The 72089-nt window shown below is 38.0% G+C and overlaps 1 protein-coding gene across 2 annotated transcripts; it reads right to left on the bottom strand.

Annotated features, from left to right (window-relative positions):
- Window positions 1-27252: 27252 nt before the first annotated feature.
- VSTM2A (V-set and transmembrane domain containing 2A) lies at window positions 27253-51690 on the bottom strand. Of its 2 annotated transcripts, none has more exons than XM_088525171.1 (5): window positions 51321-51690; window positions 48912-49078; window positions 48189-48239; window positions 44080-44416; window positions 27253-27520 (listed from the first exon to the last, which is right to left on the bottom strand). In XM_088525171.1, exons 1-5 carry the CDS (start codon window positions 51397-51399, stop codon window positions 27444-27446), a joined length of 711 nt encoding a protein of 236 aa, XP_088381297.1. In that variant the 5' UTR covers window positions 51400-51690; the 3' UTR covers window positions 27253-27443. The 2 variants fall into 2 exon arrangements, with proteins under 2 accessions (XP_088381297.1, XP_088381295.1); XM_088525169.1 differs by having other exon boundaries at window positions 27253-27398.
- Window positions 51691-72089: the final 20399 nt, after the last annotated feature.

The following is a 72089-nucleotide window of genomic DNA, read 5'->3' as shown; positions in this document are numbered from 1 at the left end:
GTGATACGAAACTGGGAGGAGTAGCTGATGCCCCAGAGGGCTGCGCTGCCATCCAGAGGGACCTGGACAGACTGGACAACTGGGTGATGAAAAACCTCATGAAATTCAACAAGGCCAAGTGCAAGGTCCTGCACCTGGGGAGAAATAACCCTAGACACCAGCACAGGCTGGGGACTGACCTTCTGGAGAGCAGCTCTGCAGGGAGGGACCTGGGTGTCATGGTGGACAACAAGTTGTCCATGAGGCAGCAGTGTGCCCTTGTGGCCAAGAAGGCCAATCGAATTCTGGGGTGTGTTAAGAAGGGCGCCTCCAGCAGGTCAAGGGAGGTGATCCTGCCCCTGTACTCAGCCTTGGTGAGGCCATATCGGGAGTATTGTGTCCAGTTCTGGGCTCCACAGTTCAAGAGGGATGTGGAGCTGCTGGAGAGAGTCCAGCGCAGGGCTACAAGGATGATCAGGGGCCTGGAACTTCTGCCCTATGAGGAGAGGCTGCGGGAGCTGGGCCTGTTCAGCCTGGAGAAAAGAAGGCTGAGAGGGGATCTAATCAGTGTCTATAAGTACCTCAAGGGAGGCAGTACTGCAAGGGAGGAGGATGGTGCTGGGCTCTTTGCACTAGTGGCCACCGACAGAACTAGAGGAAACGGCCAGAAACTGAAGCTTCAAAAGTTCCACAGGAACTTAAGGAAAAATTCCTTAAGAGTGAGAGTGATAGAGCACTGCAACAGGCTTCCCGGAGAGGTTGTGGATTCTCCTTCTCTGGAGATCTTCAAAATCCTCTTAGACGCAGTCCTGTGCCACGTGCTCTAGGTGACCCTGTGTGTGCAGGGGGGTTGGACTAGGTGATCTTTAGCGGTCTCTTACAACCTTAAGCATACTATGATTCTATTATGATTCTGTGATGGGAAATGAAGAAAGCATTATTAATTAGGATAGATTTTAGGGCAAGTTGGCTGTAATAAATATTGATTCACTTAGTTGAAGGGATGATTTAGTTTATGAATGGTATTTCAGAGAGGGATTTTTTGCAGGTGCACTTCCTATGACAGAACCTAGTTCCTATAAGAACCTAGTTGAAAGAGCTCCATGATGATACACCTGTGTGTAGGAAGTCTCCTAAATATATGAAGTGCTCCAACAGAACATTACTGGGAACTTTTTAAATAGTGAAAAAAAAAAAAAGAAAAAGATGGAAGGAAGTTAAGCAACATATCGATTGCAGCATATATTTTGAAATTATGTCTTAGGCCTATCTTTAGCTATAGCAAGAATCCCTAATGAATGACGTTTAGATATATATGTATAAGATAGAAAGTACAACTGAGGGACAGATAGGACTATTCACAGAAAGACTGTATTTAGGCTCTACCCATTCTTTTTCAGCAGCTTCCCCAGCCTCCCTTTCACTCGTACATTTTTTTTTTTTTAAACCTATGTTTTTATTTGTCTCTCTGAGGCACATCTTCTGAAATGTCTCAGTTTTGTCCATCTCAAAGTTCACATAATCCTTTGTTTTTGCAGTTATCAAAGAGAGATCCTTGCCAGTCATTGGTGAAAGTAATCAGTAAAGGCAATTTCTGTCACAGAGGAAATTCTGAGACTTTCATGTGCTGTTTTGGCCCCACATGCTCAGATGTGAAAATACGGAGCCTCTCTTTGTGAGGGGAAATCATTCCAAAAATAACATTAGTATGCATCAGAATATTAAGCTTTGAGTAGAATTAACATTAATTTGTATTTTTGCCAGAGCTACTTTTGGTGCCTGAAGGCTTTGAAGGCTTTACTTCTTTGTCTTTTTTGTTCTATTTTCCTTTCTAGTTCCTGTTCTCTTTTGGCCCAGATAGATGGAGAAATTAATCCTGACAGTATGCCAAGTGTGCATTTCAACCTGATTCTCTAGTGGAAGTTTTTCTGCAGAAATCTACCTCCACCAACCTCTTTCAAATGATGAGTTTGGATAAAACCACATTTTCTTTGAAGGGAATATTGCATGAGTGCAGTGTGGATCCTGTGTTCAGAAAGGCCTATGAGGGTTTGGCCCCTTGGCTCCACTCATATTCTGTAAGTGACTTTATCCAACCATAAATAATCAAAGGAACATTTTTCTACAGGCACATCTCTGCCACTGATGAACCCTTAGCTTTACTCCTCAGGCTTTTGTGGTGTGGGAGATGTGTTGAGAGTGATGCACCTGACCTTCTGGAGCACTGGATGAATCCTGTCCTCCTCTTGGCCACGTTAAGGACCAGTGCTGTTAGTGTGAGAGTAGCCATGGAACAAGAAATGAGCTGAAGGACATCTGTTCTCTAAGGCCCATCATCACTTGTACTGAATGTAAAGAAGTGTGGAGTTTGATTATATCTTAATTCTGACTTTTTAAATATTTGGGACTTTTGACCCAGTCTGAAAAAATATATGTAATTTAATACTTTATTTTTGGGAGACAAGGAAATATTTTACTTGTATATCAGTAAGGAAATCTTCTGCTTTATTTTTAATTCAGAGTACTTGAGCGCAACCAGCCACATTTATTAGCAAAGACTGCTGCTTAATGGGGAGAATCAGTTCTTTTAAGTTCTTTTAATGTAGCTGTCTTCAGATGAAGTTGGCAATTAGAGGTCTTTTGTTGGCCTCATATGAGATTGATTCTGCCTGTCTACTTCCCTAAGAACTTTCTGTGTTTCTGTAGCTGGGATGCAGAGCGGCATGTGCTGAACCACTGTGCCAAGTGACTCACAGCTGCCTTGCCCATTACAGTTTATTGTCTCTCCCAGTACTGAAGGGGGCCCTTTGAAGACAAATAAATGCATCCATCCATCTTGACTTTAAAACTCCCTCAATTTTTCTTTCTTCCTTTTTTTTTTTTTTTTTTTTTTTGTAATGTTCGCTGTTAACCAAGAAATCAACTTAATAACTTAATAAACCTTCAGGCTAACTAAAGGATTCTGATGTTACATTTTATAGAGATACAGCAATCTTCATTCTTGAGGCTTCCAGAAGCTTGCAAGCTGTCCATTTTGCAATGGTATTCCCATTGTTAAAAAACATCTGTATCTGAAGTAAATATGGTGAATTCATGTGAGATCAGAAACAGAACATTTCGGTCACCCCTCTCTGCTAAAAGTGAGCCTCTGGGAACAAAAGAGCAAACAATTTTTCTTTTAAAAGCAAGATTCTGTTATATCACCTTGTGCATTGGTCTGTCCATTAACTATTGAAAGAGTGTGACCTCCCAGGCTTCCAAGACTTCTTTAAGCTGAACTGGGTTTTTTTTTTTTTTTTTTTTTTTTTAGTCCAGGTTGTCGTTGCAGTATGTCAGCGAATCAGGTTGGCTATGATCTCTGCTACAGATTCAGTGATAGTGTAGAAATATTACATATTCTTCTCCAGGGGGAAGAGTCTGAAGTTCATAATGTTTGCTTTGAGAATAAATGATCTAAAAGAGTATTAAAACTCTGCAGCTATAGGATGCTTGATTGATTACATGGGGGTAGAGGGCTAAACACCCTCATAGCATTTTGCAAATGCATTTATGTTTGAAGAAGGAAAAATATTAAAGATAGATGAGTCAAGAATCCACCTGAGAAATACTTAAACTATTCCTTGTGCCCAAAGACTACAATATTAAGAGAGAGAGGGAAGTGAACTTTAGCTAATACTGAAAGCATGAGGAGAAAAGCAGTTCTGAATTCCTTACCAGAAAAATAGTTTTGAATTCCTTGCGGTCTAATAACTAAGACATCTTAAAACTAGGGTGTGATTTTACATCTATTGAAAACAATGACAAAACTTGTAGAAAAGGTTGAATAACATCACCATAAAGCATATTTCTTAAGCTTTGTTTTTTCTTCTAGTATTTCTCTATAAAATCTGACTACAGCTGGATTCTTTGCTAATGCCTGTTCCATTAGCAACTGCACAGATATCTCTCAGAAACCTGGCAGATGCTTAATTTCACACTGCAGTTATGGTTTTAATATTTATTGTATATGTAACTGCAAATTATTTCACATTAGCTGGAAACACCTTGTGTTCAGAGGAGATGACAAAGCTCAAGCTCTCACAGTGACGACATAGACTGCCCATTGTGGGACTTTCTCAGTGGCCTTCCCTTTCTCGGCATGCTGTGGCAGTGTATAATCTGTATAAAGTGAGCAATGGCATATGTGTTCAGATGAAAGAAACTGCTTAAAAATGCAAGGGAATATCAACAATAGACAATTGCATTTCCTGACCTATGCAAGACCTATGCATGAGCAAGATAACTCTGCTCATGTTTTTTGAATAAGATTGTTTTTTAATAATTCCAATTCAACATGTCATATCTTAATATGAATTTCACAAAATTCTGTAACCTTCATTAGAAAGCAAAAACTCTTAAAACCTCTCTGTAAATTGTTAGATCCCTGTATTTGTATTATATGCTGTTTTGTTCCACAGGTGTTTTCGTTGATACGGTGAACTGTGTTGAAAACTGTGCTCTTTTGCAGTATCCGTGAAGAGTATGGCTGCTACAGGCTAAACCTGCATGTGGACTGATGTTTGTGAGTTGACACTCATAATTTTGTATATTGACTCATTTGTGTTACTTGCTATGCACACATACATGCACCACTATGCACTACTATGTATAGATGAGCCTCCCTGTGGTACTACAATTATGAGCATTTGTCCTCCTGTGGAGAGATAACATAGGTTTTCAGTGCCATACAATAAAAAACTTCTTTTTTTTTTTTTTTTGTGGGAGGAATGAAGAAAACAGAACACTTTCATAATACTAAAAGCTGAATGTTTTTACCATATTATCACACAGTGGTGTTGAAGTCCGGCAGCCTCTTTTTATTGCCAAATAATGTATGTTAGTTAGACCTGGAATGATTAGGCAAGCTAACTTACCTAATGAGGCAAACTTTGTGAATCAAGGCTGCTTTAGAAACCATTTTAGGAATTTCTACGTTGTGGGAATATATTAAACCCTTAAAACAATTTGGATTGACATAATAAATGAAGCAGCTCCCACTTTACCAAGTGAAGTAAGTTGCTACTAACACCCATTCAAGCATCAGCTTCTGGAATTGGAGCACTGACATAAACCTGTGGGATTTATCACCCAGCACAGACATAATGACTGGTGATGATTACGAAACTTCTGAAAGGGAAAGCAAACCATCATGAAGGGCCATCATTCACACTGACATTGCAGTTTTCCAATCAATGTGTGGACATGGGATTTGTTGCATTACAGGCCCTTTTTCACTGGATTTGTGCATTTGATTCATACTTTATAACTATCACTGTAATAGGCGGTTGTTGCTGTTAATCTGTGCAGCAGTTCTTAAAGAAAACCATGAGAGTAACAAATCCTAAAAAGGAATTCCAGGCTTTTAGAAAATATGGTTTTCAGTTTGTATTTCAGCTGTTAGTGGAAGATCAATCCAGAATTATTTTTCCTTGGAAAGGAGGCAAAATTTTGAACCACAAAAGCAACTGTTCCTTCTGTTTTGCAGAATTAAGTGGACCGATGGTGTGTACTGGTGAACAAAGAAAGTACCAGACCTAAGAAATAAATAATCACATGGATTTAGCAGTACTGAATGCTGACAGTGACAGAAAATGGGCTTTGCACATTGGAGATGCTGCCTCTAAAACGTGTAGGATGTTATTGTGGCTAGCAGCATGCAAATTGGGGAGCTCCTCTACAAATATTACAAATTCCTGCAAAGATGAAAATTACTAGAGCAAGAAACAAAAGTTTGGTTTTTAGGATTCTTGCTTCAGTACAAAAGATTAATTGCAACTTTAAAAACAGGAAAAAAAAAAAACACGTAAAAGATGTCCTGCTACTAGATAGGTTGTCAGGAGGGCAGGAGAATCTTTTCGCCTGTAGAATTAAGTACATTGACAGATAAAATAGAACCACCAGAGCTATAATTCCTGGTAATATCTTTTGCAGCAAAGAAAGAGGGATTGTTGTGCAGGGTTGTAACTGATTGACAAATTGCATTTTAAAGCAAATGTTTATACAACCTACAAATCATGTAATTTAGAAAAAAAATATATATATATAGTTTAGAAAAAAAGTTATGAAAACCCTTTCTGCTTCCCATCAAAACTTTTTTTTCTTTATTTGTTTACTTGTTTTGAAATGCTTCAAATCAGGAAAAATGAGGAAAAGATTGCTGTGGAAAGTTGTTCTGAAGCTGCTGTTTTGCAAAAAGCTGAATATACAGTGAATATCCACTGGGACTGTACAGTAGACACAAATCAGATATTATTCTTGAATGATAGCAGTATGACATACTGGTCAACAAACTGAGTTTTATTGGTTATACACTGGAACATATTTCTCTGATATCTATGGGGCTATCTTGCTTTTCAAGTTACATCTAGTGTCTGAACATATTTCTCTGATATCTATGGGGCTATCTTGCTTTTCAAGTTACATCTAGTGTCTGCCCTTTTTTTTCTATGTGATGTCTCTAGTTGGACTAAAGAGTTAAGACAGTTGAGATAGTAAGGAGTTAAGATGGAGTTGTACTGGGAAGACCAGCTAGTCATGGCCTTGTCATGCTCTTACGTATCTGGTGTATATATCTGGACACATTGCAAAACTTTCATTTAGTGGTCTTAACCTGGTGAGTCTACTAGGTTAGATGATTTTTTATTTCATCTTGCGGCTACCAGCTTGCTATATGTCCAACTACAGTGGTCACCAGGAGCTGTAGCCAAAAACAATACTGTGACCATGCATTTCTTGCAAGTCTTAAATGTCCCCTTAGTCTATGAGTCTGTCATGGCAATTAATAGATTGAGACTCACTTCAAATAGATTGTTTGACTCCCTTCACTTGAGTTTTCTTCATCCTAGGTAACAATCTGGGATAAGTTGAGGACCATGGACATACCAATACAGAGAGAGCTGTCCATAACTATAGGTTGCAGACGCCCTATGTGTATCTGTAAAGTAGATGATACTACAGTCTAGTCTTCCTTCAGCAGTCTTTTCATCTGTGTTTACTAAGGAATAGAATGTTTTTCATATAGATCTTACAGCTAATTCACATCTATCCCTCTGAGATCTGTGGAGAATGCTTTAAGTGAATCTTCATATAAACCTGTTCATACATGAGCTTTTATAGAATGAAGCTATCAGTTTCTCAGTGATGCTATTCAAGTATATGACAAATGTGATCTATTTGCTTTTGAGTATTTTTGAAAATTCAAAATATTAAAATATATCGAATAGATAATTTTGCTAATCTAATTGAGAGCTATTTCACTGTAAGTTTTATTAATATGTAACTTGACTCTTTGAGACTTCCTGATTTTCTCCCTAGCCAAATCCTCAAAAAGTTATAGTCATTGGATATCTTGTAATCATAATAAAACTACTTTTTTTTTTTTCTTAAAATCAAAAATGCACTTAAAGTAACTTTTTAAAAAAATAAAAATAAATCATCACAGAAATCCCGTTTGGTCTTCTTTAGAAAATAGTTCATGTGTCCTCTTCAGCTGACTTCTAATACTCAAATTCGCTAGACCTCAGCTAAGTCCAACAGGACTCAGTTTCCACCCTCTATGTTTTTCACTGTTCTACTAGAACATAAAGAGTGAGCTTGTTAAAAACATAAACTAGTTCTGAAAATTTTGCAGGTCGAGAGTAGCATAATTTTCTATTCTAATGATATAGTCCTTGGAAGCATACTGATGATTTTTTCCACTCACAAAGCCAGAATATTTTCTAGAACTTGATTTCCGTGTTTAAATTCTTAGCTAACATCAAAAAAAAAAAACAAATTATCCTCTTCGAGAAATGAGGTTCTTCAGTTTTCATTATCCACTACCTGTAAGAAGTGAAAATTCTCTCCAGAGAATTATGTGACAAAGCCAATATATGCAACTAGATTAAATGCCTTTAGTGAGTCTTTACTCTCATTTTCTTTGTAGTTGTCTGTCTCCAAATGTTAACCCACTTGCCTCTTCCAAACTCTCTTCTAAAATAATAGTGACACGTGCCATAAGTGTTTTTTAAATTGACCATAGATTTCTCTTCTAGCATGACTAAATGTACATATTTATGGATAAAAATTGGGTTGTGGCCAAACCTTTCTGTGTAAGATGCTCACCATAGTTTGCTATGAGTGCATATGGCACTCAGTTTCTGCAATAAATACATACTCATTTAAATTAAATATATCTGTAGCTCCTGAACTGATTTGCATTAGTTATAATGATAAATTTTAGACCTCAGCCTGCAGCTTACCAAATCTCCTGCTGTTTTCATTATACTTTTTTTCAGGAAATACTTCACTGTTTTTTATGGCGAACTTGGATTCTGTTTCCAGCCAAAGGTAGATGGAATAAAGGAAGAAATGGTAGCATCCTTGGAAGCATACTGATGTATGCTTCCTATTATATCAGTAGACAGTTGCTTCAAATATATAATGACTACGTTGTTCGTGATACTGTGTTTTGCAAAACAGCACAGAAAAGCACTTTAGCATTTTGGAAGAAGAGAGGCAGAAAGACCCTTGTGAATACACAGTGGATTTTTTTTTTTCTTAAGAGCCTGTTTGTTGGATAAAAATCCTGGAACACTAGCTAATTATCAAAAGCTGGAAAGCGAAGCCTATCACCTAATTGCTGCAGTAAGACTTGTTGAACTTCAAGAACACCAGGGAAAAAATGAGTTTCATTCTTGCTGTGCTTGATTGTAATCACTCAGATTTAGCAGGAAAAAAAAAAAAAACAAATTAACTAATCAAGTTAAAATATGCAAATTCAAGAGACTAAAACAAATTCATCATTTCACATTATGCAAATAAGAAAAAAAATAATGTAGGAGGGAAAGATCTAAGAAGATGCCTTTTAGTCTGGTGATGGAACATGCAAGATGTGAAACACCCTTAAGTTTTGGAATCCTTTGCAAGTTAGCATAAGATGAATAACAATATAATTTCAATAATGTGAAAAAGCAAATAGTAATATTTGTGCCATGACAGCAGTGCTGCAATTTTGTCCCTAAAAAGAAGCAGCTCACAGGAGATGTGTAAGATTATAAATATCTGCAGTGTAGCAGGATATCTATGTAGTCTCTGCTTCTTAACACCCAGTCATAGCTAGGCTTATATACTGACTGGATTTATTCCAGCCTTTGAAGTCAATAGCATCAAAATCTAGTGTGTTAGCAAAATCAAAACTATAAAATCAAATCACTAGAACCTGTTATGAACAAAGTGTGTAGGTGTTGGCATTTTGCATGTACACAGAACAGCATGGCTAATAAAGGTAAATCAGGGCCTGAAATAAATGTGGGTCTTGAAGGTGAATCTGTCATTCTAATCTCTAAATGATTAAGAGAGGACCAGATCCTTGCTTTTGTAATTTGCTATTGTTTAACCAAATTTAATCAAGTTACTCTAGCTTATAGCTGAGGACTAGACTTGGGAATCACAGACCATAAAATCAGTTTGGCAAGCTGCTCTGAATTAAGCCATAGTAAAATAATCACATAAAATACTTCAGTCATATTCTAAAGTAAGGTGTAATATATTTTAAGGGTAAAAATAATTCCATCCATCACTGTCACAACTAGCAGGTTGCTAAAGCGTTCTGATAAATTGACCTTGCTTTGACTGAGTACTGTTTAACTAGCTGCTACTGAAAATTAAGAACTAGCAGAGCAAACTATGCCTATCTCTGCTGTTCTTTAATTATATATTTGATATATAACTTTCATAAACACGAGAACAAACCTATATGCCTAAGAATGTTAGCCAAGATGAAGCTGCCTTGTCTTGTCACTGATATTTGATACACAACACTGTGGATGGAGTTACGGAGATCATAACAAGTAAATCACCACATGGAAGCAGCAAGAGGAGAATGATGATCCATCTTCCTTTTCTCATCAGTACACTGTCTATGAAAGGTTAAATAGAGAGGCAGCAGAAATTTAATTTGGGACTGTATTTTATGGGATTGCAAAATTGGTGGGAATATATGTAAGACAGTGAAGAACATTTTGAAGAGAAAATACAATTTGCCTGTGAATTCAAAAGTGTTTCTCTTGGGAATACTCTTCTGAATATGATTAGGCTTCTTGAACAGAATTCTCTCCATATTTATTTTTACCCATTTCATTTTCTGCAATGCAACATCTAGCAGGATAAATAAGAAAAAGTAGGCCTGGAAAATAAAATCAAGCTTCTGACAGCATTTGAAATGCTACTGGTATCACTGATAGTCTGTAAAGGCAGATGAATGATTAGGAGAGTAAAAAGTGATGACACAGTTTGAGGTGATTTTATTAAAGGGGATCTAAAACATCTGGAAGATTTTGCTGAAATATGCTGTCAGTGATTAAGTTTATTGTATTAAACTACAGTCCTGGTAAATGGAAGCCAAATTCTGAAGTCTGTAGAGCCAGAAACCTATTTGCCTACTTCTCCTCTCTCATCAACCTCTTTAGTTGTTCCACTCTTCTCTAAGGATTTTAATGCCCTAATGAATATTAAGTATCTATGAAATGTTGAAATGTATGACCCACAGCATTCAAGGATGAGGTACCACAGATCAGTTCACCCTGCAGTGTTGCTGGCTTGAGAGTACAAGTACATTTCATTAGAGGAAAGGCAGCAGGGAGAAGCATAACTTTGCTACACACAGCTGTGTAATGTAGTCTCTGTTCAGATGCTGAGGGGCAGAGCAAATGCAGAGTTTTAGAGTTAGATTATCAGATTTTGATAGCATTTCCAAAGCCAACCCTGCTGTTTGACTTTTGGAGATGAAAGAGAATTGCCTGGAGTTTTGAATGTCATTATGTTTATTAGCTGAATAAGGTCGACTAAGATCAAGTAAGAGAAAGAAGTACAGATTTAGAAAATATTGGATCATTGTACACCTCTGTTTTTAGCGGGTTGAATACCAAGGGTATTAATCTAGCAGCTCAGCAGAAGGTGATGTAGTTGGCTCAATGGATCTTGCACTTCAGGATTCAGAAATAAGACAGAAAATGGGAGGCACGCGGGAAAGACTGAGAGGTAAATGACTGATTGGGTGAAGCTATATCTATGGTACAGGTAAAAGTGGGCGTATCACTCTTGATAGTGATAGTGATTATGGTTTTGTTGCCTTCCGTGTATGAAAGAAGATTCTATCTGGGAGACATACATCAAAGTGATGAGGGAATGACTTTCTCTAAAAGAACCAAGAAGGTCAGGACTTCATTTTTTTTCTTTGATATATTAATGTCATATAGGATTCACAGAAACTTATACATGCTTTCGAAAGAGTTTTAAATACTCTGTTTAGTAACCTTTTTTGAACCAGTGAAAGGTGATTGGCAATAAAATAAGTTATTTTAGAGAGTCACCTCCTTTCAGACTATCAAGAGCTTATTTTTCTCAAAGTGCATTTATGTTGCCACTGGTGATGGCAAACAACAGGTCACTGGCATTAAAATAGCCATTGCACAGGAACCTAGCAAACTAGCTAGCTCTAGAAATTCTCTTCCGTCCTGTCATTGTTATGAAGTGGTCTCTCAGCCCTCTTCAAAATCTCTGAAAAATGTAATTTTCAGTAATGTCTGAGCCACCTGCATGTACATCTGTGTAGAAAATGTTCATAATGGACATCATTACCAAGTGTTCTTCTGCTTTGCATTTCCAAAGACTTAATTTTGAACTGTCTTCTCTTTCTGTTTACATTGCATGCAAATATTTTTCTTGGTACTATCAAAGGGAACAGTGAGTACAGCTGTCATATGATTAGGACTGTTGCAGTCAATGGCTGGAATCTACTCAGTTTAAGACCTTAACTGATTATTTGAATGTTTCTTGTCAGGCAACCTAATTGGAGTTCCGGAATAATGTTGGCAATGTCCTTCAAAGTGAGAGCTGAGGGCCCAGTAGTCCTGTATTTTGTCTACGGGTATGTTACACGGGAGACTGCCAGACTCTGAATTTTTAGATCATATGGGATTGCATTTTGAGTTACAGTATTTCAGTATTGTCTTCCACCCCTAGAAATGCACCACAATTAAGATTCAGCTTACTAGAGTCTTTGGAGACTGAAGGGTCTGTGTTTGCTGTTTAGGTTCTTAGGAACACAGCTAAGTGAAGCAATACGTTCTTCCCCTTTAATAAAAATTAAAAAGTGATGAAATGACTCTGAAAAAAAAACAAATTAAAAACCTACTTTCATCCTGAAGACACGTGAATACAAATTAAAACAAGTCTTTTGATGCTTCTACAAGCTTTCTAGTGTTGCAGCTCTAGGTTCGGAGTCTCTTGTATGGTGTTCTAATTCTACGTTAACCATCTGCTTGAGGAACTTACATTTGTGAGGAAAAATTTCCATTGTTACCCCAAGATGTGTACCTCTTGCACTGAATTCAGACTTTTCTGCATTTCATCTCACTGTTCTATGTGTTCGGGTCAATAGAGGAAGAAAGAAACAAAATCAGGTAATGTGCTGAACTTTTAACATCCTTATTAGAATAATAGAATGCGTTGCGCACTACATCTGAAAAATGTGATCACAGAAAACCAGAGAGGTTAATGTGTTGCTACCTGCAGAAAATTGAGAGGCAAAGGAAAAATATCTGAGGCGGTAAAAGAAAGAAAGGGAGATAGATTAAGAAGCTGGTAGAGTCAGCAGAGAAAGAAGCCAAGAAAAACAGATGCCAGATCTAAATAACAATTCTGTAAGGACTGAATTACTTATTCAGCAACCATACATTGACTGTCTATAATAATTGACATGGGGACAAAGCTGTTGTCTCCTTGGGGAAGAGTTTTTGCATAGTCAGACTGAAATTTGATTCAGAGTGGTCAAAAATGGCTGTGAAATCAACTGTCTATTTTTTATTCATACAGATACCATAACGATCCAGATGTCTGCCCTTCAACAAATCACTGAGCAGCTCTCTGGACTATAAACATAGCTTTCAAAACAAGGTTGACAATTTAGATTATACATTACTGCCTGATACTCTGTAATGTATAGATGTGTTTAAATATATTTTTAAAATGTATTTGCCATATCTGTTATCTCTGTGGCAACTTATGCTAGAATGACAACAGGTATTAAAGCATGCAAAAGTATGAATTAGAATAATCACTGTTGTTCCCCTAATCCTATATTATTTGAAATTGATTGAAAAAGCTATCATTGATATGACCAGAGTTGTCAAAGTCATCTTTATTGTTCAACTTCAGCATTGACTGGACTTTTCCAAATGCCTCACAGATAAGATGAGGGGACTTTGAGAGTCACTGAGTTCATTTCCCTGCTCCAGACCAAAATGTACTGTATTATAACCTTTTAGATATATATTTTTTGCCTAATCTGCTCCTAAAAGCCTCAAATGAGAGATGCTGTCTAGCCACATTCACTAATTCACTGCTAAATGAAAAAGAACAGTCTATAGGAACAGGGTTTGGAGCTAGCACAGTCGTGCATGTAAATAATGACTTAGAAAAGCCTTGGCTAGATAGAGCACAAGCTGTGCATTGAACCATTTTTAGTCTGGTTGTACAGATAGAAATAAAAAATAAATATAGAGTAATTAATGGGTAGCTGCTGTTATGCCATAGCATTGCGCCACATAGAATGTAGAAATAAATGTTGATAATGACTTGTCTGGGGGTTGTTTTAAAAGACTTCTTTCCATAATTTTGTGTTTGAAATTAAGGGTTTTTTAGAAATACTCAAATATTTTATCATTATTTAGGTAAAACTTTGTGCTGCTTTTAAGACAAAGAAGCAAATTGTCATCACTCATTTTCAGGTGGTGGTCTTGATTGGTTTCTGTTAGTAATATGATGGTATTACAGCTGATTTGGATTCTTCACCAGTTAGAAATAAGCAAGTAAACAACTGGATGTTGCATAATATGTACAATTGGTGAAGATAGTGTGAGTTTGTGCCGTTGCACAGGACTAGCTATTAATTTGGTGTTGCAGAAATATCCAAGCATTCTGCTCTCAGAACATGGCGGGGCTTTGCTGGAAGCAGCTGTGCCTGCTTTGCAATTCTGAGTGTTAAAGGTGTGTTTGTTTTGGAAATGCTGCAGTACCATTATTGCCAGAATGAGAGAGCAATGGTAGTATCTTAATACCGTAATAATATTCTAACCTTACCGAAGGAAATAAGTACATCACCTTACGAATTTCTGGCAAATGTTCACTCCTTAATGATGATGTGTTTAATAAATGGTAAACCATAAAAGTAAAGTGTCAAATAAAATTCAAGGCACTGCAGTTTTCCCAATTCTGCATGCTTCTGTTTATTTGCTGACCCACAATGGATTTTCCTTTCATGAAGATGTTCAGTCTCCCAATCTACGTTACCTTTTAGAACATCAGTTCTAAGGTAAAACATCAGTTTTGACAAGGCAGTTTTTGCACCTACTATTTTCTTGAAACTGATTCCCATAGGTTTAATTAGATGCCTCTCATTTCCTAAACTGGAAGAGAGAAATAATTTCATTCCACCCTCTCTTACACTGATTGTAGTTTTATGTTTCTTTATCTTACCTCCTCTCTGTAGTCTCTTTTTCACAGTGGAAAGCCATAGCTGACGTGCATCCTCCTGAAATCATACTTATATACATTTGTCAATGAGATAACGATAAATTGAGAAAGTGCTAGAAAGTTGTTTGCTTAAAGCATGATTAACTGTATAGTGTGAGTACCAACTTAGCTTGCACCAAAATAATTTGAGAAATTTGTGCCATGCTCTTGGAGATTTAGCCAGATACAGCATCCAAAAATACACAATTATCTTGTTGATATGCATACCTGAATAAATTTTACTATCAGTTTGTAGAATTTTAAATAACTCTGGTCTTTTCACAATGAAGAATTTGGCAGGTGCTTTCTGTGAATCTCTATTCTCATCTGTTTTTATAGGCATATAGACTTCTTAAGTCTTTTCTCATGATAACTAATGAGGGAGATATTTTATACTGACAAGATACCCTCCTTGATAAAAACAGCTCCAGCCTATAGTAGCTGCTTCCAAATCTGAATCCTTGAGTTGTTTACAGGCAGCTATAATACCTGTACTTTCATTTTTAAAAGGCTGTGTTCTAAGAAAAAATGGTCTTAATTTCCTCTCTTGCTTGACACAGTCCTCCTTCTCACCTCAGCCTCCCAGGCTAAACAGCCTAACACAGTTCTACCTGGGGACAAATAGTGTTAGTCAAGAGACACATCAAAGTTTCTTCTTCCCTTTGCTTTTCTTACCACAAGAGACATAAAACAACCATAATGAAAACAAAATGCATGAATAAAAAAAAAAAAAAAAACAGAGGAACTGGCAACAAATCACTCTGTAGGAAAGCCACACAGAGAAGGAAATGGAAAAGAACCATCATCCAAATTTCCGCATCTGGAGTACTGTGTCCAGTTCTGGGCCCCACAGTACAAGAGGAATGCGGAGCTGCTGGAGAGAGTCCAGCGCAGGGCTACAAGGATGATCAGGGGCCTGGAACATCTGCCCTATGAGGAGAGACTGAGAGAGCTGGGCCTGTTCAGCCTGGAGAAGAGAAGGCTGAGAGGGGACCTGATCAGTGTCTATAAGTACCTCAAGGGAGGGAGTGAAGAGGATGGCGCTGGCCTCTTTTCACTGGTGGCCACCGACAGAACTAGAGGTAATGGCCACAAACTGAAGCATCAAAAGTTCCACAGGAACTTAAAGAAAAAATTCTTAACAGTGAGGATGACAGAGCACTGGAACAGGCTGCCCAGAGAGGTTGTGGAGTCTCCTTCTCTGGAGATCTTCAAAACCCGCTTGGATGCAACCCTGTGCCACGTGCTCTAGGTGACCCTGCGTGTTCAGGGGGGTTGGACTAGATGACCTCTAGAGGTCCAACCTTAAGCATTCTATGATTCTGTGATAATCCTTATCAGCAGTCAATGACAGACAGTGATCAGAGGAGCATCACGACCTTACATGAGGGAGTACATGGCAAGGATTTCTGGATAAACATCGTTAATCTGCCTCTGTGATTATTGCTGATAAAGGCTGTGTTTGATACATGACCAGTTTGTTGACCAGTCTCTATTATTTGTCTTCTGCTATTTTACCTTTTATCTTTTAGCAGGGGCAGCTCTCTTGAGAGATTTTAAGGGAACATTGAGCAGGATACCCTACTCTTCCAGAACATCAATGAGAACAAGGGGATTAATGTTTGCTGATGTGATAGGAAGATGCCCTCTTCTCTATAGAGAAGAAATTGAGGATAAGAGGGAGAGGACAGAAACAACAACAACAACAACAGAAAAAAAACTGGAACCCCTACTTTGACTTTACTATCAGCAATTTTCTTTCCTACCTGTTGTTCCCATCCCCTCTCAGAATTGACCCATTTTGAAAGGTAAATGTAGCTTGTTTGGTGTTAGTTTTAGTGGACGCTATGTTGATGATGTTTTAAAGGGTCTGATCTTTTACAATGCAAAGGTGTGTTCTATCAAATTCTGATCAGACCTTCAAGCTGTACACATGAAATTAGACTCTGATTTTTAAAGTTTACTTTTCTTCTTTTTGTCAGTCCTCTAACCTGGGTAAACAAATCCAATTCCTGCATTGCACAGTTTCATCAGGCAGCATATTCTAAGTATTACCACAGCAGAAAGTAACTAAGTTTGGTTACAGTTAGCTTCACTTATTTGATTTTCTGGGGAACCATCCTATGAGTTAGTTGCTTAGAATCCCAGTTTTCTATTTCAGTGATAAAAGTGAACAGGATACAGGAGTCTATATTTAGGCAAAACTCCTGCAATAGGATTAATTTCTAATTCTCCGCTATATTTTTGTGTCTCAAGCTGCCTGCCAAGCTTAAATGGTAGATGATTAATAATTTAGCACATCATATTTATGCATTCCTTTGCAGTAGATGCATGAGAGGAAAACAGAAAATGAAGGGGGAAAAAATAAGGGATTAGCAGTTTCAAATAGTCAAAGGCTATGTGCTTCCATGGTAATTCCCAAAAAAAAGAAGTGATAACTCAGCTGTTGATATACCTTTCCTCAATCTTTACTTGTTAATTTATGTCCTTCCCTATTTTCATACACAATCCTTTCTCTACTCCAAGAAAATCAATGACAAGATTGTTGTGACTGCGCAAGGCTTAGGGCTAGACTGCTTGTATTGGTTCAAATATGTAGCAGCTGGTGAGGAGGGAAAAGAATATAAAGCCACTATAAAGTATGTTTTTCCCTGATTGGGCATTGAATGGTTAGCAGTATGGTCCAATGTCTTCAGCTGTGCTGAGAAAAATACTGCTTCCATCTTTTTTGACAACTGTTTTACAGTTCAAATGATATCAAGATAGAGCTATCGGCTTCATTTTTTTCATCTTATTAATTTAAAAATTATTAGTGAACTGCCTCAGGGTGCTAACGATCTTCTATTTGTGCTGACAAGTTCAAGTAACTGCTGTATCTACCTCTTATCCCACTGTGTGCTGCTCACAGGAAATTGTTTATAATTATTTAAAGTTCGTAAGTCACCAAATACTTTATTTAAAGCTTAGAATGTACTGGAGACTGGCCTAGGCAATTTTTTTTAATGTATTCTTTGAAAAGATATATCCTGGTGTGTAGGAGCCTGTGAAAAACCTGAAAATCTTGAAACCGGACTTTATTTTCAGGAAATCTGGGAAGAGATTTGCAGCCTTAGCCTTGTCTAGGTTTCTGGTCAAACAGTCTCTGAAATCTCTTTGCTGTTCATTTCTGCAATAAATAATGGGGACCATCTAGTTCAGGAGCCAGTGTACAGTGTAGTTATAGCTACATGCTTCTCAGAGACAGGCAAAAATAAGCCCATGTTCAGTGTTCCTCAAATAATGTGGCATAAAACTTATTGTTAACCTGTCAGCTGTTGGTTAGCTTCTGTCCTGAAACATCAAAATTTATAGTCACTCTACTGGATTGATGGATTTTATTATTATCCTTTGAAGCGTTCAGGCTTACTTTGAATTCTACTATCTCTCTTAAATATCTATATAGTTGCTACTTGGGATATAACGACTTCACCCATCATGGCCTTTTGAGGTAGCAGTCCCAACTCACTGCTTCATTCTGGTATTAGTGCAGATTCATAATGAGTCAAAATACGCAGGTAGTATTCCTGAGCAGGATATATCAGAAACTTATCAGGAGCCATTTCATTATTTTCAGAATTTATTATATATTTTTGTTTCATATATGGCATAATATACTTGCTATTTTTCCTTAACCACTGCAATGGTGATTTTTGTTCATCTTGCCACACTTTGCCCCAGTCTCTCCCTAGAATGATTATGATTAATACAGAAACAAACCTGCCTACTAGCAGGTCATACTTGGAAAAACCTTGCCTAAATTATGTATTTTCCAAACCTATGCCCATGGTAATGTAAGTATTGTTAGAAGAGCCCTCTTTGGCAGGGGGAAATAGTTGCCAGCAAATACACCCTGCCACTCGAAGGTCATATTCTTCCATTGACTTCATCTTAGATGTTTTATGTGCTGATTCATCAGCAGATCTGTATAACCTACCTGAACAACATTCCCTTGAAGTCACCTTAAATCACCGTTTTGGATGATCAGAGATAGTTGTAGCTGTTTTAAAGTACACCACATGTTTCTTAACACCCTTTAGCTAGGAGGTTACGGTCCTCAAAGCTAAACTGGTAAACCATATGGTGAAAATACTTCTTGTTTTCTTTAGCAGTTTGTATGGTTTAGAAGCTTAAATTGCTGAAATAAAATGGAAATTACGATACAGAAGGCCATGATGAAATGGGGACAAAAGGATATTTCAGAAACTTTGCAGTAAGAATTTTTCAAGAATATATATTGGGAGATTAGTAATGGTAATTCTCTGAAAAGTACCTCAAATGAGATTTGTTCCAGCAAAATATTTCTGTGAGGGACACCTTTGATTTAATGGTACCTAATACTACCCCATGTTTTTTTTAATAGACTTGTTTTACCAAATAAGATCCTCAATATCTCTCTTTGCAAATGGTTAGCCTGTTTTTATTTGTGTAATATGGAAATGCTTATATGCTGCCCAGATATTTCTAGATGACTGCATGTGTTTGTGTATGTGCCTACATTTTTTTTTCTGTGGACTACCAAAAGCCTAGTCGATGAAGAAAGACAAGTGGCTAATTAAAAAAAAATAAAAATCATTCTGTGTATATTTTTTGAGGATACACATTGATATTACTACTGGCAACTACTTAGCAGTAAGAAAAGTGTGAATAAAACATATATCATCCATCTGCTTCAACCATCTGTTGAGAAAAAAAGATGTTAAAATTAACAGGTCTGTATCTATAATTCTGTGTACTTTGTACGTCTTCATGATAAATGTCTTATACATATATATATATTTAGCTACATAGTTAATCACGCTAAGTATCATATAATGTGCTAGATGACAAGCAGCACTAAAGTTGTTATTTTTTAAAACAAATTAATAATTTCCCAGATGTCTCCTTAAAGTTTATGGTGATAACTCAGTGACTTCTTTAATCTGTCTGATAAAAGTTAGCTTTGCTATTAGATATACATGCTAATTTATGTCTCTTACTACTTTGAGTGTAGATTTTGGTGGCGTGTGCTACTTCTGTTTATCTCCTTTTGTCTATCTTCCATTTGAATGCTGACATATCTTTGAAAAATGAAATAATGGCAGGTTGTAAACCTCAGGTGAATCGACATTCTCCAAAATCCATCTGTGCAAGTTTCACCCTTTTCCTGAGGAGAGTGGTCGTGTACCAGGAGTATCAATCAGACACATGTAAAGTGATGGAAATCATTAAGGAGGACTCTTGAGGATTTATTTTCAAGATGCCCTTGGAGTATTTGTATTCTGTGTTAGGAGCCTTAGAAAGAGAACAACTTTTGTAGTCAAACAAATCCCACTTAGTTACTAGAGAAACCTCTGCCTGGCAGTTCCTTCTGATGTGTGGTGCAGCATTCTCAGAATCCAGACAGTGTTGGATCTCCAGCTTATGGGCACAGTGCCCATATGCATATTCAGTAGGTCCTACAATTTCCAGGATTGATGGCTTTTTTGTGTGCATTATTTCTGCTCTTACGCATGTATAGCAGGTCTGTTCAGAATTTACTCCCTTGCTAGGTCCAAGACATGTACTTGAAAGGTGAGAGGCAAGATCAGATGACAGTCACCAGAACTGGAGCTTTCCAGTAGCTTTCTCACAGCTGCTTTCATTCCCCAGCATATCTCATAACTGAATGAGTTCCAGGCAGGGAGGTGTTTGTTTCTTTTTAATGCAAGTAGCTCTTGACACAAATGCAACTTTAGAATGTAGTTGGGTTGTCTCCTCAGCCTTTTCTGTTATCTTGAGTGTTAAGAACTTACTATTTTTTTAAGCAAAAAGAAAAAAAAAAAAAAAACAAAGGCACTTCAAAAAAATCACAAGATGTGGGACTTAGATTGCCTGATATAAGAAGAGGCCTGGTAAAACCATAAATGATGTAATCATTTCCTTACGTTTTAAGGAAAATAGCAGAATGATATCATTAGGTCTTTCTGCTATAAAACTGAAAATAATAATCCAGTGTTGGACAGTGATTTTAGATGGGAAGCAGCTGGCACTTTTCTCTTGAGTTTCCATTGTGCGGTTGCAAAAGCTTGGCAAAAACCTTCCCTGGTCAATGCCTGAATTACTGGGCCATCTTTGTCTAGGTGACACTATGAAGTTGGTCTGTGTTTAGGACCTGCCCAAGTAATCAACAGATAAAAGAATAGGGAAAAATACCTTTGTGTTTTTCTAGAGAAATTGCAATTAATTTCATAAGCTGTTTCACTTTATTTACAGCACTGACTGGCCAGTGTCATTTTTAACAGCAGCGACTTGGTTTGGCAGCTCCTGTAAGATGGTTCCTTTTTGATTGTGGTGGGGAAGTGGAAGATATCCGGCCTTTTGTTTCCCATCACTTACTCAGGAATCCCATGAGTAGGTGAATCTACCAGGGTCCACATTTCTATCTCTTTTTCAGCTTTGGTTAGTCCTAGAGAGGCAGATGTCAAGTCTGGACAAAAGTAATGTCTGATTCACATAAGAAAAAGACATCAAGGTGATTGGTATCGTAAGTTAACATCATTTACTTTTAAGGAAATAAGGGGGGATTCCTCATTTACTATAATGGCGCATGAGCAGTGTCTTTGAAACTTAGACCAGAGTTGGTTAACCTCCAAAAACTGTACTGTAAATGCTAATAAAATTTGTCATTTTGTTTTTAAGAAGTATAGCAGCTGATGTTTTGAAGGAGCAGCAATCAGCAGCAATTTACATACTCTTCTGTCTGAAGCAACAAAAGACGTCATCATCCCTCTCCTTCTTAGTACTATGTATAAGGATGTCATAGCCAATGCATAAAAGTTTATTTCAGAATGTGAAAGCCATGTAATTTAAAAGGTCATTGTTCTACAAGTCTTTTGAATAAAGAATGTTTGAGACTTTACTTCTTCAAAAATTTATAGGCAATAGCTTATTTTAAGCAGCTAATTGTCAAACCCAATCTTCTCTCTTGTTTTTCAAGTTCATGCTATATAAGAAAAGAGGAAAGGAATTAATAGTCTATTATGTACATTCTCATTTGAGCTGTCACTCTAAATAGTCTCATACAGACACACATAAGACCTCTTCTTATGCCATAAAGGAACATCTCAATAAATAAAAATCTCATTTGCTCCCATTTGAATTTAAGGCCCTTTATACTGTCAGTATAATATAGATGGGATTCAAACTCACCCTATTTATAGCAGGATGCATGAGTGGCAAAAAGAAAAAAACAATCACATAAAAAAGCTCCTTTTTAGACTGAAAAGCATTTCTGATGCTTTGAAATTTTTGAGTGCCTTCTAGCTTATAATGTTCCCTCAGACTTGCTTATGTCTTTATTTGGTACAATTTTCTGTGAATTCTGTAAATGTAAAAATAAAAATTGTAAGTTAGAAATATTTATCAGTTAGGAATATTTATCAGTTCAAAACGCAAATCTGTTGTTGGTGGTGTTTGTGAAACTTAAAGGAGACTATGCTTTGAGCTCCTGTCCTTAGGTGAAGAATGACAATTAACTGGCAGCATTCACAGAGCTGAGAAGTCACACTGAAATGAAAACACTTACTCTGCTCCTCCTTCTCCCTAAACCTAACAGCAGGGAGATTTTGAAGTAACACGACACTATAAACATTTAAATTATTGTTAAATGAAAAGATTCTAATTTGTTTCAACTTATTTCATAGCAAGGAAGAGATCATTTTGTCTACTGTGTAAGAAATGAGTAGTAAGAAATGGTGCTGCTGTGTTGTCATGTTTTTTAGACTGAAGTGTCAATAAGAAAATAATGTTAAAGAAAGGAGAAAATGAATTTAAAAATTGAGTTATTCTTGACTCTTGAGGAAGCACAGTTTTTTTTTTTTTTTTTTTTGCTAATAATCCTATTGATCCCATATTACAGGCAAACTTAGCTTTCTTTATTTTTCCTCTAGATGAAGAACACTAGGAAAAATATAATCTTTCAAATATTATGAATAAAATTATGTGAATGAATGTGCAGACTTCATGACTGTAAAATCAGTAAATCACTGTTTAAGAACTACAGAACAAAAGACTGAGCTGGTTATGATGACTTAAGCAATTTACTTTGTGCTCAGCATTGTTTAGCTAAGTTAATCATGGAAGATTAACCTTTAAAAATTCATATTGCAAATTACGCTGATCCCATTTTTCGTTCCTAATGCTTTTAGATCTGCAAACAGCATTTGACATTTGCCAATAGTAATGTCAGGCACAAACATTCCCTCATTCTGCAAATAACAACAGTTTGAATTCTCTTCTTTTTATTTTTTCTTTTTTTGAGGGAGGAATTGAGGAAATAGAAGAAATGCAGTCTTTAAAAAATGAATTAAATGCTGGTAACACTGTAAAGATTATTACTTGTTTACAAGTTTAACACTGGATAACATTAGACAGCATTCAGCACTCAGATTTTTTTTTTTTTGCAGTGTCCACTGTTTTCTCCATTTATTTGAAAGAAACAAAAATTATACAAAGAGGGAATAAGAGAAACTGGTTCTACCATGTGTTCTGATCCTCAGATACACAGCCATTGAATCACATGCATAGCTGTAAACCTCCAAACAGTCCTATTGCTGTTGCTTTGACTCCTCATATGCTTATACCTGCTTCTGATCTTTGCCTTTAGATAGTGCTGTAATATAAATATTAAGACATTTAGAATGATAAAAATAGCAGTAATCTGTGACAAATACAGTGTTTACCCACTGACAGCTCTTTTTCAGGGTCACCTTCATTAACAACAATTCTGAGGAAAAATCCTCAGTTAGTCTGTAATGCTCTTTTTAATATATGGCCTGAGCATCCTTCATGCTACAGGGTTTTCTTTGAGACATCTACAAAAGGCAATTAAGAAAGGGAATTTCAAACATGTTATACAAGAACTTACATACATGAAGTTCCAGAGATAAAAATTGTTGGTAATCAATAAACAAGAGAAGGATTTATGGGACAGTATCTGTAGGAGAACTAATCTTTGTAGTAGTACAAAAATACTGAAGATTTTTTTACATAATACAAAAGTAGTATTGGACAGTTCAACATTCATATTATTTAATAAATAGGTTTCTAGGAATAGGTTTCTACTAGCTTCATAGCATATCATACTTCAAAACATGTGTGCTTTATTTGCGTGCCATATACGTTGAAAAATAGAAGTTAATCATACTTGCTTTTACTAACTCTTCCATTAAAAAGAAAACTGCAGAACAATGTGAAGAAAGTCATATTTAAATCACATTTGGGCTTTGTAAAAAATTGAATTTTTTTATTGCCATAATTTGTAGCTTTACCTAATGTGATGAGGTTTTGGTGGCAGTACATTAAAAGCATGAGTGATGTAAATAACCACCTCAAAAGTAGACTTTTTCTGTAGAAAAAATGAAGACATTGGCTTATCAGAGATTTTGTCACCAGTAGCTGCACGCTTCTTCTTTTGAAGGACCTAACTGAATGGAGCTTTTAAGTATAAAATTAAGTCAATTTGTTTATTAATGGATTTAAGTCCAAACTGAAAGTTAAGTGAATACCTAAGGGATCTGTGCCAGTGGGACCAGGGCAGGAAAAGGCAGTTGTTCCATTTACATGCTAATCATTCATAACTAGGTTCACAGGCAAAGGAGGGGCTACTGGGGCTTAGCTTGCTCTTAGAGAGTTTTTTGAGGATAGAGGCCTATTCATAACTTGAAGAGTAGTGCTTAAAATACAGCATAATGTTTAGAGATGCAGCACTTGCTCCTGTTAAGAGCTATGGCTGGAGCTCCAAAGTTGTCATCCAGATCTGCAACCAGAAGGAACCAGTCTCATGTGAGCTTTGGGGTTTATTAGTTTGGTGGTGGGGATGAGAAGGGCAAGGAGGGAGGAAAAATTCTCTATCCCTTTAGGCAACATTTAATAGCATTTCAAAACTCCTATAGATTGCAGTTCCACCCCCCCCCCCCCTTTTTTTTTTTTTTTTTGCGGAAGCAGCTGAAGAACAATAGCAGATCACCACATTGTGCTTTCCTTGGCAGACTGTCTTTTGAGTTGTTATAATGCACTAGTCCAGATGGTCTGGAATTCTGCTTTTATCTTCAACTGATTCCTTTACTTTAACCTCCTAGTGCGTGGGGCTTTGTAACTCAGTAGTAGCATAATATAAAACACAAAACACAATAGGTTAAGAGGCTAACTTTAACAATGTGAGGCTAAACTGCTCCCAAAAAACACCACATATAATGCCGTGTTTGTCACTGCAAGTTGTCACTGTGACTATGTGCATACACAGAATATTCGTACAGATGTATACAGTTAAAACAGATTTGAGTGAAGTATGTGTGATTTTAAGCATCATCTAGAGGATCAATGCCTTTGATTCCCATTGAGATTGATGGAAAGTGAGATTTCCAAACTCCATGTGGGAAATTCTCACAGTACCCAATCATAAATTACTGTAGCATGGGAAAAATGTCATCTTTCCTTCAGAGTTCTGGGAGTTTAGTTCCATAGGGGCATTCAGAAAATTAAACTCCAAAACTCTCTTTCCTGGTATACTTCCCTTTCACTCCAAATTATTGCTTTTGATTCAAAATACTTTCAGGATGGGAGGACTGTTTGCCAGTAGGCCAATTAGTTATTATTACTATGAAGCAAAACCTTTCAAGCGGTCAGTAGTACCACTGAGTCATCCATTTTTCATTAAAAAAATATTTTTTTCTCTTTTTTTTGCTGAAAGTTTCCTGAATTGTCCATGTTAGGTCATGCTTTCACTGTATTTATTAGTATAAGAGTTTTCAAGACCGCAGAAAGACTGATTATTCCTAAGGTGGTTGTACTGAATACATGGATAGGACAGATAATATATGCACAATGGTATTGCCAAACCATTAGCGTGTTACCCTTTCTTTCTGTACTATATCATTTGTTCTTTTTTTCCCTTTGAAAACTTCAGGATGTTCCAGAATGAGCCTGTATGGCCATTTTGAAATAAAACTATATGCCTATAAGCCACAGCCTGGTGAGGTACTAGACATCCCTCTTTTATCTCCCTTTCTATATATCTTTAGAATGAGGAAAAATTACACAGCTGACCACACTGCAGCTGCTTAATGCTGTTGTAAATAGATCCCAATAAGCACATAGTTGTCTGTGCAAATGAAAGGGTTTGGATTGTTCAGAAACCGTAGGAAGCAGGAAGACCAGTGGGAAAAAAAACTTCCTGATTGCAACAGCAAATGTTAGCAATTTTTCCTTCCTGCGTTAATGAATGTAATTCATGTAATGCATATTATCTCAGTCAACAGCAAAAATTGCATGTTCAGTTCACAGACAAAGTATTTTAATTAAGAATATGAATGAGCAATGACAATCCAGTTGCAGAAAAAGCAAAGAAGGGCGCATTTTGGCCCATATGGGAGGAGTCAGTTAATGAATATAGTTTATCAATATAGTTTAGTGAATATAGTTTATCAATATAATAAGCTCACTTTCCTAAAACTCTTTGCCAAAAGAATGTCCTTTAAGTCATACTGGTTTATCTGTTTTTCCCTCTAGCCTTCCTTTGCATGCAGTATTTGACTGCAAACCTTTATTTTACAGTCTCTAGTGATCAAATCACTTCATCCTCTATAAACATAACAAATTAAAAGAGCTTTCAGCTACTGAACTCCCACACAACATACACAAAACTAAAATAATTCATTGTCTAGAGACCATAACAAATTTTAATGTGCATTTACAGAGTAAACAGAGGGCCAGCATAGGGTTCAAACCAGTGGAACTGCATGTATGCATTACAAAATCCACACAATACTGGATTACAAACTAAAAAGTGATGTTTTGTCAAGAAAGGAAGTAAAGATGTATATTGGTGGCACGACGTACAGTTAAGATTAAAAACTGGCTTGCATGAGGACCAAAGTGTGTCTACTCTGAAGTTATATCACACAGACTGTAAGCAATTTACAGAATTTAAGTTAGTTTTGCATATACAGGATTTGCAAAATTAGAGAAAACACATTGAAATATAGAACACACACACACAAAGAAAGGATGTATATATATCAACCTCCACGCTGTTGTCAGGAGTTGGCCTAAGTCAGCAAATGCCACTGTTGAACAAGAAACAAAGGAAAAGAGGAGAAAAACCCACAGGGAGTGGGGTTTCTCTTCCCCCACAGATGGGGAAGAGAAAAAAAAGAAAAATACTCTCATTTGTTTGCCATAAACTGTGCCCTTAGTCTGTTTAGCTGCTTTCTAGTGTTTCTTTTTCCTCTGTATTCCTCATGCAAAAAAAAAAAAAAAAAAAAAGAGAAGAAAAAAAGACTTTTCAACAAAGTTTGTGAGGTGCTTTATCAGGGTGGACATTGATTCAATCTGTTTTGTTTCGTTATTTGGCCTCTGTTTGCTTCACAGCTGGAACGATTCTTTCAGCGTAGGAAACTAAATGTCATCCATGGTTAATTTTATAATACCGATGACTCGCAGGTCAACCCCTGAGAAGTCAAGGATATGAGGCTTCTACTTGCCAAGAGAAAAGGAAATTAGGTCTTGCTCTTACAAAACATTCTGTTACATCACACCAGTTCTCTTCAAATGAAAGATTAATGATAGGCCAAAGAAAATAAGATCTATCAAGAAAACATGTGGTATCCTCTTCATTTTATAATATTTATTTATTTAGTATTTTTTTGTACTTCCTGAAGAAGGTGCTCCTTGTGTAGAGATTTAGAGTACATTGGGTGCAGAGTGATGGTTGGAGGTTAGGGTCAACTTTGCTGTCCGCTCCGTGGATTTTACAGGCGATTTGCTCTTTGCTTTAAGAAGAGAAAGTGATATTGGAAAAAGTCAGCACTTTTAGATTAAAGCAAAGCACCCTTCACAAAGCCACAAACAAGAAGCAGGACAGAAAGTCCATGGCTTGTAGCTATCCTCGCACCTGCGGAAGAAGTTATAAGATATTCGCTCATCTTGCAGATTTCCAATGCTCCTTATAAGGCTGTTTTAAACACATACATTTATATATTAATTAGCTCGCCAGGTTGGCTCTGGTGCTCATGAATGTCTTGGCATGCACTGAAAATGACAACACAAAATATTTCAGTCCCGGGGAGGCTTGATTGTATTGCTTTGCTTTTGTTTCTTGTCTGTTTTGAACAATGTAACCCAGTAACCATATATTGAGAGGAACAAACACATCTTCCCCCTCAGGGCATTCTTGGCACAAGCATTGCTAGATGTGGGCAGGGACAGCGAGGACTGCTACCAAACAGGCCATCCCGTGGCTACCTAGTATTGCTGTGAAAACTAGAAGAGATGCTGGAAGGCAGCTCTGCTAGTTACAAGGGGAAACAGAATGCCAAAAGGTTGGAGTGGTGTTTATTTTTGAGAAATGGTATTTTCCCAGATATTTTTTGTCTCTCTAGCAACCATGAAAGCAATGATATATATCATTATTCCTCAAAACATACTTTGTATTCCAAGTTATCAGGATAAAAACATGCAGAAATGAATTTGAAATATTGACACACCAAAGACATGAGGATTTAGAGATCTTAGACAACAAGTCTTAGTACTTGATAACTTCCTATAGCATAAATAATTACATTCAGAACTTGAAACATATTATTTGAGGTGAAAACCATGAACTGGATTTCGTTAGGCCATATTAAAACCTCTAATTATAACAGGTTAAAGCATGATTAATAGATTTTATGCCTGTGTGCTATATTTGAGTGGAATTGAGTTTTACTGGTGGCTATCGACTTCAAATCTGTAATAGAACAATGTTGTTATATGCTGTCAATAATAGTGCCAGACTTTTAATAACTTATTTTTTTAAAATCTATTAATCGCATTTAAGTTACTTTTATAAATAACTCAATATTAAATTGAATACTGTGTTCTATTGCAGCCCTCAAAAGCTTGTGTATCTTCTCATCGTAGTGAAAGCAAAAAGAGCTCAAGGCAAACTCTCATTTGTTTTCAGTTTTCAAACATGTATTAGTAAAGCATTCTTCCATAACTGCTATAAGTTATATAGCTTTTGCTGGATCTGCCTATATTGCTGCTGTTCAGAAGTATTTCAATTACTGTCTTTCGTAAATTTTCCCCTTCAGAAAGGGCATTAAACTAAATCCTAGATCTCTAAATACTACTTCCTTTTGTAAATACACGATGTGAGATATTATACATATATAGTAGTTGCTATAAAAGACTTTTAGTTCTCTGTAATATACACAAGAGCTTCAGAGGCAGCTGTTATATCTATCATCTCAGTTATCCATGTGTGAACTGAATTTGTGAGTGAATATAAACTTCCGAATACAGCCAAGTCTTAGAAACACGACCAAGCTTTTCAAAGGAGTCTGAGGGAGTTGTATGCTCAGTTGCTGGTGAAAGTAGATGGGAGAAACAAACCCAGTTTTCATGCACCCATCTGATAGTGCTAGCCTACCTGTACTACACTGCAGTAATTTTCCATGCTTCACAAAGCACATGCTCTGTACTGGGAAACTGAGCCTTCAAAAACATACTCATGCAAATTTGCTGCAACTTCTTCCTGTGGATTGCTCTCACGTGGGTAGTATTTCTGTGCTTGAGCCCACAGGTCAAATTTAATTTTCTGTTTTCAATATTATCATAGCAAGGCTTTATTCTCCGTTTTATATAAGACATAAAATCTGTCATTTGACAGATCTTTATAAATGTTTTTTCTTTCCCTGGCAGAACTTAGGACCTTTTTGTATTGTTAGTTTACTTAATGTTATATTGAATTACTTTCATTCTTCTTGTTTTTAAATATCTTTTCAATCAAATAAAATAGTCTTTAGCTTAAGAGGTCTTTAGATTCTTCTATGTGAAATATACAGAACACAAAGAGTCTCATGGATATTTGTTAAGATAGCATTTTTTTAAAAAATGACATTACAATTTGAGAATTTGAAAGCTATAATGTGTAGAAAAGAAACAGTGCTACAAAATAAATTCGACATAAACTGTTTCATGATGGAAAAAAACAGAACCATAATATTTTAATATTCGCTGGCAAATTGTTCTTTTGTTTGTTTTGAGATTTTTTTAGGCTTTCTTCAATAGTCTGTACATCCCAAATTGGGGGTCACATGTCACATACACATGATTTTTATATATATATATATATATATATCATTGAATCATTGTATAAATTCCCATCTCCTTACAGTATTGTCACATGTTGTACATGCATTTTTTTTGTTTGTCTTGAGAGGAATTTAGGTCTGCCTATATACAGTAAGTGCAAGTTGAAGCAATAGAAAACACATAAGAAAAGTTAGAGAAATTACTGCTGAAACAATTTTAGCCTCCAAGTGAAGAAAGAGGCTGTTAGGATTGCTGGAAGTCACTTTAGATATTACAGGGAGCATTGTGCTTTGCATGGTTTCAGGAACTGTTTAGTATATCCTAATGCCATGTCATGGCCTTATTTACTTCTTTTAAATAGTTTAGTTTGCAAAATACTGTTGAACCCAAATTGATGCATTTTCAGCAATACCTTTTTCTCAATAAAATGAATATGCAGCAAGTATGACAATTAGGTGTACTCTTTTCGGTGGTGCCTTATGAAATACAATAAGGGTTTAGATATGTTCTGGTTTGCCTTTTTTCCAGATTTTTCTTTGTATGCTCATGAACCTAGATATCTCTGTAGTTTTTGGAAGGGTGAAAGCTGCAAATACAGAATAATAACATAGTAAACACTCTGTTACCAAGCTAGCTAGAGGAAAGCTTACTAGAGGAAACAGCTGGAAACTGAAGCATCAAAATTTCCACAGGAACTTAAAGAAAAATTTCTTAAGAGTGAGGGTGACAGAGCACTGGAACAGGCTGCCCAGAGAGGTTGTGGAGTCTCCTTCTCTGGAGATCTTCAAAACCTGCTTGGATGCAGTTCTGTGCCACGTGCTCTAGGGAGTGGAACTTGGAAAGTACCTTGGGATCTTGGAAAGTACCACTGGGACTGTGAGCACAGTAACGTAAGTACAAAACTATCAGTGTGATGGTGGATTTGCTAAACCAATTACTCATTTTCCTTTCATTTCTAACATTATTTCTTAGATAACATAGAGAGAGCTGAAGAGATTTTGTTGCAGGTCAATTGTATTATTGTATTACCCTCGAAGATAGTCACTTAGAAGAATGGTATTGTGTACGTATATACAATTTTAACATTATTAGTCAAACCTTGCTTCTTGTGTGGGCCACGGATCCACACTGTGGCCCATCAGCCATGGGGATCCAGATAAATTCCTGATGTGAAAAGAGAAAAGGTGAACATCCATGTGTTTTTTTTCTTTTTCCTGCCACTGACATCCATTAAAAAGGGCAAATGTTGGTGAAAGGTTAGCCCTTTTTCCTACTAAAAAATAGGCTGTTTTGTCAAAGGCACGTGATCGTGAGAAAAGTTTCTGTGTGAAAGAGTAGATCATGCTGTTAAATTCCCTTTGAAATGATGGTTTACTCAAATTGGGGTTTACTTAAATGCTAGGAGAACTAAGAAAAGAAAACAATAGCAATAATTAATTATGGCCTTATTGTTTGAAATAATAAATAATCTATGTCATAAATGCTGAGCCAGATTACTGTATGTACTGAATGGCTAAGCATAAATTTTATTCTATTAATGAGATTAATTAATGAGATTATTTTTTTTCTCAGTATAAAATACTGCTTATCAGCAGAAGCTGTAAATTTTAAGTGAACATATAATGGAGGTGATCAAAAGTCTAGTTAGGATGCCTGCATGATCATAATTCCTAGCTTCCACTATCTTACTAATCAGACAAAATTTGTATAAAAATATGTGGGTCTTGGGGTGGCAAGCCAAGATAAGTTAGTGCTGGTTCTGTAACTTTGCCCATTTATTTTTCACAAACAGAAAAAAAAACACCAACAGCTGCTTTAGAGGGCATAGTATTAGCATGTGATATTTGTGAGAGTACCTTGCATGTTTCCTTATGCAAGTTGGCAAGCAATTTGCATCTGTAAGGGTCTAACAGTTTGACCTACTTAGGGCTTGCTAAGATTTGGAAAGATGCTGATAGATAATAGCTACTGCACTTTGATTCTCAATGCCTATCAGACAGAGCTATTAAACTATGAAACTAAATACTTAATCTTTTGCTTACGACGAATAGTCTAATCCTACAGAGTGAATTTGTGAATTCTACAGCACTACTTTAGTATTTTATTCATCTCATAAGTTTAATGAGGGTATCTTTGTGTTTCCTTTAATTACTAAGTCAGTAATCACAAGGGAAAACTAGTGTCCCAAGCAGGGTCTTGGTTTTGTGCTGACTAATTCAGAAAAAATACAGCTAGTCACACAACAATCCATTCTGGATTCTCTGTATGTATCGCCTGGTGCTGAGCAATCCCTAAATATATCTCAGGCTAAGGGGTTCCTTCTGTGCTTGTGCTGAATGCTAAGTAATTTCATTATATTCTTGGTTTCTGAAATCACAGAGGTATGACAAATTTGGCCGTTTGGCTTTCCAGGAACTTATGCTGACATTTTCTTCCATTTTTGCAGTGGCTGGCTTACTGTTCTACAGCAGTCAGTTTTGCTTCTTAAATTCAAAATAGTCTTATTGTCAAGGCCAGTTAAAACCACAGGAAATCATAATTTAGTGTGATTTCCATGTGATATAAGTAAAAGATGATAGAACACCTGCTGTAATTTTCCTAGGATATTCATTGATCATAGATTTATTGAAGGCCTTTGCACATTTGAGTCCATAAAGATAGGCGAAAACTAGTAACATGATTTTTATTTCAAATTTGATCTGAATTTATCTCACAAATGTATGAAATAATAAATACATTCTTTCTCTTTGGCCTACCAATTGCTGTGTTTATGAAACAAGTTCTGCTGAACTGTGGAAATCATAATTACACATATTTCTTCTATACAGCTGGAATATATGCATGAACTTAGGAAGAAAATTTGCCTTTAAAAATATAAGATCTCCCTTTTTCTTCTCAAGGGAATTACTTCTGATGTGTATTTTAAGGACCAATCTCTACTGTTAAATTTTGGGGAAATAAAGACTGAAGGGGGAGAAATGGATATCATGTTTGGCCCTTACAGTGTAGGCATTTTAGCTGAGGCTTCCAGTGTACCCATTCTCCATTGGATCCACATTAGTCAGACTTCTGTCAGTCTTAAACAGTGTGAACTGCTCATCACTGTCTTGGATGAATGTACCAGAGGGTAAATAAATTCATCTTGCATGCTGCACGAAAAAAAGACTAGATTTCTAATTATTTTAACTATTTTCAAGAAAAGCAGCTAAAGCATTAATTGAACTGATAGAAAATTAGACCAGCCTATAATGAGTTTCCATGAGTTTCTGCCAGCAATACCCAGAGAAAGCAGTGAGGAAGAAGAATGGAGTCCTGGTTATTCCCTTGCTTCGTCTAGGAAAGGTGTCTGGGCAAACAGAGGTGTTGGGTGCTGCACAGCTTAAAAGAAGATAACAGTAAGCTCTGAGCAGAGGAGAGACCTGTGTGGAAGGCCTGTGTCACTGTAACTTTCTGGGTTGGGCTTGGCCACAGCCTTTGACTTGCTCCTAGCTATGCCTAAAGCCATATTCCAAAGCAAGATGAGATGGAAACACTTGTGAGAAAGATCTTGGGAGTCTTTGGGCATAGTAAAATCATACTTGATTTCAAGCAGTGATCCAGGGAAAGTCCCAATAAATCAATTAAGGGGCAATAGATAGCAGTATGAAAAGAAAAAGAAAGGAAGAAAAATAGCCAAAGGAAATCATAGAGGTGAGTAGAAATTTGAATGATTTTTGTAATTTCACAATGCTGAGAAAGAACTAAGTAAAGTTATTAGTAGACTGGGGTGACCAAATGTGGTATTTTACATTCTGACTGTTTTGTACATATTCCATTGCCTCACACTGTACCCAAGGACACATTTAAGTCTCAATCTACCTCTGCAACATGTCTCTGAGTCACCCTTTTCTTTTTAATATTCAAGCAGTGTTCTTATTCATCTCTCCTTATTTAACCCTTGACCACAAACATGCTTCCTACTTGAGCAATCAGTCATTTGTACTTCCCAATCTAGCATTCAATGTGAAGAAACTAAAATAATTCTTATTTTTTTTATTTCAAAAAACCTAAACATTCTTTTAGTTTGAATGGCAGAAGGGAGGGCTGAAACCCTAAAATACCTAGCAGAAGCAGAAAATGCATTGATCTTTGTAGATTTTCATACTGTTCTGATGAGAAGAGCCAAAATTATACTGTTGACTTCAAAAACATGGCAATGGGAAAATGAATTGGATAATCTAATTGGTTTAGTCTGTATGTGGTATAGTTTTTCTTTGTATTCTCTCATCTCCTTTTTCCTGTAATTCACAATTCCCTTTCCCATTAATGCATTTCCTTCTATTTTAGTACATAGCTTGGTTTAAATTACATTATTAAACAACTGAGGATTAAATGATACTTTTCATACCAGCATGATTAGGAAGTCTTCACGGTACTACTTTTGTCTTGTGAGTGTCTCTACTTTGTCTAGCAGTTATTCTTTTCCAAGTTTTGTTCCAGGCTTCTCAGAAACTAATCATCTAAGTTGCCCTGGTCTAAAAGCAGATCTAGGAATCTGGACAGTCTCACCCATAAAAAAATTAAGTTCACGAAGTTTCAGTTTCCTTAACATTTTTGACATGGGAGTCTTAATCAATTTTAGAGAAGTAAATTAGCATTAGATTAGACACATGTTGGGTGAAATGAGGTGCATATGAATTGCATCTGACAGGCAGGAGATACACAAGGAGTGTGTTAGAGTCAAAATGACTTTTCAACATAAGGTATACAGCTTTCATCTTTAGATGCACCCAGAAGCATGTTCCTCCTTCTAGCAGCTTAATTTTTTTTTAGTGCTCAGCTGTCTCATATTTCATTCTTTCAGACAAGGCTTTTCAGCCAGCTCTCTGAACTGCAGTGCCTGTAGGAATATAAGAAATTCCACTGCCGTAGTGTGGATTCTCTTATTTGTCTTCTCCCATTTGTAGTGGATATGCTAATTCACTCCCTCTATTTAGTACGCCAGCCTATAAACTTTTTACAGTGAATGTCTCTTCCCGTATATAAGTAATCCACTGACTTCAGCTGTTTCTAGTTCAGTGAGAAAGTACTTTTTGAGAAAGGGGTTGCAAGCAGAAGTGTCTGCCCAACATATGTGGAACATGGATGTTAGCTATTTGAACTAGTATGAGAAGCAAATGGCAGTGGATGTAGTGTTAAAGCTGTGTTCAGTTAAAGCTGAAGAGGACTGGTAAACTCAAACAAATGCAAGTCCTAATTTGGTCAAATTGCAGTGTTAATCCTATTGTTTGAGAGACATTAGCAACATGTTTTATGGCTGTTCTTATCTGCACTGAACAGCTTTCTGCACCAGAACAGCTTTCTGCACTGAACAGCTTTCTGCACCAGAAAGCTGTGGATATAAAATGTCCAGGCTTTTTTTTTTAATACATGACAGAAAAATGAGCAAACTGGTGCACTTCTGTTTATCTGCATGAAATGGCTGATTCCAAAGTAAATGCAAGCTTCTGTGGCTGACTTATGGTAATACATCCCCATTTCTTTGCTTGTAGTTATGCCCCATTTGGAACAAAGGTGGCCACTTCAGATGTTAATCAAAATTCTTCTTCAATTAAGTTTATTGTTAGTACCCTGCCTCCTTCTATTGTTGCGGCTAAATGTGACTCCATCCAAATACTTTTGTAATCCAAATAAGTGTGTGTATATTTGTTATATGCAACATCGTGGTTAAACTGGCAGCCATGCCATTTCTGAAAGATTCTTTAAAGCTATTTACAAAGAGTAAGTTTTATTTGAAGAAAAAGATTGAACTCATTGCTTCCTTCTCCTGTGCTTTCACATCCTGTTCATCTTTTTATCTATTGCAAAAAGTTTTAAGTAGGATGATCTTTAATATTACTCTATCATCTTTAACAGCACTGTCATACCAAGAAAAACATATACAGAGGCCTCTGTACTCAGGCAGAAGGAAAATTATCATTCTTCATAAATATTTCAGCATAAAAGATATTCAATGCCTTTGCTCACTTTTCACACCTGACAATGCTTAGGCTTGTGTTTGACATACAGTCAACCTGATCTCCTTCTATTTATATCATTCCAAAGAAGAACTATTTCCATGGAATTCAACTAAGCTCCCATTTATCTGTACCCCTCTGACTAATCAGTCTGTTTTTTGTCTCTGATTCCTGGCAAGTATTTTGAGGCAGGGACTGTTCTTCTAAGCCTCTGTTTGCCTGATGGATAAAGTAGTTGTTATAGTGATTAGAACAATACATTTGACTAACAGAATGTACCTCTGTCTAAGGGCTGTGACTCATGAGCTTGTAATGATTTTAGCTGCAGCAGTTCAAGATGTTAGTCCCTCCATCTCTCTACCTCTTTCAGAAATTTAAACCCCCCTAGTAAGAGTGACAGAGGCAAACATATGCCACCTTTACATCTTTTTCATTAAACAATATGTATCATCTGTCATAGTCCAGTGGCTTAATTTAATATTCAAGATTGTGAACTGGGACAGCTGAGTAGCTGGCACCTGCTTGCTTCTCCCATCCTGGTTTGACACAATAGCTGCTCATCCAGGGCAAGGCAGACTTCAGAGCAGCAACATTTTAAATTGTAAGAGCTAACTCAGAGTTCACAAGTCATAATCTTAACCCTTGCTTTTCTGGTGATACAAATAAGGATAGACAACTTGTTATCACCACTAAAAGCATTGTTCACTTGATCGAAATGACTAATTTTCATAAGGAAACCTGAAGGATTTGTGCTGAATCCCGTATTCATTTCATCTCCTTGACGTTCTAAAGTTTTCATTTTTTTCTACTTTTATTCCAGAATTTTTTAACATTTTTCTTCCAACTTCTGCACTGTGAGAGCAATCATAGCCATGAAATGTTGTTCATTATTCGAAGATTCCTCGTCTATAGGGCAGTCATTGATTAGTGCACATTGCGTGCATATGAAGGATTAAACACAAAATTAAATAGATATTTGAGCTGTCATTTTGGCAGGTGAGAGTTTCAGACAGACATGATGTCATGTAGCCATATTCTCCAACAGTATTAATCACTATTATTTTACTGCAGGGTTTTCCACCATCTGGAAGTTCAGCTCTTTGTGAGATAGCTCTGACTGCCGGGTCTTGACTTCATAATGATTTTCTTCCAGACAAAATACTTTGTCCATTTAACCCTTTGTTGGGTCACACAGTATGAACTGGAGAAGGGGGAAGGGGTTCGTTCTTCCCTTTCTGTTTTGCCAATAGATCCTTTGTGTTAGTAGAAAGCAGATTACAGTAGCTCTGGAAGCAAAATCAGTGTTGTGATTTGCTATCTGTTTTTTTGTTGCTGTTGATGAACACACAGATCATATGTGTGAAGGGCTGAGCTTGGTGGCTGTGGCAGTTGGTTTTCATCTTTTTATTCTTTTCAGTACGTTAGCAGCTTTGTTCCAAGACAGTAGCATTTGTCAGTGGGTAGGGGACAAACTACAGTGAGGTGGATCAGACTGCATAACCCATAAACAGATAGGGTAGCAAACTGCACTGCCAAAAACTATGACAGCAAATTTCTTTTAAGTTAGAATGTAGGGGTTGGGGTAGAGTCTTTTCTTTACAAAGCTGGGAAAAGATCATCAGCTGTTTTTCAAAATGACATCCAGCTTTATCATCAGCAAAGCAGAATTAATTAATTATTACTCTAGATGTAAAAAAGGTTAGGTGTCTGGAATGCCTCTGAAGGTTGTGAATTATTTAGTCAGACCAAAAATCCCTGTCCAGAGAATAAGCAAATACTAAGAGAATTGAGCTTTTTAGCTAGTTTGAGTTGAGGTTTCAAAGAGAAATGCTGAAAGAAAGTCCGTCAAAGGGAAAGGAATAAAAAAGCAAACACACATGAAAAATGAAGGAACAAAAACAACCCCCCAGCTCTGAATCTGAATGAGTTGAAAATAGCAGTTTTAAGAGTTTTTTTTCTTTTCTTCACTCTTTTTGTAGATAGCTTTGCTGTCTAAACTAAGCTTCCTCAGATGATACAAGTGGGGTTTAATTGGATTCTTCTCATGATTCACTCTCACTTTATGAAGGAGAAAATTCATTCTTATCCTCATGCTTGAGCCAAATATTCTTGGCTTCCAGTGGAGTTGTATCCATTCCAACTAGCAGATAATTCCAGCCATTCTTCTAAAATTATTAGTGATGCAAAGGATTTTGGAATGAAGTAATGCACAATAGGCAGGAAGCTTCCTGCTTCTTATCTGAAACAAGCAAAAATGTCCTCTGCTTCACTTGTATATGCATCAAGTAACACATGGGTTTTGTTCTGAAGGAAGGAAATCCCATTCATTATTTTAAGAGCAAGCCCTGTCACATATGCTGCAGTCTCATGATCCAATGCAAGCTGATGGCGCAGTAATGAAAAGCAATTCCAGTTAGCTCACAAACAGCTCAAAAACAGCTCTTTTCCTTTCTTTTTCCTTTCCTTTCCTTTCCTTTCCTTTCCTTTCCTTTCCTTTCCTTTCCTTTCCTTTCCTTTCCTTTCCTTTCCTTTCCTTTCCTTTCCTTTCCTTTCCTTTCCTTTCCTTTCCTTTCCTTTCCTTTCCTTTCCTTTCCTTTCCTTTCCTTTCCTTTCCTTTCCTTTCCTTTCCTTTCCTTTCCTTTCCTTTCCTTTCGTCTTCACTAGCTGTGTGGCCCATCTATGAACTTTTCAGTAGTTAAATACCACAGAGAGTTGTATCAGACAGTCATAGGATTGTAACTGTGATTCCTCTGCTCAGTAAATTTCTGTGGAGTTCTCTATCACATTTTTATTTATCATTTTTGTCCTGAAGGTAAGGTGTCTCTAAAAGATTCTTTTTAAATAGCTAAAAGGAAAGGAAGAGATGTCATGAAGTGCATACACAGCCATGGTAGATGAATCACCAAATATAGAGGTAAGGATATTAAAAGAATGATTGCATTATACATATGCACAGATAAACAAAAGTTTAGATGGAGAAAGGGTGAGATGAGTTTCTTCACTTTGAATATACAGTTCCTGCTGTGTTTTTCCTCACTGTTTCTGGATTGACTTCATGGAGGCAGATATCTAGTGCGGCATCCAAAGACAGTTTTCCATGTTTTCATGCATAGAACCTGTAAGTTATTTGAAAAAGCAGCTGTTCAGTAGTAGTCCAAGTTATGTCTATCCAACTAAAAAGGAAATCTGGCAGGAAATCCCCTTTCCTATAGTTGGCTGATTCTGATCTACCATTATTGCTTTCTGAAATTCCCTCTTACCTTTTATTGTGCTTGTCTAAGGGTATTAAGACATTTTTACAAGCACCAGGGGTATGAAGTTTAGAAGACCATGATTTTCTTCTAGAGTTCAACCTTAATGCTTAACCACGGGCATAGTTAGGAATGCAAATAGTTTCTCTGATTTCACGGAGGATATGTTTGAAATTAAGGATGTGCAGAATTCAGTCTGGGATCAAACGAATACTCAGACTAATAGAACAACAGAAACACGCACATACCATTTGGGGAGTGCTTTCTCCTCTCAATTTCTGAATCTCTCTTTGTGAGAGGAAGAGGCAGTTGACAATACTGACAGTGAGGGACATTGGCACTGAGGAATTGCTATAAAGAAAGAATAAAGGACAATAGATACTGTCTTGCATGATGTATGGGTTCCATTTTTAACTTGTAGTGATAGAAGTCCAACTCCACTGCATTCAGTTGGATTAAGTTTGAGGAGTAGGTGAGTGATTTTGTTTCTTTCACTAAGTATACACATATGAAAAATGAAGTATGTCTTTTGAAAAAAAAATAAGGTTGATAGATTCATTCTCCTTTGGAAATCATGGTCTAAGAAGGCATTTTTAGCACCTGGTAAGACCCCCTTGCTTTGGCAACGGTGTCATTTGGGGTAGAGTAGCACTTCTGAGGAGTACGACTTCTCAGGAGATCCTTACAGCTTCAAGGTCAACAACTAACCGACTAAAATGGCTACATGAATTAAAATGGTAATAATTTATTCCGTTATTTCAAAAGAGCTAAAAATATGGAGTGGATCCACTCAGAAAAAGTGAATTAAATGCAAGTTTCAAATAAAAATAAAGACTATAATGTATACAGATGTAAAATCAAACTCTTTGCATCATCTTTTTGTAAGAATTTCTGAGATCTGCTGCTGAGGAAGAGTCAGAACCAAAAGGACAAAATTATAATTTTGCTTTGCTTTCATGGAGTCTTTAGAAAACAGAAATGGGCTTTTTGCAGTCTGACAGTTGTAAAGACAGGTGGTACCTCCTAGCCTTGTGGGTACTCAACTTCTAAAAGAACAGATCAAAAAACAGTCTCTCTCTTAGTGAAGTAAACAGTAATGTAATCTCTCCTCTTGGTAGAGAGTAGAGCCTCAAAGGATTTTGTGAACTGTGTGAACTGGCTTTAAAATGAGATGTACCAAAAAAAAAAAAAAAAGTTGTTGTATATTCCAGAAGATTCCAGATTGGACATAAAAATATGTTCGTAATAGACTGGTAATAATGAATTCCTGAATTCTGTAATTCTGTAGATAAAATGGAGACTGGACGGAATGTCATTTTTTTATCAGTATTAGCGACTCTTGCATCCATGCCTGATGAACACGTTGTTGATGTGGTTTATTCTTCCAATAATTCAGATTGTTCCATTTTAGGTGAAGACCTTCTTCCCCTTTGTGCTGCTTTTCAAGTCACTCACTGCAACTCTGCCATCATCAGAGGAACAGCTTTGGCATGTAGTTAGGTCAATGGCTGAATTTGTTACTTTAGGACAGAACAAAAGGTTACTGCAAATCTGCTGCATGTAAGCAGCCAAAAAATTGGGCCTAACATCACATCCTCATTTGCAGCTATTCCATTTTGAGTTTTTTAGACCCAAGCTGTCTGAGTGTAGAAGCAACTAATGGTTTCTAGTGCTTTATCAGAGCCTTGGTAGACCAGGAGGAGTTAGGGGGACATGCACATTCTCAGCACATCAAATTCCGCAGCCCTTTGTGTTGCTGCAGATGTTGAGTGACTTGAATGCGGCTAGCAGAGATGCTAGATTTATGTCCGTGAAACAACTAGATTTGGCATAGCCTCTAGATTATTTGGCTTCCTTTCACCTGAACTGAATTCATTTAAGCTCTTAGATCCCAGTTAATTGAAATACTGCCTAGAGTTACTGGGCCCTGTGGTAACTCCATACTTTTACCTTTGGATTAAGATATGCTGTTACGAATTATGCGGGGAAAAACATCTTATCACTCCACCTACATGGGACATTTTCTGAATATATGCAGATTGGCCTGTCATATTACTCCTATTCCTGTTATGCGGTTTTGGCTTAATTTACTGCAGTCCATGGATATGAAATGAAAGGGTCAAGCTGCATAAGCTTTGACTTTTGCTTTCTTGTCTTCTTTGGCTTTCAGACAGGCCTGTAATGCTTCATGCTTCTCAGTATATTATATAAAGAATATTTGGGAGAGTGTTTTTTTTTTTTCTTTCCCTGTGTTGAATAGCCATTACTCCAGTGATATATATGGAGGCTTTTTGATACTCACTTTTCAGAGTACACAAAATGGACCTCATATTGTGTTAATTTGCCAACCCTGGCTGTATAGCCTCTTGATTGTTGTCACAGATATTCTCTCTTTTGGGTGAGAAAATGTCAGAAGTACCTGTGCAGTTGGCAAATGGTGATAGTTCAAAATGGCAGTGACTATCCACTGCTTCTCCAGAGCTACCTAACAAAAATGTATAGATAAATAATTAGAGTTACGCAGAATTCTGTAGTGTGCCTCGTTGTGGAAATGTTAAATTTTGTTATCTATCTTTAAAATACAAATTTTGGGGAAAAAAACATCCATCTACTTATGTTTGCGTAAAAATTCTTCAGAAATAGCTAAATGCTGTTTTACCAGTAATTTCCCAGTGTCATGTTTCCCCCTACTGTAAAAAGGATTTTGTAATAATCTGTCAACATGGTAGGAAAATGTATTGTCTGCCAGTAACCATACACTGGCTTTCTAATATAGACAAATATTTGACATAGTTACCTATGATTAATACTATTTCTCTTTTCAAAGTATATCGCTGAAATCAGTGCATTACTCTTTGTGAATAAACACATCACAGTACTTACTATGTCTTTCAAACACAAACGTCTGGGTAATAATGCTAATTTTATATTAAACCCTGTTTCTGTGTTCTAGGTTGGATGGATATATTTCTAGCGTGCAATCTAATCACAAGTGGTCTCGAGCATGCAAGTGTAGTTTGAACAATTTTTAAGAAAGATATTTCCTCTTTGAAAGTATAACAAAGGTACATTGATTGGATACCATATACAGAAAGAATACACACAACATTTTTGCCTATCTTTGCCATCTCCCTTCTGTTTTTCTTATGTCTCAACTGATGCTTCTCCTTCCTCATCTGAAACTGTTCCTCCAAGTCATTTGCAGCTGCCTGGAGCTTCTGTGGGTGTTTATATCTTGTGTAGAATGAGTGTAAAATGCAGGTAAAATCAAAATCAGAAAAGGCTGGGAAACCAGGCCCAGGTTTGCTCAGGAAAAGAAAAGCACATCTTTGTTTTGAAAATCAAACTGTTGCTCGAGAAAAATATCACCAATAATTACTGTAGTAAATGACTGTTAAATTCTAATTAAACCTCATATGTTTTCCTGATATAATTTTTGTTTCTTCAGGAGGTGGATTTCAGTTCTGATGAATACATCATTAGTTTGTGTTACATCAGAAAATGAAATAATAAACTATGTTTTAATATATTTAATTTTTGAATTCTTCATTGGGGTTGCCTGTACTTGATCTACAGTAATATTTCCTCAAGTTAAAGACCTTTCTATGTTACAACCTACTAATTCACAAATAACAAATGCCCAGGTCACCCATCATGCAAGACATAGGTGGACCAAAGACATAAGTGATACTATGAATTCAGTTCTATATCCAAGTGATTTAATGGCTTAGCTGATGTGTGCACACTTGCTCAATGTAATCTGTAGCTGTTAAGTTGACTAGTGACTAGTTGATTTCACTTAGCACTGACCAGAAAGGAGAATTTTCATTTTATGGCTTAGTCTATGTATGAGTCAAATGAAAAATAAGAATTTAATGTGTTTTTGTGAAAGAAGAGTCATTGTAAAATTATGATTTTAAAACAGTTTAAACAAAACTAATTGCAAGCTTTAAATAATAATAGTGAACATATACAGAGGTAAAATGGTGACAATCTGTGCGTCATCTGTTATAATAGCAATAAGTAATTTTCATATGAATAATCAGATTGTTTCACTCTGTAAATGAAATATATTATCAAAGTGTTTTTTTTTTCTAATAGTTTCCTCATAAGACAAAACAGATTTAACAATAGATGTGCTATGAAATTTGTCATATTCACAGTTTTGGTTTTGTTAACATAGCATTTGCCAACAGAAAAATGAAGAATCAGAACAAACTGAAAAGCTTTCAATATGTGTTTTAAGCTAGGTGGTGACTATTTGGCTTGCTAAAATGGGACATCAGTATAAACAGAAAGAAGACAGAGTTGTTGAACTTGCACAACATGTTTTCCAGAAAAAAAAAAAAAGATTAATTACAACATGTCTAATTTCTTTATCCTGTTCATCTCACTGCTGCCATAATACAGGAGCGAATTGTATGACAGCAAAGGTTTTCCAAAGGTATATCCCTGTACCTTTGCATGACTGTAGAATGTACTGTATCAATGGAGCAAATGTAAAGATAAGGAACATAGGTCATTTATACAATGATGAAATTTTTCAAACAAGTCATAGTTGTAGTCAGTTTCTAGATGGCAAACAGTTGATGCATTGCTGTTTTAAGGCATGATTCAAATATCATACTGCTAAAGATGATAAACGCACATTCCCTGTGAAACTTTTCCTAAAGTTTACCTAAGAGAAAAAAAAATGTTAAAAACCCAAATAAAACCCTAAATTGCTCTAGGAATAAACACTACCTTATGGGTGTTTCATTTCATTTATCATGCACAGCCATCTTAAAATGGGATGAATCATTCACTTGATATGCCCCCCTCTGTCTCTCCTGATTACAGGAAATGCTAAATTTAGATAAAAGACCTGTCCTTAGATAAAGCCAGGTGAGATGAATGCCACATACAGGGAATTAATGTTTTGTTTGTTTGTTTGTTCACTTCTTTTGGCCAAAAGCTTATTCTTTGTCTCTTAGGAAGTAAAACAACGCCAGGAAGGCTTGGGCAGAAGAAGGAAGAATAAATGAGCATCATAGTCTTCCTAGTCACAGCCCCTGGTTATCTTGTTGAGTTATCCTCCTTTTACATGCTGGTAAGCAATCAAATGAAATGCTCAAAATGCTTTATCATACCTGATTGTGGACTTTGTTTGGGGATTTTGGCTGCCGATTCAGGACTGGAGGTGGCACGCACACGCTGATTGGCAGAGTTGTGGATGCTACTAGGAACAGCTGCTGAGATGTTTTTGCGAGGCTTCATGTCTTGCAACCACATTGGAGATGCCTCAAAGGCTTGCATTCGCCGAGAGTGGCTATTAGCATTGACTTTGAGAAATGCCTGGGCCTTGTATTCCTGAAGGTCTCCGTAGTTAGCATCTGTCACCCTGCACTCGTACAAGCCTTCATCCTTTTTTCTCACTTTTGAAATCTGCAGCTTGTGGGATATGTCATTCCCTTGTACTTTCACTGTCTGCAAATTTTCCAAGAACAAAAAACAAGGTATCAGCTATTATAATTCTTTCTCTGGGAAGACTCAGAGGCTATCCAGAGAAGACTAAGTCCTGCATTAATCAGTGGTGTGATTCTGCTTACTGCAGGGAAGTTACATCAGGGATGGATTTAAATATTTGTTCTTATAAGAAGAGCTGATGTCTTCTTTCTGAAGCTATTTAGAGGATATTGTCTGAAGTATTAATTAGCTCAGACAAACAACCCAAACTGTATTGCTTGTTCCAATTAATTGCTTAAGATCATGATCATTCTTAATGAGCACACTTATATAAACCTAATATCTATGCATTTTTTCAGTTAAACCTTTCCAGTTATTTGGCTTTATTGAGTAATTCAGCCTTTGAACCACCACGCTAACAACTTTCTTCTTCTTTAACAATTTATGAGATTAGCTTATATTCAATACTCACTGTATTGAAATTGCATATTTGTCAGTCAATTTATCTCCTTCAGGTGTGTCCAAACCTCGGCTACTTTTTGTTTATTATCCACAACAAGATATCTTGTGTGAGTTAGTTCCTTTCCTCTCATTAATATGTGTACTTATTAGAAGCCCTATATCATTTCTATGATTTGAGAATACAAAGCAACTCATATCCAAGATCATTTAAAAGTTGTCAGCTAAAAACAGACTCTTCATTTGTCTTTAGTGGCTTTTAATATCTGAAGGTAATGTAACATATTTTTGTCTTGCATAATTAAAACACACATGAGTAAATTATGCATCCAGAAATGTCTGATATATATTAAGAGCCATTAGGGAAGGTAACAGATTCCTTTCTATATGTCCATTACTTTAGAGAATTTATATTTAATTAATCAACTATTACTTTGTATATGGTTTAATTTTTTATGCCCCACAAGAAGTCAGTGAAAGAATATTCAGTGAGACAGAAAGCTTAAGTTTTGAAGAACTCTAGAATCTGCTTTAATTCTGCCATTCTATAAATACAGATGCAAAGGTTACATTTTAACATATAAATGATAGGCAGTGGGATAACATCAGAGTAATGAGTGTATGGCAAATCACAAAAATAGAGAAATGGGAAACTGTTAGACTGAAACTAGGCATGTGATGATTGTACAACACCTTCTCTCTGGCTGCTTGGCATACTATAGTCACGAGTTTTGGCAAAGCAGTTATTTTGCCTGCTTGCTAAAGTGAAGAGGACTGCTTATGAATACATCACTGCTCTAAGGTGGTGGATGGATTTTACAGCCTACAGTGTTATTTCCAATTCTGAACTTACATTTGGCATACTGAGTTGAAAGTATGGATTGCATGCTTTCAGGCATAACATATGCAATATTAATTACACAGAAATCACACAGAAAGTATTGAATAGTTATTTAAACCATATTCAATAATAATAGATCTCTACTGAATAACTCATAGTCAAGCAAGAGGAATAAAAAGTTTTGTTTGAACCATCTCCAGCACAGGGCTACAAGGATGATCAGGTGCCTGGAACATCTGCCCTATAAGGAGAGGCTGAGAGAGCTGGGCCTGTTCAGCCTGGGGAAGAGAAGGCTGAGAGGGGACCTGATCAGCATATATAAGTACCTCAGGGAGGCAGTGAGGAGGATGGTGCTGGCCTCTTTTCACTGGTGGCCACCGACAGAGGTAATGGCCACAAACTGAAACACCAAAAGTTCCATAGGAACTTAAGGAAAAATTTCTTAAGAGTGAGGGTGACAGAGCACTGGAACAGGCTGCCCAGAGAGGTTGTGGAGTCTCCTTCTCTGGAGATCTTCAAAACCCTCTTGGACGCAGTCCTGTGCCACGTGCTCTAGGTGACCCTGTGTATGCAGGGGGGTTGGACTAGATGATCTCTAGAGGTCCCTTCCAACCCTAAGCATTCTATGATTCTGTGATTCTATGATCTGAATGGAAAGAGATCCCTAGGTCATATTCTGCCTTTATTTGCCCCCATATGCTTGTATGTGAACTTAGTACTACACTGTGGTAATAGAGAGCAGAATTTATTTGGGGGTTTGCACTTAAAATGTATAGTTAATTATAATTTAAAACCAACAGAAGAACTGGATTTTAGCACAGTTTAAAAACATGGCTCCTATGTTTTATCATTTCTTAATAAGAATTTACCAAATGCACTTAAAAGCTTATTCTGCTCTTCATGAAGATAATTTCCATAAATATTAATGGAGATTTTATGTACACCTCAAAGAAAAAATGATGCTTTTATAGAAAGGGTATTTAGATTGTCACCCTAATGTTGACATTTTTTATTGCAAATATAAAATATGTTTTACACAACCTTATAGAAACACTGTACAAATGCCCCATTATGAATGATTAGCATATATAATAAGAGAAAGAGATTTTTAGCTTGAAAGATGGGACAAGCTTTATAGTCCATTCCACATCACAGATCTTATGGATTGCTATGGGATTTTTGAATGAACTAGCATTGATAAGGAGTAAATTTGCTGCTAGCAGTATGTCTTGTGTTTTTTTTTTCCAAAGGCCATATCTGATCCTCACTGATAAGGTGACTTCAGCTATGCAAACATAGCTGAAGATGTGATCCATGGCACAAATGAAGGGTGAAAAGTATATGGGCGATATTAGTATGGCCAAAATATGTATGATTCTGAAAATAACCTGCGTCTGTCCTCCTTTATAAATACCTACTAATCTGTATCTATTCTACTATACCTAACTGCGTGTAAACCTATCTTTAATTTTGTTTTGTTTGTAGGCATTGGAGAGAGCAGTGTACAAAAATGTTTGCATCTATTGCTATGTTAAGCTTTGCTGATAGTTAAATCCTTGGATGCTGCTGAAAGGCACTTCCTAAGGGATTGTATCTGAAGGAAAAAAAAAACTTCTGGAGCTCATAGGAAATACTGTGGCTACAACATCTGCTCAGTATCTGTTTCCACTGCAGTGAACACCACACCACGATCCCAATTCCATAGGGGTCCAGCAGGGTCCAAGGTCTTCTGAGGCTGGAGAGGTTGCTTTGCCTGGCCTGGGTTAGGGGTCTGCAGTGGGAGGAGGTCCTTTTCCTGGACAAGGGCTGTAACAATGTTGCTTACAATTTTGAGATGGCTGGTTTGATCTCCAAATGGCACAGAGTTAACTCTGGTATTGGAAGCCACTTTCCTCAGCAGGAAAGTCTGTGGTGAAGAGCAGAGATTAGTGGCCTCCTCCAAAGATTTTCCCAAGCTACAAAAAGGGTTTTTTTTTCTACCAGTGGGCATAAAGCTGTGAAAACACCAATTTAAATAGCTGTCTGCCACACTGAATCAAAATGCAGCTTCATCTCGCACAGACTCAGCAGTTGTCCAGGGTAAGTGAAGACAAGAGCTAAAGGGATGGCTGTGGGGTGTCTGCTTCTCTTGCTAGAAACAGAGGACACGCAAGCCCACGCTGTGGGCTTTGCCTCACTTGCTGATGCCTTCTCCATCCCAGGGGATTCCCAGGGTTCAGGTTGTGTGGACAAGGGCTATACTGGCACCTCTTGCTCCAGGGTGGGAAGCAGGGGAGGAAGGGGACAGTGGGATTTCTGCCTGTGCTTGTAAAGCAGGTGCCAAGGGGACTGGGGGCAGTCCCGTGGCTGTTGCGACTGTGGGACCGGGAGTCGCATGAAGCTTCTCCCGCCTCTCGGCGGACTCGTCTCTCGCCCTCCCTGCCCTTCTCCTGCGGCCCGAGGAGAGTGCCGCGACGCTCCCTCGCTCGGCGCGGCTGAGACGCGGCCACTTACACTTATCTTGGTGCCGTCGCTGTCCAAGTCCCGCTCGGGCAAGAGCTCCACCTGCAGGGAGAGGAGAAGCCCGTGAGTCGCCTGCCCGATCCGCCGCGGAGCCGCCGAGGAGCCAAGGCCGCCGCCGCCGCGGCGGGGACAACGCGCCGCTTGTGCCACCTGCGGGCCGCGACGGGCAGAGCCGGCGCCTGCTTGGGGGCAGCAGACGGCCCGCGCCGAGGGGGGTCGGTGTTGGAGTTGTCGGCTGGTTTCGCGCTCAAGCCGTCCCCTCAGCAAAAGGCTGTGCACTCCCGTAGCAGCTGCATACAAAATTAGGGGCGCCAACTTGGTTGCTCCACCCGCAAATCGGAGAGCCCGTGTAGGATCTTGCTGTTTGGGAAATAAAAAGTCCCTCAAGAAGCAGTCTCCGACCAGCTGCTCTCCAAAGGGAAAAACGGAAAGAGAAAAACACACTCTTTGAAAATCCTTGTGTCCCCAGCTCCATCCTGAGAGTGACAAGCACCAAGGGTGCCATCGCTTAAAGTGGGTATTTTTCTCTGCAGGTCCGGCACTGCTATTCCATGGTCAAAATTAAGTCCCTGGGGAGATCTGGAACCATCCCTCACTCCTCAGTCTCCCATCCCCCTTTCTCTTTTTCCTTCTCTTTCTCTCCACCCCACCTCCTGAGGTGTTCCCAGCTGGTCTAGTCGCTTCAAAACGGGACCCCACAGAGAGCATTAGTACCTGAGTGCCTGTCACCTCGGCTGCAGCCTCTTGGTCCTCAGGTGTCCGCAGAAACCACCACTGGATTTCAAGGTACACCGAAGTGGAGCCACTTTGGAAAGCACATGACATCTCCACATTCTGCCCTTCAGTGGCCGTGACATTTTGGGGGAACTCAGTGAATTTTGCTGCAATAAATGAACAGCTTTTTGGGATCTCCTGTTATCTCCAAACCATTTGTTTGCTCCGTTTTCTGTTGCTTTTTTCTTCTGCCCCACCCCCCACCTAACCACGACCACCACCACCTCTTATTTCCTTTCTCTGTTTTCCTCTCCTCATTCCTTCACTTTTCTGCATCTCTACTTTCCATTAACTCCCCTGGTTTCCAAAGTTTACATTTTCTCCCCAAGGCACAAATCCACCTTGTACTCTTTAAGTTCTGCTCATGGGAATGCTACAGAGCACACTATTTGCTTCCATGGGTCAATACAGTTACGTGTCATTAGGACCAAATACCCTAGGGCAGAATGCCCTGTTTCACTAAATTCACAAAGGAGTTTAGTGCAAAACCAGTTTGGAAGAGGAAAAGAAATAAGGCTAGCTGGTTTATTGCTTTTTAGGGTTGAGCGTGAAAGCTCAATTGTTGAGCGTGAATTGTTAAACCTTCTTCAGACATCTGAAACAGATAATTGAATGGGCACTGCTCTGAATTGGGGGTTCTGAACACTCATCAAAATGTTTGTTTCAAAAAACTTTAGGCAAGTGACTTATATTTTCTGAGACTCTCATCTTACATGAAAAGATCAAGAATCAAAACACCTTGTAATTCTAGGTCCTAACAGACAGTTCCTAGAGGAACATCTCTGTATGTTGGTCCTTTGACAGGATTTGCCTAATTCAATGTACCACAGCCAGGTTTAGAAAGTCACCATGATGGGCATACAGGACACCTGTATTTCTTTAAGTCTCAATCTTGACTTCCTTCTCAGCCTCTCATATAATTCACTTTAAAATTGTGCAAGCTAATAAAACTAATGGTAGTCAAGCAAGGCATTGGAGGAATACTGTCAAACAACATGGTAAGTAAAGCTTGTGTTTCAAGCAGACGATTTTTGGGGGGGAATACCTGCAGTGTTGCTTTCTGTTGTGTTTGTTACAGGTTGACTGAAGCATATTATGATGCAAAGGAAACATTTCTAGTGTCTCCTCCCCTCTGCTTCCTCATCCAGTCTCCCTAACCTGGAATTGGTGGAATAATTTGGGAATATGCTCAGCCAGTTTTACTTGGTTTGCCTTTACACTTGTGCCTAGAAACCGATGCTCAGCAAAGCTCCTAGTTTTTTATTGCCCCATGTCCCTTCTCCCTCCCTTCCTCCCTGCACAGTCGGTGCATGCTGTTCCCTTAGTTAAACAAACAGAAAGGCTTTGCATACGTAGTGCTTATTGGTTAGGTAGCAAGGTTGTTTTGGGATGTGGGGTGGGGATGCTTTCTTTTTTTTTTTTTTCCCCTCCTTCCCCTCCTGGCCAGTGCGCGTGAGCGACCTGGGGACGCGGTTGGGGACGCGGAGGGGGAATATCGCCACCACCCTCTTCCTGCCGATCCGCCAAGCGCATCCCGCGGAGCAGGAGCAGAGGGTCGGGATAGGGGGCAGCGGGCAGGAGGCAGGGGGCAGGAGGCAGAGGCTCTGTCCACGGTGCTGACAGCGCCGCCGCAGCCCTCGAGGTCCCAAGCAAGCGGCTCCTGCAGCGCCAGGGTTGCTTGAAATGCACGGCGCGCCTTTCGGCAGGGAGGGAGGGAGGCGGCGGCGGGGACGTCTTCGGAGAAGTCGATTTTTTAATTATTATTATTTTTTCTTTTTCTTTTTTTTTTTTTTCTTGAGGAAATACACATAGTCACCAAATGTAACCGAAGGACTCGCTGAGGAGCTAAGGGTGATTGGAGGGGAGAGGGGGAATGCAGCACCGAGGGAGACTGCAATATTTTAAGGGAGGCAGTAGATTTAGGCAGCCAGTACTCAGTGCGAATGCAGTAATTATGCATACACGGGTAGGTGTTTATCGTGTTCATGCATACATATATACAAACATGCACAGTCAAAATGTGTTTATCTCCCATTCACTACCAGCCCTTTACTCTTTTGCAAGGTGCTTCATTTCCCTCTTTGCAGACAAGGGAAAACAACAACAACAACAACAACAAGAAAAATAAAAAAAAACAACACTGTTTCATTCTCACTTTGGGAAAACTTCTCCTTTCATTGCTGTTTACAGACCATTTAAAGCCAAAATTAAGCCTAAGGCTTGGCATCCTCCTCTCCTTTCCATAGTGGTCGTTTTTCTTCTCTTTTATCTTCTGCTCTCCCCCTCCCCTTCTCCCAAATCCTTTTCTCTGTTTTAGCAAGAAAACACACGCACAGTAAGCAGTCTTACCTTGGGTAGAAAGTCCTTGTTGAATATACATAACTGAAAAGAAAATGAATCCAACATAACCCAGGAAGATCCCCATCATTCCAAGATGAAGAAAAAGTCACATCAGGGTAAGGAAAGCCAAAGGTGCCCTCAAAAAAAGAAAGATTTTATATGTGTGTGTATATATGTATCTGTGTAATATGAATAGAAGGAGATGTTAAAATGTTACAGAAAGGCTCTGTATTGTAGCCCTAGCTGCAGCACTGGCAGCATTCTGCTACTCAGTGGAGTCTTTTTCTTTGGAAAGAGCGAGTGTTGCAATACAGTGAGGTTTAGATGATCTGTCTCAGGCACTGTGTTGCTTGAAGTCCAGATTCAGACTAAAAAAAAAAAAAAAAAACTTCTGAAAAATGGTATCAGCTGCTTTCTGTGCCTTTTTTCAGCTACCTGGCAGCTCCGTCCAACGTCAGCTCCTGCTGCTCAGGATGGCGTGATGACTGCCCTCCCTATACACTGATCCAGCTTGGGCAGTGGGAAGTGAGGGGAAAGAAGGAGAAGGAGGAGGAGGAGGAGGGGAAGAAGGAGGAGGAGGGATGGGTGTAGGCGAGAGAAGTCTACTGTGCTTGTATTGCTTCAACTTTTCCCTCTAATGGCTGCGATGATGCCTTTAACCCTTCCCTCTCTCCTTGTTCTCTACACCTCTCTACCTACTTGTTCACATGCTAGTGAAAAGCTGCCTATTTTTTTTTTCCCTCTTCTCACAGCATCCAGCTTGTGCTTGTTGAGAGAGCAGGGAGCCTTTATTGTACTGATGTAATCTTCGGTCTTACATCCCCAAACACTCAGTGGCTAAGAGGGCAATGCAGTGGTTTGATTTTTGGTGAGTTAAGCTGTTTTTGTTTTCTCCTTTTCTCTCCCTCTTACAGGATCTAAGGGGGAAATAGCTATCCAGTTATGCTACTGCACTTGCTTTTAACTGCTCGAAATAACTATGCTCCTAACATCTTGCATTAAAATATTGTGCGCTTTGTCTTCAAAGACACATGAAGAGCACAGTACTTAAAATGTGTTTAGGATACAGGTATTTATGTAGATTTCTAGGGAGAAAATTTATTTAGGTAGAATAAACAATGGATTTTGATGTCTTATATGTTGGTCATAGTGAAAATATATATATATATGTGCATACAGCAGAGATGGTGTTTGCAACATATTAAAGAATGCCTCCTCCTGCAGTTCATCCAGAAGATATTATTCTATCAAATATTGCTAGCATAAGTAATAGAAATAACACATCTCGCACTATCAGTGTTAAATTTCACCCTGGTGTGTAAAGTTTGTCAGCCACCCTGTATGAATCTGGGCAGTGAATGTATGTATCCTCCTGAATATTTCCTTCTGGCTGCCCTGTTTTTTTGTGTATGTGTACTAATACCATTGAGATGAAAGACCAACCTTGACTGTGTCAGGTGTTCAAAATGCCATCAGAAATATCTGCACTGAGGGAAATTCTCTGACTAAAATCATAGTGCCATGTAAGAAGCCATCTAGAAAGTGCTTGTTGAACTAAGCAAGCACCAAATACCGTTACAAGACTGAGGGAAAGACTAGAGAAGATCTAAACAGAGCACCCTGCACTCATTTAGACTGCAAAATAACTAATCTAAACTGCTATTAGACGGAAAAGATATAAACAGGGATAAATTAAAGAGTATTTTATTCATAGAGAGTATATTTTTCTATCGAGTGAAGCATTTGTCAGGGTCTGTCATTCCTAGCAATGGGAGTGCAGCAGTTCCACCGTGGTACAAGATGCAACTTTCCGCTTACTTAATACACTATCCAAATTATTGCCTGCATGTAAGACATTTAGCGTAGCTGCAGAGGTATCTTTTACAGAATTAATGTCATCTGCCTGGAGAAAAAAAAAAAAGAAAGAAAAAATATTTTATCTGCCTTTTAACATGTACTTGTTTTATAGCCACATGAGTTCCCTTTATTATTTACATAACTAAAGGAAGCATCTTCCCTTGATAATGGTCTATTCCACTGATGTAATATTTTATGCATAGCAATAATTCTCGGTAAAAAAAATGAGTACAACATGTTAAATATAACCGAAATGCTTGATATGATCCCCCAAACAAGAAACAATTATGTTGCTTGAAAGATAGAAAGAAAGAAAAAAGTCTGTTACCACAGACTTTTAATTACTTTAAAGGAGGTCGTGATGGATGTACCAAAACCAAAGAAATTCTGCAAAGCAAAAGAAAAGCACCAATCTTTAAAGCTGAAGGAGCTAAATTAGCCAGATTAGCCAATGGCTGTGAGAGAGTGCAAAATTAGATAAAATGCACAAACATGTTTACAAGTTCAGATGGTGAATGTTTCTATAATTTCTAAAATAAATCAGATCCTTTTCAGATGAGCAACCAGAAATCCTAAGTCACTTCTGAAAATATGAAGGCTGATTGTGCAATTCACTTCAGACCCATATACGTCACCAGTAATCATCTTAAATTACAAATTAGAGATATATTATCAGCAGTCAAGTTAAATGCAAATTAGGAAGATCTAAGCAGCATCACCTGGTTTAGAAGGAAAGCAGAAAACATAAATAGATAACTTGTTCTTTCTCTCTTTTCTGCCTATTCTAATTCAAGGCACCTGGTAGGTAAATTTATTTTTAGCATTTTGTAATTTGGAGGCAAATATAATTGTCACAAAAATCTTACAGTCAATAAAACTAGCTGAATCTTACTATCACAAGGAAGTACAAAATAATATGCATGGTAATTGTAACTGAAATAAAACTCTCTGTTTTGATATTTTAATAAAGTTATATTTTTTCAGAAACTGATCTAATGAAAAGAATCCTAAATTATTTTTATTTTATTCATATGCTCTTCCAGAAGATATTATTCTGTCAAATATTGCTAGCATAAGTAATAGAAATAACACACCTCACACTATCAGTGTTAAATTTCACCCTGGTGTGTAAAGTTTGCCTGTCACCCTGTATGAATGTGGGCAGTGAATGTATGCTGTCACTTTGAAATCTCTGCTGTTTGTGCTGTAGAAAGGGTGCTCATGTAGCCTAACTTACATGAGAAGATTTGGTTGTGCTTTGCAGCATGAATTACACAGGCTATGTGAGGTTTTTAGTGTCATCCACCTGCCTCCCTTCAATGATTGTAACAGATGAGTCATCATTGGACACTCTCCCATGACATAGCCAGAACATCTATGCAAAGGGAATGACTTTTCAAACATGCCAAAGAAAAGTAATAATGGAAGTCCCATTTATGCAGCTTTGGAGCTGAACTCTAGGGTTTTACCCTGTGTCTCATTACTACCATAGCATGCATTGCAGGTCAGCTGCTCTTGCACCGCACAATATTCAAAACCACAAAAGGCCACGTATGTTCACCATTGCCTTGCTTGCAGTCTCCGGGACTCTCTGACTGTTTTAATTATTGAGGGAAAAAGTGGGCATACTGAGCTCACAATTCTAAGATTAGTAGAAGTCAGAAATAAGAGATGTTCTACTATTCAGCAATATGGCTGGAGTGCTTTGATCCCACAAATACGTTGCACATATTCTGGTATAGGCTTCCTTGCCCAGCAGAAACACATCAAATCATACCCTATCTTTTGGCATGAGACCATGACTGAGTGTACCAACTCAGTTAAAAAATAAAAATATATTACTTGGAATACAGCTATTTGATGAGAAAAGTAGTGGTATGGTCCCATAAGAAGCTCTGCATATGGATGCGTATTTATGAGTCTGAGTTCTGTATTGAAAAAAGAATTTCCTGTGCTAATTCCTGATCTTATTTACAGTCTACTTAAATCTAGATCTGAAAGAAATTATTGGTGCCCCTATAAGTAATGGGGATCAGGAGATCATAACAGAGATTATGGAGAGATAACAGAGATAACAGGAGATCATACAGGAGATTAAAAAAAAAAAAAACAACCTAAAATACACATTGTAGAATAACAAAGCAGCAGAATAACTATATAAGTTACTCTGGAAATAAAACTATATGGTTAAAAGGGGCTTTTGAGGGTTACTGTAGAAAATCTATTGCACTAGAAATTAATAATCTAGAACATTATGTAATGATTTCTGTGCATAAGCAAGTCAGAAGAAACTATTTCTTCCCAGGAAATCACTTCATATATTGAAGTCTTACATCTTGTTTTGCCTGTGTTTTAGAGGCTTCCTTAAAGGGCTGAGAATAAAACAGTAAACAGGTTAATGTGGCACTGCCTGAAATCTTCTGTAAGTCAGTCAGTTTCAAGCTCAATATCTTATGGAGATTTTACTGGTTAATGAGCTTTTGTTTCTCTCTAGTGACTTTTATTTTGCTGTCTCTAAAATGTGTTTGGTGTGAGCCAAAGCTGATAGAAATAACTTAAAAAAGCTCTACTTTCTTTCCTTCTTGTAATGGTTGCATTGGGTAATTATTTAGGATCACTTGCATGGAGGTCTATGGTGTTTAAGTAGCAAGTTGCAATGTATTTATACAAATACATTTTGTATTTGTAATTTGAGTAAAAGGGCTGCCCACTACAAGTGTGGTCTGAGCAAAGCATGGGGCTTTCTGTGGCCTGTTGTCTTTTTTTTTTCCACATCATTGTAACTCATAGCTTGCATCATTTGATCAAGAACACGAATTATAATGTTAAAGAATGTTTGGGATATTTACAATTGGGTTACCAATGGTAAATTTTTACTTCATTTTATAATCAATAGGAGAAGTTCTTATCTTTAAAGTTTTTTCCTTTTTCATCAGCTAATCAAACAGCTTTCCCTGGTGGTATATGCTCTAGGGTTGTTATTTTTGCAGCAGCTGTTGTGATCACAGACATGGCAGATGCACTCATAAAAACAGTAGCAATTTTTGTCCTACAATTGGAAGCAGTGGAACATTTTTATAAAGACATTGGTAAGATTGACCTTTTCATTTTGGAAGAGGCCCAAGCAATCAAAACTAAGTATTCATAATCACGACTATTTGTAGCTATCAGTGTGAATAAAATCATCTATTCAAATGTATTTGAGCAATTACGTATGAGACTTCTTGGGTATGCATGCCTATATGATGCGCTCTTTAGATCCCTGAAAGAGAATGGAACCTTGCTGATTCGTACTTTCAGCTATTTTGATGGTTACTGTTATCTGAGAGATGAGTTTACCATTTCAAAGAAATTTGTGTGTGTTCTGAATAGAACTTTTTACTTAAAACCTAAAAAAAAGTAGACTGCTTTTTTTTTTTTTTTTTTTTTTTTTAAACTGAGGACTGGTATTTGACTTTGGTAAAAGTGCTCATATGAACCTCTTTCAGCATATCACTGCTTTCAGTACTTTTGCAATAAATAATTTAAATATGAAGGAAGGTTGATGAATAAACTTGATTTGTAATGGGGAAAACAAACAGAGTTCTTTTGGTTAAGATTCTTTTTTACTTTTCATTCAAACACAGATCAGCCATCTTTGTGACAAAGAGTGCAAGAACAGGAAGATTATGACTGAGGCTAGAGATGAGTACTGTGTTACTTTTAAGAGCTGATATTTGAAATACCTTCCTTATCTTCCTCTTTGGATCAGGGACTTGATATTTTATGGGGCTAACATTTGTGTTTTCACATTGTACCTTTGCCACTTCTGTGAAAATTCATGTACATTTGGCCATATGTAAGGTCTGAAAAAATGCTCTGCGTATGTTCAATAATAGCTCATATGCCTTTGAACTGTGTGTTCACTGATCATGCTCAAACCCCTCACAGCCTTGAATGCTGACTAAGTGCATATATGGCACCCCCAAAGAGTGAAGAAACAGGCAAAGGGACAAGCTTGACAAAAAAAACAAGAGTAATTAGAATCTGGATGAATGAGAGAAAAGCAAGAGAAGAGAATGGTGCAACAAAGAGCTGAAGCATCAGTGAGGGGATTGGAAGTTAAAATATTTTATAAGGAAGTTCGCCAATTATCTTAATTATTTTTCATTTGTGTGTGATTATGAGCAAGCCCTACCTCAGGTGAATGCCTCCTGTTTTTAATCTGGACTCTTACTTCACTCAACAGGCCAATTGTTCTACGCTAACAATAGTTTCCAGCCCAGACTTGGGAAGTGAAAGGTATTATTGTATGTGACATTTTTACGTCATTTCTTACTAAGGTTGGAAGAGAAAGATTGCCCTTCCTTTAGGGTAGCTAAGTTCAGCATCTGCCCTGTAAGTGTGTATAGATTATGTTCCCACTTCAGAGAAGTTTTGTTAAGATAAATTAACCTGCATGAAGCTCCAACATGAGTGATAAGCACCATAGGGAAACCCATAAGGAAATGAATAATTCTGTCTTCAGCTCAAGGCATGAATAGTGTGCATATTGGAGGCCTAGAAACAAACAATAAGAATCAAATAATATCACAAACTTGTTGTTTACTTGAATTCCATTCTTCATGTACCCTGAGTTGAGGTTGTGTGTGGGGAGGGTGTGTGTGTGGGAGCGGGAGGGGTGTTGTAAAAAAACCCATATCATTATGTATTTAAAGGCTACAAGGTATTACATATGAACAAGGGAGACCAGTTAAGGTCAATTCTGGCAGACTTTTGAGTGCTTGATTTTGCAACTTTAGCAATGCACTTTTAATACAGCTTTTTATGTATAGTGAACATTTTAACATTTTACAGTGCTCTCTACCACTGTCTCGCTCTACCATTAGGTAGCCGGGAGAACTCACACAACCTTAAAATGGAACTTTGGGCATCAGTCCAAATGCTCTGGTTTTCTCTCTCTCTCTCTCCTTTTTTTTTTTTTTTAGGAAAAAAGGCAAAAAGTTTTGAACACAGTCTCTACTCTGGGTTTATAGAAAACATGTGAAGCTAAACATTTTAAGTAGAAATACTTCATAGTGTATTACTTTTCTTATGAACCTCCTTTTGATTTTTTGCTTTTTGTTTGGTACATACCAAAACAGTATCAAAATACCTTTGCCATATGATAAATTTCTATCTCTGTCCTAAATGAGTTTTGAGGTACTGAATCACCTAGGATCAGATATTCAAAACTTTTTAGTAAAACTTAAAAAGATGTAGAAATTCTGTTTGTAGGATCTGATATTGTCTGAAGCATAGATATTGATTGACTTTATCTTTGCTAAATGCAAGCTTTCAGTTTGATTCCTTTTTTTTTTTTTTTTTAGTGCCTTTTCATTTCTCAGGGGCTTGCTCCAAAATGTAGTAATAGTTAACAGGATTTCTGGGAAGATGAGCTCACAGAAAAGCAGGAGAGTAGCTGAACTGCGTTATCCATGCCATTCAGTTGGCAATTAGTGAAGGGCATGCTCATTAGGTAACAAAAATATATGGAGGACTGGAGAGGGCCATCAGGCCCCCTTTTATAATCAGACAAAGGACTCCTTCTTCTTGAACCAGGCTAAAGTTACTCACACTCTTGTCTGTGAAGAAAATTATGTTTCATGGTCTCAAAATGACTTGCTTTCTTAAGATCTGTCAATTTGATGAAGACAAAGGGCATCTCACAGTGCCAGAAGAAAAAAAAAAAAGTCTTAATAGAATAACACGGGAGTGTTTTCTTGGGGAACTTCGCTTTTTCTCTATTTTTTTTCTTTCTCCCTGCCTTCCCTGGCAAAGGTATATTGGATTCAAATCTATACTGAAATAGCATCAAAGAAAGCAGAAGAGATATTTTGTGTGGTTTTATGCTGAAATTTTACAATTTACAAGTGTGGGAGCTCAGAATAGCCTATTTTCTTTTTCCCAAGAAAAATTCCTTATTTAAGACTTGGAAAAAGAAAAGAAAACAAACTAAAACTTGCAATATAAGGTGTTATTTGCTCATTTGTCTTTAAAACAAATCCACATATCCAAATAAGCCTTTAGGAATGATTTTGTTAGTTTCTTTTTGTTAGTTTGCCATTTGTAGTTGTCAGTTAAGCCAATGGGTGTGCAAAAGTTGTGCTAATTTAGCTGTTTCAGAGGCTTATCAATTTCTACTTGCTAGTAGAGGTGTAGTTCAGAAAAATCTCAGTTCATTTCAAAATATAATTATAAAAATTGTGTCCAGATTATGATTTTTTTTCTTTTTTAATGGATTTTCAATTAGTAATTTTTACTCTATATTGTGCATGGCCCTCTCGTGGACAGTTGTTTTGGGAAGGAAGAGGAGAAGGCGAGGAGCAGCTGGGAACAGGATATTTGCTTTCAAATTTTCCTAGCATGCTGTGAAACTGTGAGAGTCTTTGTAGCTCACAGACTGTAAAAAATATCATTTGATCATTGTCTGTCTGTGGTCAGCTAGGACAAGAGCGCTGGGCAGTATTTGTGATTCATCCAGAAGAGCATGAGGCACTTACAGAACTTTTCATCTGTAGAATTCAGTTCCTTTCAGCTTTTCCCCAAATGCCTTTATGCTATTTTATTTTAAAAACAATGAACAAACAAAGAGAAGAGCCCTTCATAAAACCAGACAGTGAAGTGCAACTATCTTGAAAAGGGAGAACTCTCTGTTTTCCTAAAACTGTAATCTTTTATTATGCTGCTGATGAGAGCAAATGTAATAGAGCAGGCTGTTTGTGTCAACAATGCATGTGGCTTTTCCCTTTGACGTAAACTAGTGACAATGCAAAATGCTTACTACAATGCCCTTTCAGCACACTGGGAAGTTTCACGGAAGAGATGTTGAAAAACAGGGGGTATCTTAAGCTATCTGCATACCAAATTATTAGTTCTTTCAATAAACAAATCTACTTTCATCATTTTAACTACAGGTAATTCTTTTGTTCTAATTTTTATTACAATCCAATGAAACAGCCACAGCAGCAGTTGGAGCCTGTGGAAGGAACTATTTTCTCATGAGAGAAAAAAGTAAACCTGCCAGCTTTTGACTTTGGGCATTATTTTACCTCATTCACCTGCCTATCAGACAGCAGCTTTCACAGAGGCTCCATAACAGGCAGGCTGTCTTCACAATGCAGGACCAAGAAGCCAAGGGGGACTGGAAGCTTCATAAATGATTGCAAACTGCAAAAGGTTTGGTTATAAATCTACCCGGCAGGCAGAAGCCCTTCAGAGCCCAGTTTCCCTCTGAGCTTTGTTAAAAAGGAATTATTTTATTTTTGATATATTTCCCTGGGAACACGTAGTCTGATTTTTTTTTTCTTAGCATATTCAGCCTTTACATGTTATTAAGTCTTTCCCATCTAGTGCAGTAGTAAGGTGAGGTTCCACTATTAGTGCATATGTTTCCATTCTGTTATTAAAAATTGATTACTATGACTGAAGTGAATAAGAATGATAAATTTTGTCCCATAACGCCCACAGTAATAACTCCATCACAATAGCTAATGTCTGTTGGATGGCAGTCTGCAACCCAGGCAGAAGTGCCTTTTTAGTATTTGTTTATCAAGTATTTTCTTACCACGACATTCATACTGATATTTAAGATGGCAAAAAGTCTGCATTTTTGGCTGTTTGAAAATACTTTGAAGGGACATATTCGTCAACAAACAGATAAACTTTTGTTAAGTACAAAAATTCATCATTATCTGTACAGGAAAACCTTAAGGACTACTCATGATTCTGCATTTCGACAACACCATTATTAATTAGAGCTTAAAGACAGAAGTGGATCCATGTTGAACTGTAAATGTTAGGATTTGTTGATGGGAAGTGATTGATAGGTTGCTTTGTTTTTCAGGATGATTTATCAGTAAGGTTTAATTGGAGCATTACCTTTTATTGAAGGGTTTTTTTTTTAGGAATATAATTTGGAATATTGCTATACAAAATAAGCCATAAAATAAAACAAAACATAGTGAGTCCTTATTGGACTGGACTACTAAAATAGCTTCCTATCTCATGGGTACTCCTAATAGATCCTAATTTTCAGCTTGACATAAAACCAATTTAAATCAATGGGAGTCTTCCACTTGACTTAAATAGCCTAGAATTCACAGCTTCCCTGACTGATACAGAGTAACGTTGACCATATAGAAATCCCATCTGTCTCACTGAATTGTACATTGCCAACGTACTTCTCAGAATCAGGCTCTTTTAAATTATTCTCAGAAAGTGCTGCTTATACAAAAATAGCCTTTCTGAGTTGGTTAGTCAATCTGTCAGTGATTGACACTTTTGAGATCAGGAGGTTCTAGGTTTCTGGAGTATGCTTAAAAATGTGTAGGCTGTACAAGGCCTGATCAGAACTCCCATCCAATTTTGAGCTGGAGCAAAATCTTTAGTATCTTTTTTAGTCATTACATGTTTTCTTCACTGAAAGCATCCCAGTTCTGTTAGAGTAACACAGTGTTAGCTACCTAAGACATATCATTTGTAGTTAAATACCTTCTGAAATACTTCTTTCCTCAGCTCGATTGCTAGCTTGTGATCTTGGCAGGGTAAGTGAAAAACAGCTAGAAATAAATCTTCTTAATCTCTGTACTTTCTTTTTTTTTTCCCTATTCTTTTCCTTCTTATTTATTTTTTAAATTTAATTTTGACTAGTGGAGAAAATTCCAGTATATGGCAAATGCAAAAAGACGCACACCAACCATAACACTGCAGAGCAAGCATGGCTGCAAGTGCCCTACTTTGAAACACTTGTCAAGGATATAACACAGAACATGGGAGGGGGGACCTGCATAAAGAGACTGAATCCTGACACAGCATGCTGTGTAACCAAACAAAAGAGCATTGCTTTTCATTGTTTAATATTCCTAGCAGTAAGGTGGTACCACTTAGGATGTTAAAAAGTAACACATGGTGGGGCATATAATTAAGTGAAGCCCAAGGAATAATTATGCAAGTACAGCTCAGCATAATGAGGATTTTTTTAAAATATATTTTGGCATTACGTACAAAATTGAAATGTGATGCTAATGCATCTTTTGGAAGTGGAAGGGACCTGCAGATACAGGCATTTCAAAGAAAAAGACTGTTTTTACCTTATTCTATGGAATGGTGCCATTTCATATTTTATTCAATCAAAATAAAGTTTTATTTATTGAAGGCTTGATATAATTTCAGAAGAATGTTGGAATTCCTATTGATCTAAATTGAAACTGGATCAGTCCCTCTGTTCAAATATTTATGTTTTTACTCTGTATTCAAACAGCTAAAATGCCACACTTATTCTGAAAGCTGTGATACATATCAGTGAAAGCCAAAAAATACAGAGAAAGAGATAGGATCTTATACCTGCTTTAAGTGAGTGTTCTCAGCTCATTCAGAACATGCATTACATAAAATAGTTAAATTGAAATAGGAGCAAGGGAGTAATTAAGGAGTTCTAAGGTGCTTAACTTGAGTTAGCCAAAGATTTCCGAATTTCTGTGGGCAGCCCTTTGAAACGAATAATCCGGTGACTACAGAACACTCTGACTCTTGAGCTGCCCAGGTTTGGCTCCTGTCCCTGGGTTACATCGCTGAACGATTTAAGAGGTTATTCCAGCCTACAGTCTTTTCAACAGTTGAAATCCCTGTCCGGAAATTTTCCAGAAGAATACAGGAAGTTAACAGAACTGGAAGACTGTAGTTAACAGAAGACTGTTAACCACATAGCCAGCTCAGTTGCCAAAGGTGCTCTGGGGCTAATGAGTCTACCTGCTTGCTGCCTTTGCACCTTGGCACCCTTGGCACCCTATGTGTCGGGTAGTCCATGGACACATAGAACTGTGCTGGGGTGAAGAATGGCGGCCCCTTCTGCTCTGAGTGTCTGAGAGAGACACCCTTAATGAGTTTTGAAAATCTGGAGGCCCTCTTTATTGAGCTGACGAAAGAAAGCACAGTACAAACAGGGGGTAAGTCCTTTTTGTCTTGAAACTTGTTTGTTGAAACTTTTCCTCCTGAATAGGTGCATATGCAATAAAATTTCTAGCCAAAATTATTTTAGTGGTGCTCTGGGAGACACTGTAACTTTGTTTAGTGTGAGCTGAGTCATAAGACCAAAGTAAGAATAAGAAAATGAAGTTACCTCTTTTCTAGACATAAGAATTATATTAAAGCCACAGTTGCTGCCAATTTTGTTTGTGAACTGTTTAGAAGGCGGCACGATAAATGGAGCATTTAAGCATGAGCCCATTCAAGGACGACAGCTTTAGGGGTTTGATGAGAAGTGCTTTTTGCCGACACAACAGAGGACAAGAAGAGAGTTTAAGTAAAACCAAATTTGGAAGTATGAAAATATTCCTTGTCCAAGATAAATCTCTCATGCTGGGATGTATCTTGAATAGCTATGATTTTTGCTCATTGTGTGAAGTGTATTTTAAGAGGAGAGCCATCAGGTATTTAAACTTTGCACTTTAGATGTATGAGTTATGAGAGTAGCATCTCTAATGCATGTTTTGCTGATGCTATTTGCATCTTTAACACTGTTCAGAAGGAAGCAAACAATTTAGTGGCCTAGACTAAGGTGTTTGGTGCTGTCGTTCATTTCCCTAGAATATCTCAGATATTTACATTAGTTTGGAAGATGCAAAGTAGAACTTAGAGTTATCCTACATCATTTTAAGAATGGTAGCTGCAGATCAGTCAGAATACCTTCAGGTGCCTAAGTGGCACTAAATCCCCATATTGAGGTAACCAGTAGCCTCACAAGGTTTCTTCCAAGTGTTTTTTCCACTCTTTCACAAAATAAAAATCCCAGAGAAAGAAACTGGTGCTCGTTTAATCCCATTAAGTGATTTGCTTAGTCACTTAATGGTATTAAAAAGTCATAGGATGGTATATGGATATAAAAAATCTATGAAAAGCCAAAAGAAATCATAGAATCATAGAATGCTTAAGATTGGAAGAGACCTCTAGAGATCATCTAGTCCAACCCCCCTGCACACGCAGGGTCACCTAGAGCACGTGGCACAGGACTGCATCCAAGCGGATTTTGAAGATCTCCAGAGAAGGAGACTCCACAACCTCTCTTGGCAACCTGCTGCAGTGCTCTGTCATCCTCACTGTTAAGAATTTTTTCCTTAAGTTTCTTTGGAACTTTTAGTGCTTCAGTTTGTGGCCATTACCTCTAGTTCTGTCGGTGGCCACCAGTGAAAAGAGGCCAGCATCATCCTCCTCACTGTCTCCCTTGAGGTGCTTAAGAGACACCTCCCTTGAGTGTCTATTAAGTACCTTCCTTGAGGTATTTAATAAACTAGTCTGTATCTTTAAAGCATAAAAAACATCATCTGTTAGTGGTGAGAGATGCACCACGTCATTGGTATTTCATCTCAATTTCAAGTATTGTTTACACTCTTAATAATCTGATTCTATAATTTCAGATTAGTTATACTCTTAATTTGTATAGAAACAATTCAGAGTCTGATAAATTAAGACCTTTAGTTCACATCTCTGAACAGGCTCCTTCAGTATTTGGAAACTGCCATCTTCTGAAGATTTAACACTTTTGTACTTAATTGATTTCCCAAAAGGTGAATATGACCAATAATGACTGCTTTGGTTTATTATAAACTAATGCTAAGAAGACTGCTAAGAAGATTTGAGTTATTGACACAGTATCAAAAGGAGAAAGAAATAAAACAAATATTTCTCTATCTAAGTATAGGACACCTCTGATGATTGAAGATTGTTTAAATGATCACTTAAAATTGGAAGATCATTTATAATCTTGGTCAGAAGAAGAACACAGGCATAAGGTGCCCACAAAGCAGAATCACTTCTATCTCTACAAGTAAAAATGCATATTCCTCTTACTGCTGGAAAGAAGTTGGCAGACCTTGCTCTTCATGTCTTACAATGTGACCCATAAATATTGGGAAGAAGGTAACCGCTACGCATGTTCAGTTCACATTGTTTGTAATGTCTTTATAGCTAGAACAGAAGAGTCCTGAGAGCTTTTTTGTTTTGTTGTGTTTTGTTTTGTCTGTCTTCTCTTGAATTTGAAGTAGGACAATGAGTCATTCCACTATGTTATACTGTAAAGTTGTGAGCATTGTAGAGGACACACTATTCTGTATTATAAAATGAAATAGAAGATTTGAGGTGTAATTCTTCACAATAATGGTGTAAGTACTGCAATAGTACTGTATAATGCACAGTTCTACTACACACAGATTGCCCCCTAGGGAGCATTTAGTAAATTTTAACAGAAAAGAAAATAAAGGAAGGTGGACTTTTCTTCTGACTGATCTGATCCCTGCAGGTACGTCAAAAAGGGGGGTAAGAAAGAAATTTAAAAGTCCGGCTTCTTTTGCTCAACACCAGCACATGAAGATGGTTACATCCTTGGTTTTGAAAAGCACACAAAGTGATCCTTGCACAACTGTGCCTTTCCATAGCAGCCTACTGATCTTGGACTCTGTGGAGGATGTCTCCTTGGTGCTTTTCAGAAATCATACAGATTTCTTTTACTGCCAGTGCTGCAAGTGCAGTCTTTGGTTCTGTGAGTTAGATCTGTTAACTTTACATGTTCACTATATTCCAATTCTATTGTAAAAAGACTAGAGTTGACTCAGTTAATTAAAAAAGCAGCCAACAAATAGCATAAAGGGCCAGTCTCATCCCTGTGTGATACTGATATATATTGATCTGAAACGTCCACAAGATGTTTGGAAGCACCAACTCATAGATTGAAACACTTCTGCTGAGTGAACTATCTAGGTGTCAAAATGTGGTTTTATAAACCCTGACTAAAACCTAGACCATCAGGTGTGTGTTCAGAAGAACTGAGTTCCAATTTTTGTTTTGGTATTGACTTTCTGTGTTTCACTAGAGACATTGCATATAACTGGAAGTATCTTTCATGAACAGGATTCTTTGAAAATGTGTGGCTTTCTTATTCTTTCTATACTTTTGTATTTATACTTATTTATTTATTCCTAGAACAACCACCATGTAAGATTTATTTAAAGGTGGGCAACAAGAGCAAGTGTGGAGGCTTGTTCAAAGACAATAGTACCTTGTTAGCAGATAGTTAACCACAAGGGTGTCAGTCTTTGCAGCAGATGGGGGACAGAGCCGAGAAAGACGAGGACTGAGGAACACCTCCCCCTGCCTCGTGTGCGACGTGTCTTGCCAGAAGAAAAGAAACAAAGCCAGACAACCGCGCAGGTGGCCAGATGCTGATTGGTTGTGCGCTTTGCAACACTTGTGTTAAGAAAGTATAAAAAGAAGTCGGTTTGGAAATAAAGTTGTCTCACTCTGCACCCCAGACTGAGTCCGTTTCTTCACAAGGTGCAACAAATGGCGCCCAACGTGGGGCACGAAGACTAGCTGTCTCTCCGGTTGCACCGCCCAGCTGAACTCCCGGGAATCACGCTGAAAGGAAGCGTAAGGATCAAGCTGAAAGGAAGCTTACTTTGTGTGCACACTAAAAGCCTCTTGAAAGGAAAGAGGTAAGCGGCTGGGAACTATGGGTTCATACCTAATGAAGGAACAAAAGGACGATTTAGAAGCTTCTCCTAAAAACTTGAAACCGCAAAGAAAAAAATTAGGTGAAGAAGAGCTGCAAAAGGTTCTTGCATGGGCTTCTAAAGACGATCCTTCGGTGAATAGTAAGAATGTTTTTAATCTGGAAAGATGGGACCAAATTGGGGTCCGACTGTGGGATAGTGCCACGCGCGGTGATAAGGCTGCTGCTAACCTGTTGCCACAATGGCGAGTTGTACTCGAAATATTGAAATCTCATAGTGGGTTGCAGTCGAACATAAATGACGGGATCGGGGCCCCTGCCATCCCCTCCGCGCCTCCTTTACCTCAATCGTGTCCTGATGAGAATCAGAAAAGAAAACGTGCTGCAAAAGCCTTTGCGGTACTGCCACCTGATGAACAGGACGATGATCCTTTTGGTCCGGGTCCTATTGACCCTGGAAAGGAGCCAGACCTATACCCCCCGGATCCTCACGATAAATGGGCCTCAGTAAAACGAGGAGCAAAACAGGCGGGGGATGTGGGCATGCTGAAAGCCTTTCCCGTTATCTGTGCACCAGACCAGAATCCGCGTTGGGAAGGTTTGTCGTATAATCTTATTAAGGACGTGCGACGTACGGTGACAGATCATGGCCTTGGTGCACCATATACCACCCACCTTATACAATCTCTTTGTGATTCTTCGGTTTTTACTCCCCATGATTTTAAAACCTTGTTTCGCCTCATTATGACTGATATGCAATACACGATGTGGGAATCGAAAATGAGAGAGCTTGCTCGAGCTCAGGGGGAGGAAAACCAGCGGCTGTCGAAAAAAGGTCCTTTACGGGCTGTTACTGTGGACGTGCTAATGGGGGAGGGCGATCACAGTGCTACAACAGCACAAGCAGAAATCCCCCCTGAGGGCTTGCAACAAGTTAAGGCACTTGCTCTCCGCGCCCTTAAGGCCGTTCCGGAGAGTGGTAAACAAAGACAACCTTTTGTTAGCATAAGACAAGATGCGAATGAGCCATATATGAAGTTTTTGGATCGGCTTAATGAGGCTCTGGAGAAACAAATTGATAATGAACAAGCACGAAGCTACATTTTTAAGCAACTAGCAGTTGAGAATGCTAACCCTGATTGCCAGAGAGTTTTGCGGCCACTAAAGGATCCTACTATTGATGACATGCTAAAAGCATGTATTAATGTCGGTACCAAACAGTATGAATATTCACTGATGGCCGAAACATTTGCAACAATGTCTATGAAAAGGCCATGTTTTGCTTGTGGCCAATTTGGGCATATTCGTAAATACTGTCCGAAAACACAAGCAAACAAAGGAGCGCCTGGACTATGTCCGCGCTGCCACAAAGGACAACACTATGCTAATCAGTGTCGATCAAAATTTGATAAGGAAGGTCGACCGCTAGCCCCTTCGGGAAACTTCAAGCGGAGCGCGGCGGGGGGTCGCGCCATGACGGCAAATCACCCCTCGGAGTGGCTCCCACCGGGAAGCAGCCGCCGCTTGTGCGCCAGCACAAGCGGCAGCGCCGGGGTGGACCTGGCCACCACAATAGAAGTGCTAATTACTGATACATCAGTTGTGCTAATTCCAACTGGTGTCCACGGCCCCCTGGGGCGAGGAATGGCAGCACTGTTAATAGGGCGATTTTCAACAACGAGACAAGGGCTGTTTGTGTTACCTGCAGTTATCAACGCAGATTTCATAGGAGAAATTAAGATAATGGTATGGACTCCGATACCACCCTGTACTGTGCCAATGGGAAGATATGGACGATATATTGATTGCTGCAGAGCAAAAGGAAACAGCAGAAGAGGCTCTGCATCAGATTACGCGAGCAGCATCAGCTGCAGGATTAAGAATTGCGGAAGATAAAGTACAGGAAAGTCCGCCTTGGCGATATTTAGGATGGAGAATTTCTGATCATCAAATTCGACCACAATCATTGACCTTAAAGACAGACATAAGGACTTTGAATGATCTTCAAAAACTTTTGGGAACTATTAATTGGATCCGTCCCTCCTTAGGAATTTCCACAGAAGAATTACATCCTCTATTTAAGCTCTTAGAAGGAGACACGAGTTTGACATCCTCAAGAAAGCTCACTCCTCCCGCGCGAGCTGCGCTTGGTAAAGTTGTGGACAAATTAACCACTCAGACTGTTCACAGACGAAAGCAGAATTATCCTGTCAGTCTTTTTGTTTTTTATTCTAGCTTCCAACCTTATGGCTTATTAGCACAATGGATACCACAGGACGCATGTCCATTAATAATCTTAGAGTGGGTGTTTCTGCCTCATAATTTTGGCAAAACTGTCACCACCGCTATTGATATGATTGCAATGGTTATTCAAAAAGGAAGAGAGCGTTTGATGTTTCTAGATGGCACAGAGCCTAATATTATTTATTTACCACTTGATACAAAACAATTAACCTTTTTGACTCACCAGTCTTTTGTTTTTCAGTGTGCCTTGGCAGATTATCCAGGACAGATAAGTATTCACTTTCCAGGACATAAAATCATACAGTCTTTCAACTCTCTTTCTCTATTACCTCTTTGCCATTTGAGCCTTACGCCAATACCTGATGCTCTTACAGTATTTACTGACGGCTCGGGTAGGACAGGTCGTGCAGTTGTAGTCTGGAGAAATGATGAAGGGCATTGGGAGAGCGACATACATGTTGTCACAGGTTCACCGCAAATAGTGGAATTATCTGCAGTCGTCCGCGTCTTTACGCGATGGCCCTCTGCAGTTAACATTATAACAGACTCTGCCTATGTTGCAGGATTAGTCTCTAGGTTAGAACATTCGTTTTTAAAAGAGGTTTCAAACGAGACCCTCTTTGCGCTTCTTTGGAAGCTTAGATGGCTATTAAACAGAAGGATTTATCCGTACTTTATCCAACATGTACGCTCGCACACCTCACTGCCTGGACCTATTAGCGAAGGTAATGCTCAAGCAGACAGCCTTGAAGGAGCTGTAGTTCTGCCAGATCGCTTTGCACAAGCACGTTTGTCGCATGACTTTTATCACCAAAATGCAAAAGCGTTACGGAGGTCGTTCCAGTTGACTCAGGAACAAGCTAGACAAATCATACAGTCATGCCCAGACTGCCAGCGCATTTTACCAGTACCATCCATCGGTGTAAACCCTCGCGGTCTTTCTGTGCTTGAAATTTGGCAATCAGATGTAACGCATATCCCTGAATTTGGCAGATTTAAATATGTACATGTTTCTGTTGATACCTTCTCATCCTGTATCTATGCTTCTGTACATACAGGTGAGAAGGCCAAGGACGTATGTCGACACTTTATTATGGCCTTTGCAATATTGGGAGTGCCAAAAACTATAAAAACTGACAATGGTCCAGCCTATATAGCGCAAAAAACACAAATATTCTTTCAACAATGGGGAATCCAACATATCACAGGTATCCCCCATTCACCCACAGGCCAAGCTATTATCGAGCGCACACATGGCACCCTTAAAAATATGTTACAAAAACAAAAAAGGGGGAGTGTAGGCTTATCCCCACAGGAACGCATAGCGAAAGCTTGCTATGTGTTGAATTTTTTAAATCGTTGGACAGAAGAGGGCCCCCCTATATACCAACATTTTGATTCACAGAGACAACACAAAGTTCAGGATAAAGCCCAGGTTATCATCAAAAACCCACAGACAAATCAGTGGGAAGGGCCTTTTTCTTTAATAACCTGGGGTAGAGGATATGCTTGTGTTTCTACAGGCTCAGGGCCAAGATGGGTACCTGCTCGATGGATTAAGCCTTTTTTAACACAGTCATCACCATCATCCACACCACCGTGACATCATCCACACAGCAGTGGATGCTGTCCCAAGCTAAAACCTACATATGGGTAATTCTGGCCAATCAAATTTGACAGGACATGTTATACTATCTAGTCCAGTAAATCCGTTTGTAACCTGTCTAGTAGGACAGCCTGTTGATGTTTGGCATATTTCGTTTATTGTTAGTGTGCCTGCTTTGTTTCTTGTTATGTGTTTAAGGATAGATCATTTAATTAAGTCATGGCTGTTCAAACAAAAACAAATAAAGAAGGGTGAGATGTGGAGGCTTGTTCAAAGACAATAGTACCTTGTTAGCAGATAGTTAACCACAAGGGTGTCAGTCTTTGCAGCAGATGGGGGACAGAGCCGAGAAAGACGAGGACTGAGGAACACCTCCCCCTGCCTCGTGTGCGACGTGTCTTGCCAGAAGAAAAGAAACAAAGCCAGACAACCGCGCAGGTGGCCAGATGCTGATTGGTTGTGCGCTTTGCAACACTTGTGTTAAGAAAGTATAAAAAGAAGTCGGTTTGGAAATAAAGTTGTCTCACTCTGCACCCCAGACTGAGTCCGTTTCTTCACAAGGTGCAACAAGCAAGCACATGCAGCAAATTTAGCACACCAAGTCCTTTTTTCTCTTCTTCTTCCGCCTTCTCCCTACAAAGTAAAGGACTGAGGAAATGAAGAAATCGCTCACAGCGCAACATTTACAGTCTTGCCTTTAGGACACATTTTCCTAGTCTGGGGTGGTATGAATTATTGAAGAGTGTCCAGTACTCTCAAGTAAATATGACACTCAACTAACTACTACACTCCCCTATATTCCTGGGCAGTATTTATAATGATCTATATACAGCCCAGTTTTCATTTTTCAGCAAATGCCTCAGAAACACAGGGATAGTCAGGGTGAAGTCAGATATGATATTAATTCTCTAACTGGTGTGACATGTCAACAGGATTCAAATGTGGCTACTTCCTTCCAGCAATGTAAGTCCATGCTCATGCTAAAGAATCAGTACAACAGCTGGTACTGTGAATTTTGGGGTGTTTAACCTCAGGCATCCAGCTTAAAATAATGGGTTCAAGTTGCATAAAAATATAGTTAGTTATTATCTAGGAGTTAATTAACCAGTATAAATTAATTTAGGAGGATCTTCTTTTTATTGCAACCTGACACAAGGAATATACAACAATATTTAGCAAATTACAACTTGAGCAATTCCCCATTAACTGCATAATTTCTCTCATATATTTTGCTTCCCTGAGTTGTACCACTAAACATTTTATTGCTTGTAAGTTAGGATAATTATAATGTGCTGAACAGTTACTGAAATTAAAAAAGAAGGTTTTGGGGGTGATGCTCCTCCTTTTTTACAACTGCCTGATAAAGGTCAGGCATTCACAATTTCCCTGAATTTGGTTCATTTAGCTGATATCTGCCTGTGTGCATTTGATATATTGCTACTGGTCTGATACACTTAAAGTAGCTAATTGTTTCAAGCCTGCATAGTAACCTCTAATCTTATGGTCTGGATAATGCTTCATTGGTTTCTTAAGTCATCTAGGTTTGATG

This window comes from Tinamus guttatus, unplaced genomic scaffold (assembly GCF_059628265.1).
Source record: "Tinamus guttatus ecotype Peru unplaced genomic scaffold, ASM5962826v1 Tinamus_guttatus_pri_ptg000224l, whole genome shotgun sequence".
Lineage (NCBI taxonomy): Eukaryota > Metazoa > Chordata > Aves > Tinamiformes > Tinamidae > Tinamus > Tinamus guttatus.
The sequence above is the reverse complement of the archived record's forward strand: the minus strand, read 5'-3'. Positions and strand labels throughout refer to the sequence as shown.

Bases quoted from the DNA above. Each gene is read 5' to 3' on its own strand.
- VSTM2A (XM_088525169.1), bottom strand. From the start codon at position 51,399: ATGATGGGGATCTTCCTGGGTTATGTTGGATTCATTTTCTTTTCAGTT. The intron at 49,079-51,320 runs GTAAGACTGCTT...CATTTATTGCAG, and splicing joins ACAAGGACTTTCTACCCAAG to CAAAATTCACTGAGTTCCCC. The intron at 44,417-48,188 runs GTAAGTGGCCGC...GAAAATTTGCAG, and splicing joins GCGACGGCACCAAGATAAGT to ACAGTGAAAGTACAAGGGAA.